The following is a 60,948-nucleotide window of genomic DNA, read 5'->3' as shown; positions in this document are numbered from 1 at the left end:
ACCATCTTCATCATCACCATCACCATCATCACCATCTTCATCATCACCATCTTCATCATCACCATCATCACCATCATCATCGTCACTATCTTCATCATCTTCATCATCACCATCTTCATCATCATCCTTTTCATTCATTGAATGAAGATCCAATCAGACCTCAGAATCCAGTTCTAGAACAAGTTCTGGATCGGTTTAGACTGGAACCAGAAGAACCTTCTGGACGAGGAGAACCAGGAACATTCTGGACCTAGAGGAACGGTATCAGATCCCTCAGGAACCAGAAACTGAAGCAGCTCTGGATCAGGATCTGGATCCGGTTCTGGTTCTGGATCAGGATCAGGATCAGGATCTGGATCTGGATCAGGTTAAGGGGTCTCCAGAAGAACTGGACAGACTGTTTGACTGTGGACACCTGATGGCTTCAGTGAAACATTGTCATCCTTCTGCTGTCTGACAGTGTCTGTTCTCCATTTCCCAGGATGCACTGGGGTTTCCCAGCAGGCCTGTGAAGATGAGCGTGACATCATGGTTCCTGGTGAGCAGCTCAGGCACCCGACATCGCCTCCCCAAGGAGATGATCTTCGTGGGCCGAGAGGACTGCGAGCTCATGCTGCAGGTGAGGTCATGTGATCGTCCCGCCTTTAGCCCCGCCCACACGTCCCCGGTCACGTGACCTAACGGCGTGAGTGTCATTTCAGTCCCGCAGCGTGGACAAACAGCACGCCGTCATCAACTACAACCCGACGACGGACGAGCACCTGGTGAAGGACCTGGGCAGCCTCAACGGGGTGAGACACGTGACATCACAGCCACCAGCCAATCAGAAGCAGGCATGTAGAGACGGAGGCGGGGACGGAGGCTGTTCTCTCCTCCGAGGGGGAAACCGTCGATTATTGATCGTCTGAAAGGAAATCAAACAAACAAAACACAATGTATTAGTTGTGATTGTTGTTTACATAATTCTGTTTGTTTGTTTGTTTGTTTTGATGTTTTTGTTTTTGTTTACAGACGTTTGTGAACGACCTGAGGATTCCCGATCAGACCTACATCACCCTCAAACTGTCCGACATCATCCGCTTCGGATACGATATCCTTCAGACGACATCATCAGTGTGTGTGTGTGTTTGTGTGTGAGTGTGTGGGTGTGTGTGTGTGTGTGTGTGTGTGTGTGTGTGTGTGTGTGTGTGTGTGGGTGTGTGTGTGTGTGTGTGTGTGTGTGTGTGTGTGTGTGGGTGTGTGTGTGTGTGTGTGTGTGTGTGTGTGTGTGTTACATTTCTTAACCGTCTCTCCACATTCTCACGTCTACGTTCTGGAGAAGAGTCAACACAAAGTCCCAGAGGAAGCTCTAAAGGTAAGTGTGTGTGTGTGTGTGTGTGTGTGTGTGTGTGTGTGTGTGTGTGTGTGTGTGTGTGTGTGTGTGTGTGTGTGTGTGTGTGTGTGTGTGTGTGTGTGTCGGACAGAGGTGTGTGTGACCAGCGCCTCCTGCTGTTGCAGCATGAGAAGTACAGCAGTCAGCTCCAGATGAGCCTGAAGGCGTCGGAGGGGAAGAGGGCGGAGCTAGAGGAGCGAACAAAGGCGGAGAAAAAGAGTCTTCCTCCAGGTAGGTCGGGACAACTTATGATGTCACCGTTTTCACAATCAGCTGAGTCAGGTTTCCCCTGCCGTGTGTTCCACAGAGGCCCCGGCGTGTCGGCCCACACCGCTGTACGGGCAGCCCTCCTGGTGGGGAGAGGAGGATTATGGGAGTAAAGTTCACGCCAGCGACGAACCTCACGCAGGTAAGAACCACCGCGTGCTTCTCCTCCCTGGTTCCAGACCCGACGTGGGCCCGGTTCCGGGTCCGGGTGCCGGTGCAGGCTCCACTTCCTGTTCTGAGTCGATCTGTTTTCCCGTCAGACGTCCATCGAGATCTTTCGTCTGCCGATCCAGAATTTTCCGGACCCGACCCCCAACAGAAGAGCGTTTTCCCGCCGTACCACCGCGAACCCAGCTACTTCGAGATCCCCACCAAGGACTTCCAGCATCCCAAAACCTCAGGGGCGGAGCTTCATGAAATCCCCACTAAGGATACAGACACGCCCCTTGCTCCGGCCTCCCCTCCCACGCCGACCCCGCCCGTGGTTCAGAGCCACGCCTCCTTCACCATCGAGTTTGACGACTGCATGCCGGGCAAGATCAAGATCAAAGACCACGTGACCAAGTTCTCCACCCGCCAGAGGAAGCAGCAGGCTCCGCCCCCCAAGTTTACGTCAGCCACGCCCGCTGAGGTGATGTCAGTGGAGAGCAAGGTGGCTGATTGGCTGGTCCACAGTGATGTCAGCATGATGCGAAGACGTCCAACGTGTGAAGATGTTTACAGCACCAAGAGCGACCTCGCCATCAACGTCAAGACTCTGAAAGGTGAAAACTGTAAAGGATAATAGAAACCCAGTTTGGTTATTGGTTATAGATCGATCTCCTTCCGTGTCAATTCTGGTTTTCTATCCCTGCTGACGTTAATATCATCCACAACCTAAAGGAATCCTACAACCCTGAACTCTTAGATTAGATGTACAGGTAGTCCTCAACCTACAAGCACAACTGGTCCCTTCAGGTTGTTTGTAAGTTGAATTGTTCGTATGTTGAGGACTACCCGTGTTAACGTTTGTTCCAATGTCACCATCATGAAGATGGAACCCAAAGTGAGAACAGGTAGTCCTCAACCTACGAGCACAACTGGTTCTGAGAGGTTGTTCATAAGTTGAATTGTAAGTATGTTGAGGACTACCCGTGTTAACGTTTGTTCCAATGTCACCATCATGAAGATGGAACCCAAAGTGAGAACAGGTAGTCCTCAACCTACGAGCACAACTGGTTCTGAGAGGTTGTTCATAAGTTGAATTGTAAGTATGTTGAGGACTACCCGTGTTAACATTTGTTCCCAGGTCACCATCATGAGGATGGAACCCAAAGCGACTCGGAGGACCCGGTGCTCCAAGGCAGGAGGAGCGACTCCCACAACTCCATGCAATCGGAGCAGTCGGAGGCGTCGCAGCAGACGGTCCAATCAGCTCAGTCGGTCCATTTCCAGCCGGTGGCTCTGCCCCACCAGCCTCTACAACATTCTCCACCCAGAGCGGCGCCGGCTCCACCCGTGGCACCTGAGCGGCCCCTGTCCCAGAGCCCTCCTCAGCCTCATTCCCCAAAGCAGGGCCCCCCAGAGCACCTCCCCCAGCAGGCCTTCATCATCGAGTTCTTCGACGACAACCCTCGCAAGAAACGCTCGCAGTCCTTCACGCACAACCCCGCCCATGGCGACTCGTACTCCGCCCTGAAGACTAAGCTGGAGCGACGTAAGGGCGGCGAGAGGCCGGCGTCGATACACGGGCACATCCCCCCCACCCAGCAGGTGACGGTTCCCCTGAAGGGTCAGGGGTACGGCGGCCCCCAGAGGTCCAGTTCTCTGAAGAGGGAGAAGACAGAGGGGGAGGCGGCCTCCTCTGGTTCCTCCTCCCGCTCCTCGTCTGGTATTATCATCAGACCCTTCGGCAGCATCGGGAAGAAGTCCAAGCTCGCCCAGGAGTTTGTTGCAGAATTCTTGAAGGATTCTGGACAGCGGGATTCTTCCCCAACAAACGAAAGGATAACTCCGCCTCCGATGTCCGCCCCACCGGTGATGGTGTCGCCTCCTCAGGCGAGAATCCCCTCCCCTCCAGAACCTCCAGCTCCTTGCTCGGCCTCCTACCCCACCTCTCCCTTACAGCCTTCAGGACTCTCCAAGTCTTCGGTTCCTTCTAGTACTCCAGCCCCCCCAGCCAGCGCCTCTGGGCCTCCAATGTCCCCCATGCTGCCCCCAGGGGTCCGAGCAGCAGACCCCAGAAGCTCACCGCGGATGATGTTGAGGAACGAGGAGGACGACAGCCTGAGCGATGCTGGGACCTACACCATCGAGACGGAGTCCCAGGACAAAGAGGTGGAGGAGGCTCGCAACATGATCGACCAGGTGATCGGGAGTGTTTCTAGCTCAGATTTTAGCGCGATGCGGCGGGAAAGTATGTGTAGAGTCCTCACCGGTGGAGGTTCACGTGAACGAGGGCTTGGAGCCAAAGAGGCGTCGGTTCCACGTTGGGTGTCCGTGATCTCAACACAACTATAATAGAATAAAGGGTTTGGTAGACTTCAACTTATTAGCACTGAACAAATAAAAGATGGAATAAATAATCATAAGAGTCTTTGACTCCGAGCTCATAACTTCCTCCTTACGTTAGCGACCCAACCAGTTGTCCATACCAACACAGTCCTAATGTTTGACACTTCTGAGAACTGGAACTACTTGAACATGAGACGGACTAACAGAACAAGTGTTGTGATTGGCTTAGGGAAGCATGAGACCTCTTGTCCTTCTGTGACCCCCCCTCTTCATGCATGCCCTGTGCTCCGACAGGTGTTTGGTGTCCTCGACTCTCCAGAGTACAGTGGTGTGAACACAGGAGTGTATAGGCCTGTAATAAATGATGGCAAGGATGAGAAAGCTAACCTACCTAGCGATGGTAGCACTGTGGACCTGTTGCATGGCTTTATCCCAGCTGCTATCAGCGGCCCCCCAACGGGCCCCAGACAGGTAAACACCCAGGGCAAGAAAAACACCAGTGTAGCATGTTGTCAACCCAGTGCATGAGGACTGGTGTCCATTGTCAGGTAGTCATCATTGCTCCGGTCCGCTAATGTTGCTTACGTTATTTTGTGGTCTAGGTTCCGTCAGCTCATCCGGCCGGTCCTGAAGGACCTAAATGGGTCTCACGGTGGGCCAGTCTAGCAGACAGCTACGCCGAACCCGGTTCCACCCCACCTCAGGGGGAATGTCCGGAAGGTACCCTTAAAATTCTGCATCTGGATCAGAATAATCCATTAGGTCTGGCTAATCTGAGGTCACTGAGATACTTTTATTTTGTCTTGTAGACTCGTACTTCATGAACCGGGCGATGGGACACTACAGCTATGAAAACGCTGAGTTGGAGTCCAGCCACAGCTGCAGGACCAGAAGGTTGCTTCCCCAGGTCCCTCCGGAAAAGCTGGATAGCGTTCATCCGAGCATCCTGATTCGTCATGAACCTTACCAAGGACAGGAACCTCTGGACAGAGTCTCCGGTCCTCCTCAGCCACGGGACCCCACCCAGTGTCTGTCGGTTCAGGATGACGTTGATCCAGATAGTCTCAGCGATGCCAGCCGCTCAGATGATGGACCTCTTCTGGAGTGGACGAGAAAAAATCAGGTCCAGACTGGATCCGTCTGTCCTGGAGCTGCTGCTCCTCAGTTCAGGGGTCCGGAGAAAATGCCTCCTTCTACCAAATCAACATGTTTCTACATTGGTTCTGAAGATGGTCCCACGAAACCTGACCAGACTCGTAGCACGGTACAGTCTGAGAAGACACGTGACCCCTTGATGAAAACTCCCCCCACAACAGTCCTGATTCGACACCTGAGTGGACACGAACCCAGAAGGACGGGCGTCAAACCAAACAGCTCTGCTCCAAACCTCCAAACGCAGGACAAAGATCCTGTCCCCACCAAAGACAGCTACATATCATCCATCGTCAGACAGGAGAGTTTCACCAAAGACCGTCCTAGCGACACCACCCAGCTGAAGAAGCTCCCCCACATCTCCAGCCATCCGTCCATCAGGGATCTGGAGCAGAGGAGGGAAAACATTCAAGACTCCCAGTCCTTCCTTCAGGAGGTGGAAGGTAGTCTATCCTTCCTGGAGGCCAAGTTCCCCTCGTCCGGTTCCGGTCGGAGTTCAAAAAAAGGAGGCTCCTCCACCCACATTGACGACTCCCTTTCTGGTGAGTCGGATGTGGACACGGCAAGCACCGTCAGCCAGGTGAGCAGCAAAAATGTTCCAGTCAGCTCGGCTTCTAAGAAGCGTCCCGCCATCAGCAGCCTCCAAAAAGAGAAGTCCTCCTCCAGCCCGTCGATCCAAGACAAGGGTCGGCAGCTCACCGCCCGCGAGAGACTCTCTGAGAAACGCCGAAACCAGACGACAACAGACGCATCAAGCAAAGCAGACGCCACGAAGCGCTTCCAGATGCGCCGCAGCGCCGGAAACCGTGGATCTCTAGATCTTTCAGAGGGTCAGCAGGGTTCTGGTCCACAATGGACTGAACAAACGTCTTCTGACCATGAACTTTCACGTCCGTCTAGCCGTAGCAAGAAAATCATCGCCCCTCTTCAGAAAGAAGACAATGGAAAGACGCCCAAGACGGCAACCCAACAGGTTCTGACACGTTCTAACAGTCTATCAGCGCCACGCCCAACAAGAGCCTCCATGCTTCGTAGGGCACGCCTGGGCGACGCTTCAGACAATGAAGGGACCGAGACTGATCGGGCTTCCCAGAATTCTGACAATGTCGCTGCGCCCAAAGTGTCTGCAGAAGGCAAGAAATTGTCCAGGTTGGACATCTTGGCGATGCCGAGGAAAAGAACGGGCTCCTTCACGGCTCCCAGTGACAACGAGACCACATCCACAGGCCGGTCCGGTTTCTCTAATCGGAACTCTGAATCTGGCGTCACCACAAGGAAGACATCTGTGGGTGATGCACGCCCAGGAGGAAGCAAAGGGGGTGGAGCTGTGGGGAAGCAACCACTTACGCGTACCCGGTCCAGTGGAGCCAAGTATCCCAGTACCGGTGAGTCTCAGACTTGACTTGATAAACTCTCGGGGACATTCATCAAGCTTAGTTCAGATTTTGCTGTTGTCAACAATGGGTTTTCTGTCCTTGCTAATGCTAGTCTGTTACCATGGAAACAGCAGCATATTATGGCATGTGAAGGTGTCGACACCTCACCCTCACCTCGAGCAGCTTTGGTAAAACGGATCTGCATTCAAATCTGTTCAGGTTCTCGACGCAGGCAGAAAGGTTCGGACTTCTCTTCCTCCTCCGAGGAAGATTACGAGATGAGCGCCGGGACCCCCAAACCAAAACGCTCCTCCCACTCCTCCACATCGACCCAGGCGCCACGCACCCACCGGACGGCTGCCACCCGATCCAAGTCGGTCTCCCAAGAGACGGAGGAAGACGAGGACCAGAATGATGTTGACCCTTACCAGAACTGGTCCACGCACAGTGCCGAGATCGCCAAGTAATCAAGCGATAAAACATCCTTATGTACCTTTGATTCAAAGCGTAACCGAACTCTGATCTCCTTGTTTGCTATTGGTTGGTTCTTCATTCCCAGAGCGTCCAAAGTTTGTCTTGTGTTTCCTCTTCAGGCTCAGCCAGGATCTGGCCAAAGATCTGGCCATCCTGGCGAAGGAGATCCACGACGTTGCCGGGGATGGAGACTCGCCCACTTCTGGTTTGGGAACCGTCACGTCACAAAGTTCTCTGCCCAACACGCCAGCGTCCAACATCTCAGCCAGAGAGGAGGTGGGAAACGTCCACCACCCCCCACATACACACAGCGTCAGTAAAATATGTTTATACACAATAGAACCTCGACATACAAGTTCTTTGAGATACAAGATATCACAAGTTTCGACTGTAAAACCAAATCACATCGTAAGTTCTAAACGTCATATCAAGGTTCTCTCCAACATGAAGGAATTCTTGGTGACGATGGAGAACCCGTTTTTTTAACAGGCAGGTCTTGACTCAAGGTGGGTGGGGCCTCTGCTCTTTGTATGTCGGGGTTTGACCTAGCGTTCTCAGAAGGAACGGTTCAGGAGCTTCATCATGCTTCAGGTTCTCATGACTCATTTCTCTGTCCCGCTGCACAGGCGCCATCTTACCCATACTCCCCAGGGGTTCGATCATCTCAGGTGTCAAACTCTGACTCATCACCCCTCCTGCTCTGTGATTGGTTCCCCTCCTCCACCGTCCTGCCCCTCCCATCACTGAGTCACTGCGTCTGACTTTTTATTTTTAATGGTGGTTTGTTGTTCTGGTCTGAAAGGTTATCAAAGACAAAACTACCGAGTTTTCGAACATCTACCCAAAAATGAAACTATCACAAAACACTTTTGGAGCTTCACAGTTAAGACGAGGATGGAGACGTGTTTAAAAGTTTAAATAATCAAACAGGAATTTTCTGTAGTTTATAGGATGAAACCTAAGCGGCTCCAAACTTGTTTGAAGACCAGCAATCTCTAGCCGCTATGCTAAAAGCATTAGCACACATCCTGTTCAGGACGAAAGCCCAATGAGGACCTGTATTACCAGCATTTATTATCTTGAGACTCTTGGAAGACAGTTTGTCTTCCGTTGATTTTGATTCCTGAATCCGTCTCCGTCTTTCTCAGTCGTTGAGGAGAACGCTGTGAAACTCCAGAAGCGTCTCATGGATCATTCTCTTTTATCCTCAGTAGTTTTGCTCGTTGCAAACCGTTTTCCTTCACATGAATGAACTGGTTTTACTGGTTTGGAGACAGTTCATGGAGCTTTGCACCGGTTGGCACTTGTCTGGTTAACACGCTGTATCCCAGCAGTACTAAAATTCACTGCCCCCCACCATTGCAGCTGCATGTTGACTTGGTGCATGTGTTCACGGCGCGGCGCCGGACAGCGCCGGCCCGCTGCTGACCAGTTTTCAGTGGATGGATCACTCTACTCTCTTTCCAGCTGGTCCACCGTATCCCTGAGGCCAGTTTAAACTACCAGAAGGTTCCTCCAGGTTCTGCCGCTGTCTCCGACCTGGACGCGAACATGAACGAGCCGGAGCCCGGTTCTAAGCAGCGCCGCCCATGGAACCGCGAAGAGGTCACTGTCCAATCCCACCGAGGCTACGTTCACACTGCAGCAGTGAACGGTTTCCAGCATGAGAACGATTTCTAACATGAGAACAGGTTCCGACATGAGAACAGTTTCTGACATGAGAAAGGGTTCTGGCACGAACAGAGTCTCTGATAGAGATCAGTTTCCCTCATGAGAAACACTTCCGACATGAGAATCGTTTCTGACACGAGAACCGTTCCAACATGAGACCAGGTTCTGACATGAGAAAAGTTGCCAATATGAGAACGATTTCTAAAATGAGAACAGCTTCTGACAGGAGAACAGTTTACAACATGAGAAGTGTCCGTCCTGAAAACGGTTTCAAACATGAGAACGGTTTCCAAAATGAGAAAGGGTTCTGACACCAGCAAAGTCTCAGGATCAAGATCAGGTTCCCTCATGAGAAACATTTGTGACATGAGGACCGTTTTTGAGACTGTTTCCAACATGAGAACAGTTTCTGACATGACAACGGTTTGGAACATGAGAACCATTTTCTGACGAGAAGTTTCCGACATGAGAACACTTTCCAACATAAGAACCATTTCCGACATGAGATCCGTTTCCGACATTAGAACCATTTCCGACATGAGAACGGTTTCCGAAATGAGTCTGCAGTGTGAACATACCCTGATCCATGGCGGCTGCAGCTGCTGCAGTTAGTTTTAGTGTGCTGGGACAACAGGAAGTAACCTTCTGTCCAGCCGGCGCTCCCGGTGGTTCATCCCAGTCCCTGTCTTTCAGGTGATCCTGGACAACCTGATGCTGAACCCGGTGTCTCAGCTGTCTCAGGCCATCCGGGAGAACACGGAGCAGCTGGCCGAGAAAATGAAGTAAGGAAGCCGCGATTCCTGTTTCCATGACAAACCTGACCCGTCAGGGTGGAGACCAGGATGTTTCTAGGATTGTCCATCCAGGTCTCGGGTGGTTCATCCAGACGCTGTGTTTGTCCGTTCCCAGGGTTCTGTTCCAGAACAAAGCGGACGTCTGGGAAGAAATTGAGGCGAAGATCAACGCTGAGAATGAAGTCCCCCTCCTGAAAACATCCAACAAGGTTTGTGTCAAACTCTACGATCACAAACCCCCTGATCCGAAGTCAGCGCCGCTGCAACGCTATGTGTTCTGTTCCGTTTAATCCCACAGGAAATTACCTCCATCCTGAAGGAGCTGAGGAGAGTCCAGAGGCAGCTTGAAGGTACTGGCTTTACTCCACTGCGAGAGCACAAAGAAATCTAGTAATAAAGATCTTAACATTCTCATTGGTTGACCCAGTGGGGCGGGAAATGATCGTTAGTGTCCTCTTTTTCTTGCCGTAGTCATAAACACTATTGTGGAACCCGGTGGGGGTCTCAAGACGGCAGCCGTTGGGGCGTCGTCCCTCGGTCAAACCAGGACGTCGTTAAAGGACAAGAAACCTGCCGCCAGACCTCGCGGTGGCGCTCCGACCTCCAACACCAACGAAAGCACCAAAAGGTCGGCTCGCGGCACCGGCGGGACCCACCACCTGGCCTGAGACAGCCGCCGTAGCACCCCCCGGGTGGTAACCCCGTCTCCACACCACCTGCAGCCCCTCTCCAAGGACAGCGCCACCCAGATGGACTCTGGCTGTAGCACCAGGAACACTCTAGATTAGCTTAGCCTAGCTTTGGACTGTCTTTCTGCCGGTGGTGTGGATGAACTCCGACCATCCAAAGACAAAACGTCTCATTTGTTTCTGTTGATTCCGTTGAGTGAAACGATATATTTATGTAGAGCTGCTTCGACGTCGCACAAGCCGAACAAACTTTAGTCCGAGCTACAAAACAAAGCAGCCGCTCACAGTGAAGTCGTACGTCGACAATGTACAAACATACGGTATATTGATAAGTTTTGTGCTTTGATCACCTGTTGTTGCGTTAAACAGACGATAGATGGTGTCTCCGTTCTTCTGTCCGTGTTTAGAACCAGGAAGTCGAATCGCGTCAGAACGTCCGGCGTTATCTTTTAGTGAATGTTCTGTTACCATCTCGCTGTGATTGTGCAATAATCGTGAAAAACGGCTTCTGGTTCGCTGCACCTGAATGTCAAGTCAACTAAAACAGATCGTTTGTCTCGTTTCGATTTGAGAAAATGAGGGCTAGGTGTTAGCATCCCCTCACTGTAGTATTACGACCAGAACTGTCTCCATGACAGCAGCATTGTAGTTCATTGTGTCTGGAAAATCTGGAAAAAAAGTTTTTAAAAAAAATTGAGTTAAGAATATTTTGTTCCCGAAGTCTACGACAAACCGTGTTCGTGGGATTAGCGTTAGCCTCCAGGTCTTACGTTAGCTTTCCTCTACAAACATTCTGAACCTGCTTAGAAAAGTACAACATGAATATTTACAGTTTTACACAAACACCCTTCAGCTCATGGTGGGGGTATCTGTATGTGTGTGTGTGTGTGTGTGTGTGTGTGTGTGTGTGTGTGTGTGTGTGTGTGTGTGTGTGTGTGTGTGTGTGTGTGTGATCCGGATTGCTAGCCATCTACGTTGTTGCTGGATTCAGAACGATGTTGTGTTTTTTCGCTGCGTGTCCAGGTAGCATCAAGATGTTGTTAGCCTAGCTTCGTGCTAATACTGGAAGCAAAGGGGTAACTGTTAGCTTCTCGCCATCGAAGCAGAAAAATAACCCACAAGTTAGATGCTGTTAGCTAAAAAGCTCATTGCCAAACGTGACCGTTCACTCGTGCCGAAAGTGTAACTCGTTTAAAAAGCTAAAAAACAGACGTTCTGTCGTAATTTATGGACACTAATCAGAATTTAAACTCAGTATTAATGAAACCAGAGGGTTTTAGCTAACGACTAGCCACATTGCTTACTACTTTTTTTCCTTTGTTTCTATTCGCTTTCATTTAACATCACATGACACAGGGTGGTTCTTCCTCTTGTGATACTATGAGGCTAACAGTTTCCCGCTGTTTCGAATGTTTGTGCTAAGCTAAATACATCTGGATGCAGTGAACACCCAGAGCTGAAACTGAAATGAGGATTTTCCCTTGAGTCGATGTAGGAGAGTTGGGATGGAGAAACAGGATGCTTTTATTTTGTGAAACAGGATGCTTTTATTTTGTGAAACAGGATGCTTTTATTTTGCGACGTGCATGTTTCCTGTAGCTTGTGGCAGGTGAGCGTTTGAGGCTATTTCACCAAATGTGCACTTTTTTTCATTTGACACCTTGTAAAAAACAGGCGGAGCCGAGGCGCTTCCTGCTCCTGCAGCCATCGGAATGTATTGATTGGCCGCTGCTGTGATCATGTGACCGCTGCTGATGCAGGTGTTTGGTCATTCTGGCTTTGTTTTTTTTTTTACAGTGCATGTGAGCTTTAGAGGCTGAATAGAGACGCAAACCAAACGGCGTTCATGTCGACTCCGTGTTTCCTCTTGACGTCACTTTTCTACGCGTTGATCTGCAGTCGGGTGTTTCTGATGGTGGAACCTTCTGATGGAGCTCATGTTCACCTCAACAGCTTTTGTTTATATTTACATCCTGTCATTTGTAATAAACCGACTTCACGCTCTGATGTTTCAGGACTTTTAATGGGACAAATTTAAGAGAAACAGAAATGAAAACTAGTTTCCAACGACTTCACTGTGATCAATAATTCACACAAACACACGTTATAAAAGCAGAGACGACTTAAAATTCATTAAATCATGTGTTCCTTCACATTTTTCCTGAATTGATATTATTATTTACGTATTATTATTATTATTATTATTATTATTATTATTATTATTATTATTATTATTAGTAGTAGTAGTATTATTATTATTATTATTATTATTATTATTATTATTATTATTATTATTAGTAGTAGTAGTAGTATTATTATTATTATTATTATTATTATTATTATTATTATATTGTGATTTATACACAAAAATGTGTGTATATAAATGTGTGTGTGTGTGTGTGTGTCCCAAATTCAATGTCCCATCATCCTCTGGGGCAGTTGACCTTCCTTGTATTTATTGTATCTCCTTGTCGTCCAATCAATGTCCTGCTTTGACTCCTCATCAGGGGGAGGGGCTACACATAAGTTGGCCCCGCCTTCCCCTTTCGTCACATAGACCTCCACACTGATTGGCTGAGAGTAACGATCAGTTGGTACCTTTAGCCCCGCCCCATCGGCTGGTCTCCTCCACGCCTGGAAAACAAGCACCTGCTGACGTCACCTGATCATTACTAATCAATACATCTGTTACCGCTGGACAGTGTGATGACCTTACCTGCCAGGTGGGCGGGGCTCTCTCTGACATCACTGCTGACATCATCAGGCGGCCAGCGGAGCTCTCCGCTCTCCACCTCCCCCCCGTCCGTCGGCTCCACCACAATGGATGGAAGACGCCTGGAAAGTTTTGAAAGATGCTCCACAGAGTCTGGAAAAACCTGGAGAAGGAAGGGACCAATCAGAGGGCGCGGCCACACCTTTTTTCCCACACCCCTTTATTTACATCTGGGTGTTTCACACTCGCCTGGAAAGCCAACGCCTCCTGCCCAGTAGCCCCGCCCACTGAGTCACAGGTGTTCATCACCTGTGTCATTTCAGCCAATCAGATCAGAATCGGTTCTTTCTTCTTCTGTGGTGTCACCTGACGTGGACCGAGGTGACGACAGGTGAGGAAAGGAAAAGTGAGACAGGTGAGAGTCGATCAGACAGGTAATCCTTCACCTCCTGGATTATTTAACCCCATTAATGAGCTGCTTTTTCCACTCAAGGAGCGGTCCTTGAACACATCACGGGTGACAGAAAGAACCCAATAAAGACCTGATCGATCGATCGATTGGGAACTTTTCTACTTCCTGTTTCCTGTTTTCTGCTTCAGACACAAACGTGAACAAACCTTCAATCACCACAAACTGACCAATGGGACGAAACGTGTGGTCAGCGTTCAGCAGATGTGTCACACACACACACACACACACACACACACACACACACACACACACACACACTCATTCTGATTGATCATCAATACAAGTTATTATTGTCACACTAAAGAGACGAAATCCTCTCATCCGTCGTTAATCTGGACAAACGAGTGAACAAATCATTGATACACCCACCTGATGGAGATGATGATGGTGATCAATAACAATCAATGCTAATCAATAATCATGTCCCCCTCCTACGATCAGACGCTCTCTGTTGTTCAGACAGACAACCGACTGGTTCAGTTCGTCCCAATTCAAATTCAGGTTTCTCTTCCACTGTGTGTGTGTGTGTGTGTGTGTGTGTGTGTGTGTGTGTGTGTGTGTGTGTGTGTGTGTGTGTGTGTGTGTGTGTGTGTGTGTGTGTGTGTGTGTGTGTGTGTTGTTTTGCATGTTGTCCTGGTTTGACTCATTCTTGTGTGACTCCTGGTTTCAGTCGTGTCACCGCTATAGACCATAAAAATCCCCCCCAGGTAGAAATATTGATTAATTATTGATTATTGATGTTTTTATTATTGCTTCTATGACGTTGTGTTGTTGTTTGTTTTAAGGTGTTGTAAACATCAACAAGTTGTTTCCGAGTCACTTGTGTAACAGGATTAAATCTATTTCATAGCCCGTCAGGTTACATCACACTGTAGTAATGTTTATTTGTAAACAATGTTTATTTGTAAACAAGCATATACTTAGATGTATGCTTGTTTACTCTTCAACACACAAACAGACAACAACAAACACCGTCCCTCTGATCATTCTGCTCTTGATTATCTGGCCTCTACAGCCTCTTCAGTGATTGGTCTTTGTGGGACAGGTGACATCAGAGGCTCCACCCCTTCCCACCTGAGGCGTGACACCTGACCTGATCGACCTCCTCCATCTATTATTGATCGCAGCTGCATTGATTATTAACAGCTGCTTATTGATCGAGTTACAGTACAGAGTAGGCGTCACACAGGTGGGAGGTCACAAGCCGAGGCCACGCTGCTGTTGTCCGCTGGGGGGCGCTGGAGTCCTTGGAGAGATCATCGATCACAAACAGCTGACAGGCTGATCGATTCTTTGTTTTGTTTTAACTCTGTGGTGCCAAAGTCTGAACAAACTAACATATGTTTGTTTGTTTGTTTGTTTGTTTGTTCGTGTAAACACGACTGTCATTGACTCCACATGTAAATAATGACTGACAGGGAAAACCAAGAAGACGGTTTCTGACGTTTCATTGGTCCCAGCGCAGGGTGGAGGTGGGCGGGGTTTAGAAGGTTGATTTGGGCGGGGTTTGATAAAGGATTTAAGTACAGTATAAATAAATTATATACACGGAAATTATATACACGGAAAACATTTTTAAATAAAATGATTGGACACGAGGCTGGTAGGCGGGGTCACCCATCGTGCGTCTGACCCCGCCCCTCCACCGGGCTGCTCCCTGACGGAGTCAAACGACCGAGAGATGGAAGGTAGGAGTTCACGTCTTCACTTTAATGCCTGTTTGCTTTAATTACCCGATGATTCTGATCATGTGATCACCTGATCGACTTATCGATCCGTTTCTGATATTGTTTATCTATCGGACGTTGAGTTACCAAACTAAATCTTCATGTTAATCACTGTATTTAGTTTTGAATCGATCCGTTTTCATCAGAATCGTCGCGGTGCGTTCACGGAACTCAGGTTTAATGAAGGCTATTGATCAATCAGATCCCACCGATTGAAAAATAAAAATTAAAACCAAAACAAATTCAGCCGGATCACAAGTCAGACTGATGACGTCACTAAACCAATGTTGTCTCATTTTCTCAATTCGTTTATTTGGAAAACAACAAACTTTTTTTTTTAACTGAGTTCAGGTTTTGTGGTTTTATTTCTATTTAACTTGTAAATAAAGTTTTTTTAAATCTGCAGGAGAAGACAAGGAGAACCCGGTGAAGGAGAGGAGGAGACTCCCCAAACTGAAGAACCCGGTCAAGTTCTGGAAGAAACGTCGAGAGCAGAACCGTAAAGACCCGTCAGGTGTGAAGTCAACCCCCCCGCCGCGCCGCGCCCCGCCCACAACTTCTCTTTGTTGATCCAAACTTTGGGTTTCTCCTGCAGACGATGAGCTGGACGGGGTGGAGGCGCTGCAGGAGGGGGAGGGAGAGCAGGAGGAGGAGGAGGAGGGTCTGGAGGAGGTCAGCAGGAGGCTGATCTCCAGGGAGGAGCAGCTGTTCAGTCGGGGCCCCCCCAGCGAGGAAGAGGAGGACCAGCTGTTCAGAGACTTCGAGGCCTTCAGGCTGCGGCTGTGGGTGTCCGTCCACAACACCTTCACCCCCCCCTCCTCCTCCTCCTCGGGGCGGCTGGAGGTCCTGAGGAGCGCTGTGGCCTCCATCCAGCAGCAGGAGGTCCAGGACCAACGCTGGGGGGGGCGTCCAGAGGACCAGGTCCCGCCGTGGCGCCCTCAGAGGTGTCTGAGTACCCACAATGCACTGCTGCACAAGATGGTGGAGTCCAGACTGACGCAGGCCGCCGAGGAAGACTCCTCTGAGACCGAAGGGCTGTCGTCACCGACGAAGAGGAAGGTGAGAGAACGGATGCTAGCTCACCTGTACAGGTGTGGTACGGTGATGCTAGCTGACCTGTACAGGTGTGTGGGACGGTGATGCTAGCTCACCTGTACAGGTGTGTGGTACGGTGATGCTAGCTGACCTGTACAGGTGTGTGGTATGGTGATGCTAGCTCACCTGTACAGGTGTGTGGGACGGTGATGCTAGCTCACCTGTACAGGTGTGTGGTACGGTGATGCTAGCTCACCTGTACAGGTGTGTGGGACGGTGATGCTAGCTCACCTGTACAGGTGGGTGGGACGGTGATGCTAGCTCACCTGTACAGGTGTGTGGTACGGTGATGCTAGCTCACCTGTACAGGTGTGTGGGACGGTGATGCTAGCTGACCTGTACAGGTGTGTGGGACGGTGATGCTAGCTGACCTGTACAGGTGTGTGGGACAGTGATGCTAGCTCACCTGTGCAGGTGTGTGGTATGGTGATGCTAGCTGACCTGTACAGGTGTGTCGTCTGGGGAAGCGGGTGAAGGAGGACCTGCTGACGGTGGTGGGGCAGGTGAGGGACTGCTACCCCCCCCAGGTGGACCTGGTGAACCTGTACGCTGGACTCTACCACCGGGGCTTCTCCGACCGGCTGACTGAGCTGTCGGATCACCTGGAACACGACGACTGCAGCTACCTGCTGCTCTGGGCCAATCACTACTACCCGCAGTGAGTCACAGCGACACTCGGTGTGGGGTATAACCTGGTGTCAGTGACGTGGGGGTGTCGGGTTCTGGGTGGGAGCGCTACATATCAGGTGTTTGTGTTTACGCCCAGTGAAATATTAAACCACAAGGACCTGGAGGGGACCATTAAAACGGCCTGTTTGGGTTCCCTGCTGCTGCCGGGGCTCCTGGAGCACCTGGAGGACCGCTACCTGAGCCACAAGGAGGTATGTTAGCAGGAAGTTAGCGGGAAGGTTAGCTAGAGGTTTAGCTCTTCCTGTTTCTCTGTAGGTCCTAATGTAAGTCTCAGTCTGTGTACGCCCCTGTAGACTTCCTGTAGACTTCCTGTAGACTTCCTGTAGACTTCCTGTGGACTTCCTGTAGACTTCCTGTAGACTTCCTGTAGACTTCCTGTAGACTTCCTGTTAGAATAACTTCTGTTGTTTGAGAGCAAACGACGTCAACATGACGTGACTTCCTGTGTCGATGGAGTGAACCGACACGTGGGCGTGTCTTCCAGGAGCAGGTGAGGCTGTGGCTGAACGCCGCTCTGAGGAAAGAGGAAGAGAGCTGGGAGAACGACAGGAAGCCCGAAGTCATCGACCAATACTGCTTCAGCCCGCTGGCGATAGACGTCATACAGGTGAGTACAGTCAGACAGGTGAGATACGGTCAGACAGGTGAGAGACAGTCAGTACAGGTGAGAGACAGTCAGTACAGGTGAGAGACAGTCAGTACAGGTGAGAGACAGACAGGTGAGAGACAGTCAGACAGGTGAGAGACAGTCAGACAGGTGAGAGACAGACAGACAGGTGTGATACAGTCAGACAGGTGAGGTGTTCAGGGCAGTGTCTATGTTGCGGTGTCTGTGTTTCCAGGTGATAGACAGTGCCATGACTGAGTTCAACTGTGTGATCAGAGACAAAAGCAAAGGTCAAAGGATCACAACTCACCTGGAGAGCTTCCTGAGCAGGTAGACCACACCCACTCATGCATATTAATGAGACCCCCTGAGGTTTTTGTGCGTCCAATCCTCCATTCGTTAACAAGGTTGTGTTTTTCAGCTATAAGAACAGCTTGGATGAGTTTGTGAAGGGTAACCACGGCAACGAGGGGTCAGTGGTTAAAGCCCAGCTGGTCTGTGAGCAGCAGCTCAGGTAGACGACAGGTGTATGTTCATTATTAATATTTCTGTAGTTTTAATGATAAAAACCATCAGGGTAAGGGACTCCTGATTGGACATTGGGTTTCCTGCGCTGCTGCTGATTGGTCCTCTGTGACTGCCCTCAGGGATTACATCACAGCTCAAACAGGAAGTGTGTCGGAGCAGCAGAAGGGTCGCTGTCTGGACACGCTCTCTGCCCTGTGGGATTGTGGGTACAGGTGTTTGACCCGCCCCATCCAGACGCAACTGAAGGTGTGACTCACTGGGACAAACGGGGACAAACGGGGACAAACGGGGACAAACGGGGACAAACGGGGACAAACGGGGACAAACGGGGACAACGGGGACAAACGGGGACAAACTGGGACAACGGGGACAACGGGGACAAACGGGGACAAACTGGGACAAACGGGGACAAACGGGGACTCGTTGCCTTCAGTGGGACGCTCCTCCGGTGGCGGTCCTCGCCTCCCTCCCGCCTACAGCATCAGTAACCCCCTCTGATTGGTCGCTGTGCTTGCAGGCGTGTCTCCGCCCACTGTGGACGTCCGCCTGGTTGGACGAGTCTCTTCCCGTCGTCGAGTCTCTGCTGGACTTCCTGAACCAGCACCTGTGTGACCTGAGCGACCTGAAGCCCACCTGTCGACAGGTGCGACCCCCCCCACCTTCTCGTCGGTTTACCACCCGTCGGTCTGACGGACGACCTCCTGTCCGTTTCCTCCAGGCGCTGCTCCGCGGCGTCCACCAGGACGTGGTCCTCCACTACGTGAGGAGGACGATGAAGACCAGGATGAAGGGCGGGGGGCAGCAGGTGCGGGGGGCCCAGCGGATGACGGACGACGCCCAGAAGATCGACCACTTCTTCCAGGAGGAGGTGAGACAGGTGTTTCTCAGGTTCTGATGCAGGTCGGGCCCCCGGCTGACGCCTGTCTTTGCCCCCCCCCCCACCACAGGGCTGCCCCTGGCTGGGGGAGGGGCTGCGCCGCCTGGCTGAGATCCTCCGCCTGCAGGACCCCGAGAGCCTCCAGCTGGAGATGGTCTGCGTGGCGAGGGCGTTCCCCGACCTCAGGTAGGGGGCGGGGTGATCCCACGGGATGGATGGAGTCATCCGATGGGGGGGGGGGGCATGAATAGGCTTCCTGTTTGTTCTCAAATGCAAACACTCCAGCCGTGACCTGAATCAAACACCTGGTTGCCATGGGAGATGGTGGGCGTGGCCAGGTGGGCTTCAGGTGTCAGAATGAAGTCAGTGGAAAAATATTGAGAGGAGTCACATGACAGGAAGAAGCACCAGCGAACCCGTCTACTTCCTGTTCCACAGTCAGTGTGTGTCCGCCTGAGAACCAATCAGGCGTGGCGTTGCGTTCTGCCCCGCCCATGAAGGTCTCACCTGTGTTTGATTGTGTCTCCATAGCGACGGTCACGTGTCGGCGCTGCTCGCTCTGAAAACCGGCTTATCAGCAGCTGACGTTCGCTCCATCAGGCGGAGCGTGGAAGAGAACCGCCTCCTCGGTGTGTCCACCAATCACAGGCCGGCATTCTTCTCCAAGGTGAAAGTCAATTGGATCGATAAGAAGATCAGTCGGATGTAGGACGTTTATTTAACTTTATTCGAAGACGAGTTGATGGAAAATAAAATGAAGACACCAAGATGTTAATAATAATAAATACATAATTATTCTGTGGGTTACTGTCTTGTTGATATGAAAATTTCTATTTTTCCCATTAACCACATGATTTAAATTGAGTTGCATTTCAACTGTAGTACATATAAAATGACACCATGGAATTTTTTCAATCACAAAACGTTTATTTTCATATAATTATACACTATTTACCTTGTCAAACATGAAAGTTCTCACAATATTAAATTGTCGTGATGAATATACAGAAGGTCATTTACACGATCTGTTCTTCAATGACAAATACTGATCATGATCAATAATACAATCTGGAATAATCTCATTACAATTTGAAATAGTCGACCTTACCTTAATAACACCAGATTCTAATGCTGAAGGATAATTATCAGCCTTTAAAAATTAATCAACGATGTGACCGGTTTGTTTGTTGCCTCCTGCTGCCCCCTGCTGGTCATACGGCCTCACTGCTTCCGCCGTGTTTAGTTTTAATTTAATACTTCTAACAATTCCGTCTCAGGCGTCACTTGTTCATTTTAAACTATTTTTTAATTTCATTTACCTTAAATATTATTCATTTGTGTTTTAGTTTTTTCTATAAGTTTTAATGTGCTGCATTCAACTGAAAACTGATTTCAAGTTTAATTTTACCCATATTAATATTCAGAATAAACTTCATTGTTGGTTCGATTTTTTAAATTATTTTTATGACCGAACGGATTAACTTTGGTGACGTTGTCGTGTTTTAATCACGGAATCCTTTTCATCCTTCATTTCCGTATCCATCCTTTCTGTCTAGTCACCCTAGCAACAGAAAACGCCGCCGCTCCGCCTCGCTAACCAATCAGAGCTCACGTCGTGTCTTACGTCACATCCTGTCAGCCTGCTGGGTTTGGTTGGTCGTCCATCTTGGCTGTGGCTAGCGGAGCGGCTGGAGAGTGTCTCTCCGTGGGATGACGAGAAGCTGAACGAACCTCACCGCCGCTGGATTAACGGAACCGGTACCGTCGATTCGAATCGACCCCTTACCGGAGACGGGACGGGCGGAACCGGAGCCGCTCCGGTCGCACAGACGCCTAGCCGGGGCTAGCCGGCTAACTTAGCCGTAAAGAGGAACTGTTGCTCCGGTTGAGTTCGGATCTATGTCAGCAGGAAACTACCGGAAAAGAAGCGGACCCGAACCGAACCGGGACAGATAGCGCTCCGACACCGAATCCAGGCCCGGGCCCGGTGATGCCTGGGGGTATCCTGCCCAGATAGACCCGAACCTGAAGTTCACTCAGCCCGCCGACGGTCCGCTAACTTCGGGCAGGTGTCTCCGGGCGGACGGGCGGCTTCATGACCGAACTTCCCTCACTGTGACCCGGGTAACATGTCCGCCAGGACCCCCCTGCCCACCGTCAACGAGCGGGACGCGGAGAACGTGAGTCCGGCCTCCGGTGGACGTTTTATTGTTGTCTGAAGAGTTGGTTTGAGTTCGGTAAACGTCACGTGAGTGAAAATGACGTCACTTCCGGTTGTCCCAGCTGTCCTCCTGAGAGATGTTTGAATGGACGTCAGGTTCCGGTTCTCCAGCAGGTTTTGGGGTGTCCTTGAGAATTAAATCAGGTTATTAAGTTGTTTTCCAGGTTCAAGGAACCTTGAAATTCCTTAAGATGGTTATTGAGGGTCAGGAGAAGAGTTTCAGGCATTTCCAAGGACTTTCCAGGGTGGGGGTGCTGCTCAAGGCCCTTGAGAAAAATGTTAAGATCCCTTCCAAAAGATTACAGGTGTCCTGGAATTCTTTTCATGTGGTCTGTATGTGATTGATCAGTGATTGATCACCCTCTCCTGATCCCGCTTCGTCATTGGAGGACACAGAACAGTGCGTCTTTCTGTCGACCAATCAGAGAGCAGCGTGTTATGTTAAATTAGAGGATCAGCAGTTTCTGTCTGACCCAGTTCTGATCCGGTTTCTGGTTATTTTAGGCTGCAGACATGGAACTGTGTGTGTGTTTGTGTGTGTGTTTGTGTGTGTGCGTGTGTGTGTGTGTGTGTGTGTGTGTGTGCTGGAATATCACACGTGGGAGTCTCTGGATATGAGAATAAAATTCTCAAACACGTCCCTCTGTGGTGTGTTTTTTTTCTCCCAGCATACCTCAGCGGATGATGGGCGGAGTCAGGTGTCGTCACGCCCTGTTCGCTCGTCTCGCTGTAAAAACTCATCGTCGGCCGCTGATGAGACGCCGCACATCGGAAACTACCGCCTGATGAAGACCATCGGGAAGGGGAACTTCGCCAAAGTGAAGCTGGCCCGACACGTCCTGACGGGACGCGAGGTGAGGGAGACGGGTCCTGAGAGACAGACGGGTCCTGAGAGACAGACGGGTCCTGAGAGACAGACGGGTCCTGAGAGACAGACGGGTCCTGAGAGACAGACGGGTCCTGAGAGACAGACGGGTCCTGAGAGACAGACGGGTCCTGAGAGACAGACGGGTCCTGAGAGACAGTCTCAGCGATCCTCCTGCAGCGGCGTCTAACTGTCGGCCATCTTTGTTTTCCTCAAAGGTGGCGATCAAAATCATCGACAAGACGCAGCTGAACCCGACCAGCCTTCAGAAGGTGAGACGGGTTCCAGAGGCAGGACGACAGGGTCGGATCAAACCCTCAGTCTCACCTGTCTGTATGTCTGTCTGTCTGTCTGCACGTCTCACCTGTCTGTCTGTTTCAGCTCTTCAGGGAAGTCCGAATAATGAAGATCCTGAATCACCCGAACATCGGTGAGTCACCTGTCTGTCTGCCTGTCTCACCTGTCTGTCCTTCTCACCTGTCTGTTTCTCTGTATCATCTGCCTGTCTCTTTCACCTGTCTATCTCACCTGTCTGTCTTTCCATCTCTCAGCTGTCTGTCCCTCACCTGTCTGTCTCTCCACAGTCAAGCTGTTTGAGGTGATCGAGACGGAGAAGACTCTCTACCTGGTGATGGAGTACGCCAGCGGAGGTGAGTCACCTGGACCGGGGGGGCGGGGCCACCGGAGGGGGTTGTCACCCAGCGTCGTCTTCACCTTGTGTGTGTGTGTGTGTGTGTGTGTGTGTGTGTGTGTGCAGGTGAAGTGTTCGACTACCTCGTAGCCCACGGCAGGATGAAGGAGAAGGAGGCACGAGCTAAATTCAGACAGGTAACACAGGCGTGATGAGAGGGCGGAGCCTGCTTCCCCTCCCTGATGTCTCACGCTGTCTTCTGATCTGCCTGTCTGTCTGTCCACCCGTCTGTCCACCCGTCTGTCCACCCGTCTGTCCACCCGTCTGTCCACCCTGGTCACAGATCGTGTCTGCGGTGCAGTACTGCCACCAGAAACGCATCGTCCACCGAGACCTGAAGGTAACGCCTTCGTCTTGAGTCACAGATTTCCCAGCTGACCTTAAACGCACTGCGAAGGTGCCGTCATGTGACCTGGTCATGTGACTGTGTCCCGCAGGCTGAGAACCTCCTCCTGGATGCTGACATGAACATCAAAATAGCAGATTTTGGTTTCAGCAACGAGTTCACAGTCGGCGGGAAACTGGACACGTTCTGCGGCTCGCCACCGTACGCCGCCCCCGAACTGTTCCAGGTGCGTCCCGACCATATACGGGCAGAGTGGGAGGAGCTACAGGCAGGTGTTAACCTTTTGTCTTCCAGGGGAAGAAGTACGACGGTCCTGAGGTGGACGTGTGGAGTCTGGGCGTGATCCTCTACACGCTGGTCAGCGGCTCGCTGCCGTTCGACGGGCAGAACCTCAAGGTGAGCCGTCCGGCTCCGCCCCCAGCACATCACAGCACGCGGTTAGCCTAGCTTAGCCGTGTTTTAAACGTGGCGTGCGTCTGCAGGAGCTCCGGGAGCGGGTTCTGCGGGGGAAGTACCGGATCCCCTTCTACATGTCCACCGACTGCGAGAACCTCCTGAAGCGCTTCCTGGTTCTCAACCCGGGGAAGCGAGGAACCCTGGAGGTGAGGACACGCCCACTGAGGTGTACCTGAAGGGTCGATCGATCAGCTGATCGGCTTCACTATTGATCCTCAGCAAATCATGAGGGACCGCTGGATCAACGCCGGCTCTGAGGACGAAGATCTGAAGCCCTTCATGGAGCCGGAGCTGGACATCCGAGACCAGAAGAGGATAGGTAACCTACTGTAACCTACCTGTGACCTACCAGAACCTACTGTAACCTACCTGTGACCTACCAGAACCTACTGTAACCTACCTGTGACCTACTGTAACCTACCTGTGACCTACCAGAACCTACTGTAACCTTCCTGTGACCTACCAAAAACTACCATAACCTACTCTAACCTACATGTAACCTACATGTAACCTACTGTAACCTACTGTAAGTTGAATGTCCATATGTTGAGGACTAGTCGTACTCATGCGTGAGGTCAGAGCTGTGAGCAGCCAATCAGAGGACAGGATGTTGGTCATGTGACCTGTGTGTTCCAGACATGATGGTGGAGTTGGGTTACTCCAGAGAGGAGATCAGCAACTCGCTCGCCAAGATGAAGTACGATGACATCACGGCAACCTACCTGCTGCTGGGACGCAAGGCCGCAGAGGTCAGAGGTGGTTACCGTGGTAACAACAGGTTTGACCCCCAAGCAGCAGTCACACTGATGCCCGTTGTCTTTGATGGCTCAGGTGGAGGCGAGCGACTCCGGCGGCGTCTCTCTGCTCAAACCACGACCGACCAGCAGCAGCCAATCACCTGCTCACGTCACCCAACGCTCCGCCTCCTCCTCCTCCTCCTCCAGACAGAGGAGGTACAGCGAACAAGGTAAGGGGTCGCGACCCCACGACCAACCGGGAACCTCCTCCCTACTCTTAATTACTCATCCTCTCCTGCAGTATGCCCCGCCCCCTCAGCGCCCCACCCCAGGCGGAGTCAGACGACGGCGGCAGCGGCGGCCGATGGAGAGGCAAAGCAGGACGTGGGAGGTCAGAACAGGAAGTCCAGCCCCGCGGACGGAGGCAGTCCTCTGCTGGGGAACGCCCACAACCCCAACATGGCCGACATCCCCGAGCGGAGGAAGACGTCGGCCCCGCCCACCGTGAGTTCACCTGTGCAAACAGGAAGTGAGAAGCAAATGGCGTTTTCCTCGTCATGACGTCATGTGTTTGCGGCGGCAGAGTGGCTCGTCCAGCATGACGCGCAGGAACACGTACGTCTGCAGCGAGAGGAACGCCGCCGACCACCGGCAGGGGGCGCTGCAGAACGGCAAGGAGAACAGGTACGGCCCCACCCCCGCCCGCAAGGCGACGCCCCCGCCTCACGCCCTAACGCCGCGTCCTCTCCGTGTCCCCATCAGTTCAGCCGCCACCACCCCTCAGAGGTCAGTGGGCGGAGCCTCCACCCACAGCGTCAGCAGCGGCGCCACCCCGCCCGACCGCCTGCGGTTCCCACGGGGGACGGCGAGCCGCAGCACCTTCCACGGGGGGCAGCTGAGGGAGAGACGCACCGCCACCTACAATGGGCCCCCCGCCTCGCCCAGCCTGTCACATGATGCCACGCCTCTCGCCCAATCACGAGCCAGGGGCTCCACCAACCTGTTCAGCAAGCTGACCTCCAAGCTCACGCGCAGGTACGCCCCCCCGCCGCGCTCGCAAGACCGACTTCCTGCTTCACCTGAACTCACCGTCCTTCCCTTGTTTCCTTGTTCCCTTGTTTCCTTGTTCCCTTGTTTCCTTCCTTGTTCCCTTGTTTCCTTCCTTGTGTCCTTGTTTCCTTCCTTGTTCCCTTGTTTCCTTCCTTGTTCCCTTGTTTCCTTCCTTGTTCCCTTGTTTCCTTCCTTGTGTCCTTGTTTCCTTCCTTGTTCCCTTGTTTCCTTCCTTGTGTCCTTGTTTCCTTCCTTGTTCCCTTGTTTCCTTCCTTGTTCCCTTGTTTCCTTCCTTGTTCCCTTGTTTCCTTCCTTGTGTCCTTGCGTCAGAGGGGCGTCTGAAGCCGAGAGGAACGGCCGACCCGAGGAGTCCAGGTGAGAAGAAGGCTTCTGATTGGCTCAGGCTGTTTGGGGGAGGAGCTCCATGCCAGCCAATCAGAAGCCAGTATTAGTCTGGATTAATTCTCAGGTGTAGTTTGGGGGCGTGGCCAGAAACTCTAGTGTAACTTTTACCTAGGCCACGCCTCCCAGTCTCTGATTGTCTCAGGTGATTGGTTCGGTCTGACCGGACATGCCCCGCCTCTCTGCAGCCGTGGCGACGCGTGCGACCCGAGGGAGGAGCCCGGCGGCCCCGCAACCCCCCTGAAGGAGTCCAAGCCGCGCTCCCTGAGGTTCACCTGGAGCATGAAGACCACGTCGTCGCTGGAGCCGCACGACATGATGAAGGAGATCCGCAAGGTGCTGGACGCCAACAGCTGCGACTACGAGCAGCGCGAGCACTTCCTGCTCCTCTGTGTCCACGGCGACGGCCACGCCGACAGCCTCGTCCAATGGGAGATGGAGGTGTGCAAGCTGCCCCGCCTCTCGCTCAACGGCGTCCGCTTCAAGCGCATCTCAGGAACGTCCATCGCCTTCAAGAACATCGCCTCCAAGATCGCCAACGAGCTGAAGCTGTAGACGGGTGGAGGTGAGACGGGAGGAGAGGGAGACGGGTGGAGGTGAGACGGGAGGAGAGGGAGACAGGAGGAGAAGGAGAGACAGACGGAGAGAAAGAGAGACAGGAGGAGAGACAGGAAGAAAGAGAGACAGGTTATGATTGGTTGAGACGTAGAGCAGACACAGGTGAACAGAGAGACAGGTAACCCAGCAGTTTCCCTGTCTCTCTGTTCCTGGTGTCGTCTGTCTGTCTCACCCACCTGTCCCCTGCTTCAGTGTGAGCATTATTCTGACTGCTGCAGAGCATCATGGGAGTTGGAGTTCAGTGTTACGAGGACTAGACAGGAGCTGTTCTGCTGTGATGAACTTTTTTTTTTTTTTTTTCAAAGACTGAGCTGCAGGTGTTTGGCCACGCCCACCCGACAAATAAGATGGCTGTCCCTTTAAGGGGGCGGGCAGTAGAGCCAGTGGGCGGGGTCATCTACAGGCAGTGTCATGGATGTACATAGATTGTTTGCGACTCACCTGGGTCTCGTTGATTTGTTTCCATCGGCTGATCAGCAGGCGATTGACGACTGATCAGCTGATCGCCGTTTGATAACTTCCTGTGTTCACCTGTGTCTCATTAAAACACGCTGAACTCAGCTCCTGGTCTCCATCGATTTCTTTGAATTGCGATAAAACGATGCTGCTGGACATGTTGTCATGGCAACGGCGTAGCGCCAACTCGTCCGCCGGAGAATCGGTTGTTTTGATGACGTCACGGAGAGCCGGGTGAAACAAACGTCAAACCGGTTTGACCTGTTTTGTTGTTGTTTAGATAAAATGGATTTAAAAATGATTTTAATAATTTATGAATAATTTTATGTAAACATTTAAATATTTTAAGCCCCGCCTCCCGACTCGTGTCACACCTCCACTGGTTTTCAAAAGGGATTGATGGTTTCTTCTGATGTAAACAAACTCATCCAGTGTGTGTGTGTGTGTGTGTGTGTGTGTGTGTGTGTGTAATGAGGACAGCTGCGCAGCAGGCGTTAGTCGGGGCCCACACAGACTTTATTATTGGGCATTTCAGGTGTTAGATGGGTCCCACAGGTGGAGAGAGAATCCTTCACACGTCGGGCGACTGAAGTCTAACAGATCGGATCTAATCGTCCTGCGGCTCCAGGACGGCTTCTGATTGGTTACAGTGAGGGGGGAGGGGGACGTGGGGGTGGGGTCAGTGAGGATGGGGTGGGGTGTTTGAGGCTACAGTGACAGTTCACTTCTGCTCGGGCATCAGGTCGTCGACGCCCTCGCCGCCCTCCAGACGCTTCTCCATGTCCACCAGCAGGTTGACGCCGTCCACCACCATCTGCACCAGCTCCACCTCCGAGAAGCCCAGGCGGTCCGCGTTGGAGATGTCGAAGACTCCGCCCACCGCCGCCGTGTCCACGCCACCTGAGGGACGGGTCGTTAAGACTTTCTCCATCTAAATAATCGTAACCGTAGCAACGCCCCGATGGGCCGGATTCGCTCACCTGTTCCTCGCTTCTGCAGCCGCAGTCTCTTCAGGATTTCTCCGAACTTCTCGTGTTTGCTGAGGTGGGGCAGTTTGACGTGGACGCCGGCCCTCAGTCCTGTCCCCAGGTTGGACGGACAGGTGAGGACGTAGCCCAGGTGCTCGTTCCACATGAACTCGTGGCTCCGCTCCTTGAACAAGTTCTCGATCTGGCAGAGAGGAGGAGGTGACCAATGGAGACTTCTACTTCCTGTTCTGGGGACAGGAAGTGGGTGTCTGGGTCTTACCTTGGTGAGGCCGGTGCAGAAGCGGGTGAACACCTCCCTCATGTTGCCCCCTTTCTGCATGCTGATGACACGCAGGTGGTCTTCCTCGTTCACCCAAACCAGGAAGGTCTTGTTGTCGTTGTGCCTGCAGGCGAGAGTGGAGGGTTAAAAGCGCCCACGGCTCTTGTCTGTCAGTCATTCTGAAGGTCCAATGCGCGCCGCCATCCTGACCAGATGCCGCGGCCGTCGGGCCAATCGCGGGCCATCCCGGACGCCAGCAGCAGCGGGGAGACGGGCTTGTCAAACAGAAAGTGGTCATCGATCAGCTGCTGCTGCTCCTCCTCTGTCATGTTCTTCAGGGCGTAGTACTTCCCCTTCAGGTCCCCGTCCAGAATGTCCAGAGCTGCAGCGCCAAAAACAGGTCGTAGAGGTCAGGAGAGGTCGCGCCTGACAGGCGGAACTCAGGGGAAACGATTCCCACCAATGTTAAATCAATCAATTTGAACGGTTTGGCTCCTACGTAATCACTTTAATGTGTCCAGTTTGGTTTGTGAGGAATCTGAAGTTAACATGCTAAGCTAAAACTAATGAAAATAAAAATGTATTCATTAAAGGGGTATTTAGTCATTTAAATAAATATTTATTCATCTGAATATTCATTTAAATCTGTATTTAGTTTAAATGGATATTTAGTCACAGAATGGGTATTTATTTAAATAAATATTCATTTAAATGGGTATTTCATGTAATGTCAGATTTGCGATTAGCTGGACGTGTCCCTCTGTCCACCTGCAGGGGGCAGCAGACGGTCCGGTCCGCCGGGTTCTACCGGTCCACTTGAGTCCGGTTCAGTCCGGTTCAGTCCGGCCTCATTTGCATATGAAAGACGACAAGCTCTTCAGCCTCATTAAGAGTCTCGGCAGAACGAGTGGAGCTCACGGTTACGTAAGAGTTTGATCTGCTGCTGCGTTCACTGACACGCTCGCTGAGGCATGATGGGAAAAAATCTAAATAAAGACCAGCCCTTTTCAGCTGCAGTCAGATCTACATAAAGGAGGCAGGCCTCCTCTTCATCAGCGAAGAACAAACAAGTACGAGCGTTTGTGGACGCAGCATCGCTTAAATGTGTTTCTCAAATTTACGATTAAAAATAGAATTAATAGAATAGAATTAAATTAATATCTCAATCTGATGAATTGACATGTAAACAACACGTCTGCTAATCGTTATCTGATGGTTCTGAGCGTTTCAGGGATTAGCGCACAGATCAGCTCGCTGCCACCAGGGGGCGAGGTGACTCTACAACTGACAGGAAGTGATGTCATACATTCGATGGAGAGGTTCTCGATGGCGCGGCGCTCCCCGCGGCTGCAGTGGGGGGGCAGGCAGAAGCCCCGGATGCTGCGTCCCGTCCGAACCCGTGAGCTCAGAACGTAGTTGGGATCCAGATCGTCTCCGCCCTGGAACAGGAAGTAGAGAACGTTTGGAACACAACCGCTGGAGGGCATCCAGCTGAAAACACTGTGCAAAATCAAAGCAAAGGAGTTTGGGTTCCAGAACCCCCCCCAACGCTGCCCCATGTGGAGGGATGTCGTCCAGCCCAGACACCTACGCCAACCCAGACATCAAAGCCGATACAAAGACATCAAAGTCAACCCAGAAATCAGAAGACCATACAGGGAGGGGGTCCAGCATTGACCCCCCATGGGTTTGCGAGACGGAGACCCCCAAAGGGAACGGTTCCATCCCAGACAGAGTTGACCGAGACGAAAAGAGACGACGGTGTAGATCAGTCAAGGTCAGATCAGACACCCCAAAGGTCAAACCAGACTGGGAGGAGTCACAGACCCCTTCAAGGTTAGACCCCGCCTCCAAACCCCCAGGAGGGACCAGGCAATCTGATTTCATGAGCTGCTTGTTGTTTCCCCTTGATCGGCTACAAACGTGGTGCGTTCAAGGACCAGGTCGGTCTCTTCAGTTATTGATTATCGGCTTTTGAAAGCCCCTGACGCCTTGTGTTTGTTTTATTGTTTGTTGTTGTTGTTTACCTGCAGGTTTTCGGCGTTCAGGTCCGTCTTGTGTTTGTCCGTGGGTTTGTACCCCCCGTGGCGGTCCTCGATCACGGGGTCCAGCAGGTCTTTGAACACCTCGTACGTCTCCTCGTCCCCGGCGACGCATCCGACCGTCATGATGAACGGATGCCCTGCGGGTAAGACAGAAACAATCGATCACGTTGATCGATCGAGTGACAAACCAAAGGTGCGCTTCTTTTCGTCACCGGGGGCTCTTTGCCTCTGACACGTCTGCGTCGTGTGAGGGAACGTTTGACTCCTGAGTGAATTAAACTGATTGGATGAAGAGGATGAGGCTCAGACAGGAGTCAAAGGTCGCCGCCCCCTAGGGGGCAGATTAGGGGGGAAAAACCTGACCCCAACCAAGGGGTCAATCCCATTAAGGAATTAATTATGGAGCACAAGGTCTGAGTGAAGGTGACCGGCGGCGCCGGGGGGGCGTTACCTGGGTTGTCCACGCCCGTCTGGATGACGTCGTCCAGGGTGAAGCCGCTGGGCGTCTCCTTGTCGCGCAGGTGGGCGTACATTTCGGGCGTGAGCACCTTGGCCATGTGGTTGTTGTGCTGGCTGAGGTCGGGGTACTCCTGCTCCGACGAGTAGTTCATCTTCAGCTTGTTGTGGGTGTTTCCGAAAGGCATGGCGACGTCCGGGTGGCGACCTGGCGACGGAACCGCCAGACGATCAGTAATCATTATCAGATCAATCATCAATATCGGAGCGATAATCAATATCAGGGTAATAATCCGTATCGGTGTATCAGTCTGATAAGCGTTGGTGATCGGATGAGGTAACAGAACGTTAATCTGGGCCTCGATATGAATTTTTATTCATAAATATTCATAAGTAAATATATATTTAGATAAATATTTACAAATTAAATGTAAAACATTTAAAATTCGATTTTTATTCGTGTTTTAATCTTTAAAATCGATCCTCATCTCGGGATCAATCCGAAAACGGACCGATCAGGCTGGAGAAGCCCGGCTGATCCCGCTCGGATCCGTTCGGCCCGGTTCGGTTCCGTTCGGCTCCACTCGGAGAACTCCGACGGATCACGTGACGCGCGGGCCGCGGCGGTGACGCAGCGGCAGGCCGCCGTTAACCCTTCGCGTGCGCGGCTGACGCCCCGGTCACCTTCAGCGCCTCGAACCGGAACCGGGGGGGGGGGGCGTCTGCTGGTTCTGGCGCGCGCGTTCTGACGCCCCCCCAGGTGTGACACCGGATATTTACCGGATTGGTTCCCGGTCCGGTTGTAAGTCTGCAGGACTGACGCCGCTGAGGCGGCGGAGCGGAGCTCAGTCCGGTATTATCCCGTTAGAATGTAGATGGGGACACACTGAGCATGCGCAGTAGGACAGACGCTCCGACACAATAAAAATACGTCGGACGGTTTCGATCGAAGTGCGCAGCAGAACGATCGATGACTGATAATCGAATGAAAACATCTCCAATCAGACGTGATTTGACGCAACAGACCCGCGTCCGTCGAGGCGCAGATTAGGGATGTTTTCATCACGCCTGAGTGGATTTAAGGTGGATTTGCGCTATTTAAGGACCCCCCCCCGGTGGTTTAACGGACACACCGTTTCCGTTAGAGTGTGTGTGTGTGTGTGTGTGTGTGTGTGTGTGTGTGTGTGTGTGTGTGTGTGTGTGCGCGCGGGATCCGGTGCCTCCGCTGCTGACTGCGCAACACCTGCGGACGGGACGGACCGCAAGGTCGTTGGGATGACAGGTGGAGACACAGACAGGCGCTCTGCAGATCTACGCGGGTAAACAACCGGTAAACAACCGGTAAACAACCGGTAAACAACCGGTAAACAGCCGGTAAACAGCCGCGCGCGCGCCTGCATCCTCCTCCTTTGTTCTTTGCAGATCGCGCACCGTCGCGTGCGCGTCCGTGCCTGATCGATGAGCTGATGAGGTGATGTATCGATGATGTGATCGGCGGTGCGGTGACCGGTCGCGGTGGGGGGGTTGGGGGGGGTCCTACCTGTCGGTTCGGGATGCGGAGAGGCGGCGGTAACGGTCCGGTTCCGGTGCTGCTGCTGCGGATTAGAGCGGCTCGCGGCCTTTTATAACCACCCCCCGCCCCTCATTGGCTCCCGGCCGCGGTCCATTCATTCCATTGGACCGAGCCCCCGGATGGTCACGTGGTCTCTCTCTCTCTCTCTCTCTCCCCCCCGTCAGGTGCCGCAGTGCCGCTGAGCAAAGCTTCCGGCGCTGCGTTGCCTTCAGGATCTCCGTAAATAACAGGTACGAGTCTGGATGTGAAGTCAGGCGGCTGTGGTGCGTTCACGTGTCCGGGATGACGGACATGAATTTTGGGAGGGGGGGGGGGTCTGAAGTGACGAAGCAGTTTCTTCTCCTGCAGCTTTAAAATATTCATCACCTGCAGGGGGGGTGTTTAGTTTTATAAAATTAAACTAAATTGAATTAAATTAAATTAAGTTAAATGAAACGAAATTAAATGACATTCATTTTATTTTATTTTATTAAATTAAATTAAATTAAATTAAATTTGATTAAACTATTTTATTTTAATAAAAAAATCATTAAATTAAATTAAGTTAATTTAAATTAAATTAAAAGACACAAGCCGTCATTGGTCCGTTGTGAACCCGCTGGTCACATGTCTCCTGATCATATCAGGGTTCCACCCCCAGGCTTCCCATGATGCTTTGCTGCTGAGGTGTCATGGGATGTTGAGGAGAAGAAGACAGACGAGGAGGTTTGAAGTGGAGGTTAGTGACGAGAAAAATGTCTTCCAGGAAACACAAAAAAAATGTTTGTTTGTTGTTTATTGTTTGTAATTTATTGTTTATTGTTTGTAGTTTATTGTTTGTAGTTTATTGCTTTTAGGTCATATACATAAACAAATAAATGTGACATTTGATGGATTTCACCTCTGACCGTGTCGTCTGTTGTCACTGGTGCTGATGCTGATCCGTTGCCACGGTCGTATCCATGGTAACGGCTGCCTCCTGTCAGCAGCGTGAACTTGGAGTTGATGATGGGTTGTGACGCCGTCATGTGATCAGCCGAGGCGACGGGCTGAACCGGGACCAGATCGGTTAGAGCCGACCCAGGGGTTGTTGTTGTTGTTGTTGTTGTTGTTGTTGTTTACAGATGTCTCTGGACACGCCCACAGTGACGGGACGCGGCGATGCAGGTGATGAGATCTGAATACTAACCAGATCCACCGCCCATCCCCCACCTGTCCCACCAGCCCCGCCCCCCTCCATCCTCACGCCCCTCCCCCACCCTCCATCAGCATGTTGCCCGACTCAGCACCCCCCTCCCCCTCCCCCTCCCCTTCTTCCTGTCATTTATTCATGACAAGGACAGGACGGACAGGAGGGGGGGGAGGAAACGGGGCTCCTCGCCGTCGCCATGGTAACCCAGTGTCCTCCGGTGTGAGGCGGGCGTGTCCCAGCTGTCAGAGCCCACTCACGTGAAAACACACATTCACGCCTCAGCTGACGGCGGCGATGACGAGACCTCACCCTACTCCCCCCGGCAGCCAATCAGGGCCCTCCTCAGCCTCCGGCCCCCTGCCATTGGCTGAGAATGTCAACAGAGCGCCGGGGTTCACGTGCAGCAGCAGCAGGTCAGTGAACGCCTCCCGAGGAGAACCTGAAGGCAACGCTCTGTTGTTGTTGTTGTTGTTGTTGTTGTTGTTGTTCTGTTTACAAACAAAAAGAAAACAACTCAGATCTTTCTTCTGGCCTCCTTCAGGCGCTGAGGGTCCAGCAGACGTCGATCTGAATGTTAAATAAAGTTTTGTGTGTTTGAACAAAGGCTTAAGACGCTGCGTTCGAGGTCCCCAGTTCATCTAGACGTTTGCCCCCCCCCCCTTTCAGGGACTAGTTACCGGGTAACCAGCAGCCGGCGGCCATGACCGCCGTATTCATCTGTGTGTGTGTGTGTGTGTGTGTGTGTGTGTGTGTGTGTGTGTGTGTGTGTGTGTGTGTGTGTGATCTATTATATAACAGCTAACACACTCCCAGCTGTTCCTCAGCACAGGTTTATGGTTTGAAGCCTCTTTCAGTGGGAGGGGCCTGTTGTGGTGGGAGGTGAGGGGGAGGAGCCAGGGGCGTGGTTATTGATTGTTTGGTAGTTTGATTTGATTTAATATCAGAACAACAAACAAACAGACGTTACGTTTACATCTGAATGTGTTTATGCTAATGTTGAATGTTTTATTCAAATATATTCTAATCTATTCAAACGTATTCAAATGTGACACATTTTTATGCTAATGCTTCTCCGGCTGTCGTCGAAACGAACGACTGAACCCGACGGGCTGGAGCTAAATCTCTTCACTTCCTGTTTGATGACGTCACAGGCTCGGGATGGTTGAGCCAATCACGCACCTTCTGTTACGTAACAGCTTGTTCCAGGTGCATGCTGGGAAATGAAGAGCAACCCTGGATGAACATAAATCTGAGATTAATAATCCCCATCTCCATGTGAGACCACACCCCCCCGTGCTGTGATGTCACCAGTAGAGGGGAGATTGGCTGTGACTGTTGAGGCAGCAGGAAAGACTGCATTACATAAGTGTGTGTGTGTGTGTGTGTGTGTGTGTGTGTGTGTGTGTGTGTGTGTGTGTGTGGGAGTGTGTGTGTGTGTGTGTGTGTGTGTGTGTGTGTGTGTGTGTGTGTGTGTGTGTGTGTGTGTGTGTGTGTGTGTGTGTGTGTGTGTGTGTGTGGAGTGTGTGTGTGTGTGTGTGTGTTTGTGTGTGTGTGTGTGTGTGTGTGTGTGTCTGTTGGGGAGGGGCCAGATAAGAGAGGTATAAAGAAGGAAAGGGGATAACGAGAGGAGGATGAGGAGGAAGGAGAAATAAACAGAAAACGGGGAGTGAAATGGAGGAAAGAAAGATTAACAGAAAAAGGAAAGAAATAAAAATAGAAGGAAAAGAGAGGAAGGATAGAAGATGGAGAAACGAAGGAATGAAGGATGGAGGAATGAAGAGAGGACTGAGAAGAGGAGGGAGGAATGATCAGGAGGCGCCTTGTTTGAGGAGCTCTGACTCCCTCTGGTGGACAGAAGGAGAAACAGCAGGAGTTATGCGTCATGCGTCATACGACGCAGTCACGTGACTGCATGTGCGGAAGGAGCAGTTTGTTCTGGAGAGAAAAAACATCTCAAGATCTTTGTGTTTGTTTGTTTGTTTGTTTGTTTGTTTGTTTCCCCTAAAAAGAAGAGAAAGAACAGAACAGAATCAAAACGTTCAATTATTTTCATCAATTATTAATTTTTTTCCAGCCAATCGTTTGTAACCAGCTCCTGGATAACTAAACAACTATAAAATGTTTATTCATAGACATCACACGTGTCACATGATCTGTGATCTTTATTAAAAGAAAGCAAAGAAACAGTCCTCAACAAACAAGGAGAGGAAACGAGTCTGAGGTGAAGCTACGCTAACAGTTTGTGAAGCTAAATGCTAACATGTGGGGCTAACAGGCTAATGAAGAAAAAGAAACCGGTTCAAACCGCCTGATTCTGGATCCTGCAAATCAATTTTTCTCAAATCCAATGAAATTAGATAGAAAACACTTCTCATTATTATTTTGTAAATTTTAAATCTTGTATTTAATATTTAAAAATAATGAAAACATCTTGAAAACGTTTCTGAGACATTTTAGGACATTACATCTTTATCTTACAGGGGGGGACAAGTGTTCTTAGTGTTTTATTTATTGTATGTTGTTGATCCAATGCTTTGATTTACAAACACTTCCCTATAGAACCAATCACATCCATCCATAAATACAGCTAATGCTATTAGCTAATATTAGAATGCTAACACGCTAAAAAGAGATGATGAAGTTACTTTTCAGCCGTCCCACTAACAGGACGGATCCCAGGATGCACTGGTCCCACCCAACAAGCTTCGCCTTATTATCCTTCATTGTGGTTGGTTGTCGAACATTGAGAGGCGGGGCTTCATTTAATTAATTTTTCCTTTATGTGCAGCCCATATTTAAAAATCAAATTAATTTGTTGTACTTTTTTGAGTTTTGTTTGTTTTAATGCACTTTTTGTAAATAACATTAAATGTAAAAGAGTTTGAGACACTTTAATGGTGACAATCTGACCGACTTCCTGCCTCCAGTGATGAGGAGGAAGAGGAGGAGCCAATCACAGTCCAGACAACGTCTTCTGAGGCTTCCAGGTTGTTCTTCATCGCTGAAATCGTTCACCGACTGTTTTTTTAATCTTATCACCTTTTCTGAATCTTTAAGTCTGTTCCATCACAATCCTGACTTAAGCCCCTCCCCCAGAGGATGCCCTGCCCCCCAGCAGAGCCTCTTGGAGCTTGAAGTCACTCATGGCCCAACTTGAAGACACATCAAGCGTCTCTCTGTGATTGGACGGAATTGGCCTGAGTTGGACCCGGTCCGTCTGCGGTCCACAAGTCTTTGGAACGGACGCTAGCGGGTCACCGGCACCTGATTGGACGGGACTTCCCGTTCTGTCGTCGCTGGTGGAACATTGATGTTGGGGTTGTCGTCCACCTGGTAGCACTTCCCCAGGTTCTTGATGATGTTGAAGTTGGATCGCGCCGTTTCTGCCAGGCTGTTCTCTAGAATCCAACCGTCGGATTCAGAGTCAGGATCGCCGAGCCGGAGGACGTTCTCCATGGTGGTCTGGAGATACCGAACCCCAGTCAGGACCAGCAGCTGGTGGGAGAAACATCATGGTGATCACTGGGATCCCTGTTTAGGACTGCCTTCCCATTTTGAAAGGGGCTATCAAATATGTGGTTTGATATTTGATCGCCCCTCGAGGTACATAACTATAAAGTGCCAGTAGGGGAAATAATGGGCTATGGCTACCTGGTCATTATGCTAACTTAAGTCAGTATCTTTATTCAAATCCTTGTAGGAGCAAAAGAAACTGATCCCAGAAAGAGGCAGCAGGAAGTACCTCAAACATCCAGATGAGGAGCACGGTGAGGCCGATGGACTGCAGGAGGCCGGTGTAGTGGTCCGTCAGGGCTTGCCGACACCCCTTCCTCCACAGATTGAGCTGCTGGCTCTGCTGGTCGTAGTTGAAATGGGCCGAGCTTCTGCTGAGCTGCTGCTGGATGCAGGGCCGAGGCGACAAGGTGCTGCAGCAGCTGAAAGGAACGCCGTCCATCAGGTACTTACCATCAACGTTACTCCTAAGACGGCTGCAGGGGGGAGGAACAGGAACACAGTGTTTAGAATCTTGGCGGCGGACAACCAAACCAAGACCCAATATTCTTTGGTTCTTGGGTTGGTTGTCCCAAACCACACTGGTTCTTTGGTTTATAAAATATTGGCTCTTGGGACAACCCAAGAGCCAATATTTCTTTGGTTGTCCCAATATGTCTTGGGACAACTAAAAAGAATCCTGTACACCAGCTATATTTAGTGTCTTGGACCTGGGTTGAACCTTTTTTGATTAAGCCTTGTTAATCCTGTCATATTTGACTCCTCCGATAAATCATTACTATACTAGCCTTTGAAGAATTGGTCGTTGTATGTGATCTAACAATGATCAGCTTCCTATCTCACCAGGATCGCCTGGGAACTCTTGGAATCTACAAGAAAGTGGAAGAATCTTCTAGAGTCCAATAGTCTTACCAGGATACTCTGAAATCTGACAGATTCCCCAAGACTCCCACCAGACCCAGCTCCACTTACTCCGTCACGTCGCTGCTGGTCATGTCCAGGTACCGCTTGCTGATCCACTGCACCTGGAACCAGTCCCGGTGCCCAGTGTTCCCACAGCACTGGAACTGCATCTGCAGCAGGTCCAGAGTCCTCTTCAGGTAGCAGCGACCCGGCGTGTCCGTGTCCTTGTAGAACCGCATGCTGTTCCTCAGGCCCAGAGACAATGATGCCTCCAGCTGGCTTCGGATACCGTAGCACATGATCGCCCCCGCCAGGACACAGGAAGTGAAGAAGAATGTGCAAACGATGTACGGCATCATTACCAGCTTCCAGCGCAAGAACTTGTTGGTGTCGGTGCAGTCCAGGCAGATCTTTCCACCCAGAAAGTTGATACAGCAGGCGGCCAATCCTGTGGTGATCAGCATGTACGGGACGTACAGGATACCCTGGTCCGACATCACTTCCTGCCATTTTTGAATCTCTATCTTGAGGAATAAGCCCAACCCAAAGAGGATAGCCCCCGTCAGCACAGAGATCCAGTTCAGCAACCAGAGGACCTCAGCTAGCTTCTCCCGCTCCACCTTGGTGAAGGTTACCCTACCGACCGCCATGTCAGTTCCTTGTTCTCATGTGGGCCAACATTTGCCTTCAGTGCCAGAATCTGGGATGGTCCAATCAGGTTTCACCTACTCCCTATTACTGCACCATGTTAGCCTGATTTAAGAGTTCTTGGCTTGGATTCAGCTCCAAATCCGTCCGTCTGGAATCAACGGTCGTATCAACAGGTCATCCAGCAAAGTGTAGACCTTGTATCCGGTCCTCGGAGGTCCAACAGGTTCATGGTTGAGGGTTCAGGCTCCTGTTGTACTCACAGGACAGCAGGAGAAAATAGGAGACATCCATCCAATGGCATCTCTCGACCGGGAATCGTAAGGAGCTTAGAGAGGTATTTCAGGTTCCCTTGATTGCGAGCCATGATTCCAAGACGCAACCTGGGTGTGACCGCTGCTGGGAAGCAGAAGGGTCAAAGTGTAACAATACCGACCAGATGAAAGTCACAGCGTCTGCACCTAGAACCATAAGCAGAACCCAGACAGGCAAACCAATCGGGAACGCCGACAGGGAAACGTGTGGATCAAACCAACAACACAACTAAGACTGGACTCAATCTGGTTTCTAGATTTATGAGCACATGTACGTTTGCAGCTTCAGTTCAACGCCAGGGTTTACGGTTAGCAACCAGCTAAAGACGAGGAAAGTTGGACTTTTACCTCGTTGGGTTAAAGTTGTCAGGCGACCAGCTGCTGCCCTCCGACCTCCCGCCATCCTGGAGCGGGTCGGTTCTGCCGCCGTTTCAGGAAGAGTGAAGCAAGTCTAGTGACAAAGAGTTTTGAGGCGTCTGTTAACCGTTACGTTTAATCTCCTTACGGCTAATCAGCCTTGTAATAATCTCTAACCCCCCCCCCATTCACCAGCTGGACCATCAGGTGGGAGGTACCAACACATTTCACTCCTATCCGACTTGATCGGGTCGCGGTCCGTGGGGATACTAAGGGACGAGTTGAGGGGAGGTGGTGGCGGGAGATTGCCCCTCTCAGGTAGACCAGGAACGGTCAGGGTCAAGGGGTCGAGAGGAAGAGGTTTAGGAAGTTGTGGGAAACAAGCACTCGACTGGGTGGATACGTTTCCAACCAGCACCTTAATCCTGGAGGACCCCTGCTGATGTCCAGCGAGTTCAACATGGAGACACAAACAAATAAATCAGTAAGGAGATTAAAGACAAACACAATCTGGAATATAACCCAGTGGCTCCACCTGGTGGGTAGCCGGGCTAGTTCAGTCAGTAGAACATGAGATTCTTACTCTGAGGGTCGTGGATTCGAGACCCACGTTGGGCAGAGTGCTTTTGGGGATGGTCCATCACAGAGACCAGACTTTAGAACCAGGAACCAGAGGGTTGTTGGTTCTAATCCAGTGTGGAGCGTTAGTTCACCCCCCTGACACCCCCAAGGCACAAAACCCCAAAACACTACCTCTACTTGGCTGCCCATCTGTGTGTGTGTGTGTGTGTGTGTGTGTGTGTGTGTGTGTGTGTGTGTGTGTGTGTGTGTGTGTGTATTCTGGCCTATATGTATGTCATACAGTATATTGAAACTGAGCAGCTGATTGGCTGCAGCTGTGGAACCAGAGCAGTGGAACGGCAACGAGAATTCACCGCAGGAACCAACGTGACAGGAATCAGGAAGCGTGGAGCGTCTGAAGATAGAAAACCTCTCCTCCTCCTCCTCTTTCTTTTCCTCCATCTTTCTTTCTTCTCTTTTTTTCATGATGACATTTTTTCAGTGTCCCAGCTCTTACATAAATAAATTTTAATTTTTTATTTCATTATTTCTTTATAGTCAGGTGGATATTTGTGTTTATGTTGGATTTGTTTATTTGTTTATGTTTTTATTTATGTTTATATTTGCGTCACGTTTTGTTCTTTTTTTTAATTTCCTGTTTTGAAATTGTTTCAGAAAAACGACTCTTTCATTTAATGTCTCGTTATGACGTCACACCGATGACAGTACACACACATCCCCCCCTCCTGGGGGACGGTACCAGCCTCTCCTGGCGCCTGTCAATCATCGTCTGACGTCACATATCCCGAGCTTTTCCGCTTTTCCGGTGCAGGAAGGCGGGGCCTCTGTGTTCCTGAGGGAGCGACAGACAGATGCGTCACGTCAGCACAGCGCAGCACGTGACAACTTCCGGAATGAGTATTTTGTCTTTCAAAATAAAAGAAGGACGGCTCAATTTTTATTGATTCAAAGAACTGGAATTTATTCCTATTTTTGAACGTTTTATGTAAAATACTCTTTTTATTCTGTCCAGTCTTGAATTGAAAAGTTTGGGAATGCGTTATTTTAATAAATATTTCTGTCTAAAAAAAATTTTTTTAATAATGTGGGATGTTAACAGACCAACTCTGACACACTTTAAAACTTAAACTGGACGGCACAAGAATCGCAAACGTATCCAGTTAGTCCTAAATAAATTGAACTGAATGCTTAATTTATTACGTTGCTCCAAAAAAAAAAGTTAAAGATATATTTTGTCTTCCCGTTTGAAAGAAAATTCAAATTTCAGTATTTTTAAATTAATAGCTTAAAGAAATTGTAAGAATTAAATGCTTCTTAAATGTGGTCCATGTTGTTGTTCCTTTGAATCAACTTTACAATGTAGAAAAACTATTCATTAGATTCAGGTGACACTGATCTGGTCAGTCTGGTTTCTCTTTTTTTATGTTAAGGCATTTCATAACTTAAATTTAATGTCCTTGTAAAGCAGTTTTTTTAAATACTTTGCTTATACAAATGAACTTATGTGAAACATCATGTCATCATTACGTTCTGTACTTTTAAATGAGATCATTACAGAGTAATCACAAAGGTAAACATGTTTGTCACGTTGTCATGACAAAAAAAAAAAGGTCACAACTAAAAATCTAGTGTTTTCTAGGCAAAGTAGTTGTTGCTTCCCTGTTTAATTGTTTTGGATGGTAAACAATTTTAAAAAGGCTCTAACGGGTTAGTTTCAAGCAGAGAAAAGTAAGAATTACATTATAAACCAAAATTCTCTGTATTTATTTATTTCATGGTTGTGCTGGTGTGAAATGTGTCACGTATGATGATAATACGAAGTTTCTTCTATATAATTTGTCAAATTTTTCTGTTTTCTACCACTAAAAGTAAATATTTTGTCATTTTAATTTCATATCTTTCCCTTTTCCCAGATCTGATATTGTTGTATTGATCTCATAAACTCATAAATGAATCGATCATCTCTTTAGCCCAGATTTTAGACGTGTTGCGGTTGACTCTTATTGTGAAAGTCCCTTGGACCGGAAGCAGCCTTAAACCTCTGCAGCTTGTCGGGACGGAGCCGATCGGGATTCAGCCATATTCCCACCGCCTTCAGCCACACCGGCAGCCAGCCGAAAACTCCCGAAAAGCCGTCGCTAATCCCCCGGCGGGCCGCCACTCGGCTTTAACGGGTGTTGTTGTGGAAGCGGAGCCCGTCCCGGAGCCCCGGGACCTGTCACCGGAGCTGAGCCACCGTCTGGAAGCCATGGAGCCGCGGCGGCCGACCTGAGAGAGCGAGTCGACGGCTTGACCGACGTCCCGACTCCCGGGAGGAGCGTCCAGACCGACCGGGGCCGAAGCCGATGCGGAGGCCGGAGGGACGCGGGCCCGCAGGCTGAGCTGCTCGGAGCGCGACGGGGCGACGGGAACCGGCGGAGGAGCAGCGACATCCAGAGTTTTCAAAATGTCGGGAATGTTTTCCCGGAGCTAACGAGCTAGCTAGCGGGTGTTAGCTCGGAGGGACTCGGCCGGAAACGAGGTCTGGGCGGCGGGCGGTGCTGCGCGAGGCGGGGCGGCGGGTGACGGTTCCCGGTTCCCCGGCAGGATGTCGGCGCAGGCCCGCCTGGGGCGGCTGGAGGAGCTGCTGCTGGAGCCTCCGGCGGCGGGCGGGATGAGCGTGGAGGCGCTGCTGGACCTCCTGCTCGGCCTCTACGCGGAGTGCAACGCGTCCCCCCTGAAGAGGGAGAAGCACGTCACCGACTTCCTGGACTGGGGTAAGACCCAGACCCTGCGCCGGGACCCGGACCCGGATCCACACCCGGATCCGGACCCGGGTCCAGTCTCCAATCCTCATCCTGTCTGGATTGGGGTCACCCAGAACGGTTGACCCCAATCTTGGTGGACTGGGGGGAGTGACGTCAGACCAGGTACCAGGGGCTCCTGGAGGGGGTCCAGGGGTCAAAGGTCACCAGGTTCTGACTGGACTTCCTGTCGTGCCTGAGGAGTGACGCTGGGTTTCTGTCGGCCCCCGAGGGCCCCCCCATGTGTGATGGAACCACATGATGGCGGGTGGCGCCTGGGCGTGAGCGTGGGGGGATTGTGACCCCGTTTGACCCCCCGGTTGAGGAACAGATTGTTCTGGCCCTGAACCCGTCACTGCCCCCCCTCCCCTGGATGGAACGATCCGATTTGATCCCGTAATGATCACATGACGCTGATGGGTGGAGAAAAGTCACATGATCAGATTAAAACCGACCCGCATGCTTTGATGGGCCTGTCGTTGCCATGACGATCAACATCCAAATCAGTCTGAGGGGCTGGGGGTGGCGTCAAACCAAACCACCGTGTCGCGTCGCCCGCCGTCGCCCCGCGCCTGTGTTCACTGCAAACAAAGATGGCGGCGATGGGGGCGTGTCCGACACAAGTGTAAACAGGAAGTGGACATTAGAGGAGATCAAAAGTCGTCGATCCCCCTCCTCACCCAACGTGACGCCGCTTAGCGTCTGATGACGTAATGGCGAGTTTACGCTTGCTAGTAGCAGTTAGCCGCCAGGAGATAAACGCACATGCTGAGATGGTCAGGGGGCTCCGCCCCCCTGAGGGCAGCGCCGATCACATGATCGCTGGGAAGCGGATCGAACCTGTTTGGAAACCATGTGACCTGAATTTCACATATTTTTAATCCCGTCCAATCAGAAGCCGGCTCCTCTTCACGCCATTTTTAACTCGTCGGACTCGTTTCACTGGATTGTTCCATCGCTGATCACACGCTGGTTCATCACCAAACACTGAGCAGCGATTGGACGACCAGGCAGAAGGGAACTGTGACTCCGCCCCCAAATGTCGAGGCATTTATTTTATGATTTCGAGTGATTTCTCGTCGTTGCCGTGGTGACGGCGGTTCCTCTAGTGTCCGATATGTGCTTGTTAAAGATCAGCTAAATGGAACCACTTCCTGTATGCTTCAGGAGATGTGGGTGTGGCTCTGGTAAAGGGGCGGAGCCAGGAACTTTGTTGTGTTGTAACATCAGACTTTTTTTTTTTTAAGTATCTGAAACTTTTTCTTGAAATAGTGAAAATAAAAACTCAGGTTGTTAAATTACGGCATTTTTTAACGGCTTTTTGGCGTGCTGAAGAAAAGGAGGCATGGCATCTGAAAACCTGGTGCATGCTGGGAAAGTAGGCGGCGTTTTAACGTTTAAATCGACGCCGCAGAAGATTAAATTTGAATTAAACGCAGCAAAATCTGATGTGTGAAACAGTCTGACGTTGTTTACTTGTTGTTGTTGTCGGAGGCGTGGCCTAAGCCGAGCTGTGACATCACTCCCAGCTGGTTTTCTTCTGGGCGGAGTTAGCTGCTGGCTGCTGCTAGCTGCTGTTGCTAGCTGTAAGCAGCGGCGTGAGGCACGTGAATGTGATTGATTGACTGTCAACTTAACCCCACCTCCCACACAAAAGTCAGCCGTGATTGGCTGCGATGCCGGAGGGGCGGGGCATCCTCTGTTAGTCAGGGTTTGATTGACTAACGGTGAACGAAGGTTATTGATCGGTTCGTTTATGCATCTAATGAATCCGATCAAAGTGTTGCAGATGTGAATATCAATGTTAATCAATACCTGATCAATAATGATGATGAGGAGGAGGAGACACTTTAATCATTCATGACTCTTCACACCCAATCTGTCAGCGCTAGAAAAGCTTTCATGTTTTATCCTCCATTATTTATGCAACGTGTGTGTGTTACTCTGTGTGTGTGTGTGTGTGTGTGTGTGTGTGTTACTCTGTGTGTGTGTGTGTGTTACTCTGTGTGTGTGTGTGTGTGTGTGTGTTACTCTGTGTGTGTGTGTGTGTGTGTGTTACTCTGTGTGTGTGTGTGTGTGTGTGTGTGTGTGTTACTCTGTGTGTGTGTGTGTGTGTGTGTGACCCAGATAAAAACCAGCAGATAAATTAGAGATAAATGAAGCGCTCCTCCGGGTCGCTCCGTTCTGTCCTGGTAGGAGCGTTAACATGATGCCAGATCTATCAATCGGTATCGGTATTGATCGGTATCGATCGGGTTCAGTCCCGTTGACTGGGGCTGAGATCAGATGACCTCTGACCTCTGGGTATTGATCGTGTGTCCTCCTGTGTCCTCAGCCAAAGGCTTCACCACCAGGGTGAAGGACATGCGGCTCCACCGCGACGACTTTGAGATGCTGAAGGTGATTGGACGAGGAGCGTTTGGAGAGGTAAGCCCCGCCCCCTCCTCCTCTTCCTCCGATCAAATGAATCCGGAATCTTCTTCTTCGTTGGTTGATCGTCTGTCAACGGGATGGGTCAGGAGGGAGCACTTAGGCCACGCCCCCTGGCGCGGATCGGTTGAAGCGGTTCGTCACGCTCCTCCCTGCCCCCCTCCTCCAGTCAGGAAGTGTTTCCAGTTAAATGCGGCTCTGCATTTCCTGTTTACGGCGCAGCTTCCTGCCTGTTTCCTGTTCCCCGCCCGCAGGAGACCAGCTTTTTTTTTTCTGTCAACTTTATTTAAACGGACAGAGCGACAGACAGGAAGTCAGATCCAGCATTCCTGTAAGCGTGACGTGGTTGTTAATGTGACAGGAATTCTTTTCTCCTCGTTGCCCGCGGCGATGGGCGTGGTGACGACACCCCTCACATTGTACTTCAGCACTAAATGGCCACGCCTCCTCCTGGCCCCGCCTTAACCTTCCAGCGACGCCGGTCAACGCCGCTGCTAACGCTTTCAAATTAAAAGCCTTTACACGCTTCAGTCGTAGTGGAGCGACGCCGTGCCGCCATTTGTTCGTTCATTTTAAATATTATGAACGTTCATTTATAAATTAAGTTAAACTTAATATAAATAAACTAAATGTTAATTTTAAGTAGCAAAAGTTTATTTTAAAAAATTTAAAAAGTAATTTAAATAAAAGCTTTTTGAGTAACAAATATTTTAAATAACGTAAACAATCATTTAAATAAATTTTTTGTAAATAAAGCAAACCTCTGGCTGAAAGAGTTATCTCCAATCTGGCTCTGCTGGTACCGCCCACTTATGACATCACATGATCTGATTGGACGAACAGTCTTCCTATGATCCAATCACCTCACAGGTATTTTTTTCCTGCCCTTTTCTGGACTGTAAATACTCATGAAACTGTCAGCCATGAATTAGTCTCCGCCTCCCGTCAATCTTTAACGAGGCTCCGCCTCCCATCAGTTGTGAACTAGGCTCCGCCTCCTGCGGTTCAGGACTGAAGTCCATGTTTGATCTGTTTGTTTTTGAGCTTAATGTTTTATTAAATGTAAATCCATCAACAAAAACGCGTTTAGCTCGTCCTGTCGTCACGGCAACGGTGAGTCAGCGCAAACATCTGCCGTGACTCATCAAAATTCCTCCGCCACTCGACATGCTTTGTCGTGGGGGCGGGGCCTGTTCTGATGTAATGAAAGGTTAATATGTTCACGAGCCAATGGGAAGGAGCTAAATATTTAGCCCCGCCCAGCAGGGAATGTTTCAGCGCTGTTTGTTTGTTTGTTTGTCAACATCAGTTCAATAAGATCCGAATCCGTTCAGTCGCGTTGCCGCGACGATGTGGGCGTCGGCCCGACCAAATCGCCCAACCACACCCTTATCTCAAAGGGTGTGGTCATGTGACCTGCGGTCGACATGTCTGGAAACCTTGACAGAAGTGTGTGTGTGACCCATGTTTACACACACACACACACACACACACACACACACTGATGGAACAGTACGTACCAGAGGACACGTGCAGGAACATGCCCTCTGCTGTGTGTGTGTGTGTGTGTGTGTGTGTACATTGTCCTCATACCAGAGGAAAGGTGTGTCGGAGCCACGCCTGCCTGCAGCCTCAGGATATGACACACACACACACACACACACACACACACACACACACACACACACACACACGTCGACCAATCAGAGCCCTCCGTTCGAGTGAAGCTCAGACAGGGTGCAGGTACCTGCAGTGCTCACACCTGTTGTTTACTGTCAGACGTCACATGACCAGCTCCCCCCCCCAGGTTGCCGTGGTGAAGATGAAGCACACAGAGAGAGTTTACGCCATGAAGATCCTCAACAAGTGGGAGATGCTGAAGAGAGCCGAGGTGAGTGGGGGGGGTGTCCCGGTTCTGCACCGCATCACGTGACCCGTGATCACGTGACCTGTGATCACGTGACCTGTGATCACGTGACCCGTGATCATGTGACCTTTGATCATGTGACCCGTGCAGACGGCGTGCTTCAGGGAGGAGCGTGACGTCCTGGTGCGGGGGGACAGCCAGTGGATCACCACGCTGCACTACGCCTTCCAGGACGACAACTACCTGGTGAGTAGCCACGCCCCCCTGAGCCTGACCCGGTCTGGCCCCTGACCCCTGACCCCCGACCCCCCTTGTGTTCCAGTACCTGGTGATGGACTACTACGTGGGCGGGGACCTGCTGACGCTGCTCAGTAAGTTCGAGGACCGCCTCCCTGAGGACATGTCCAAGTTCTACGTGGCTGAGATGGTGCTGGCCATCCACTCCATCCACCAGCAGCACTACATCCACAGGTACCCCCACCCGACCCCCCCGTCAGGAGGAAACAGCAGTGCCCTCTGGGAAACGTAGTTATGTCCTGTTCAGCCTTCCTTCCTGTGCAGGAACAGAAACCCAGCTCTCCCCCCACCCTTAACCCCCCCAGTGGATCAGAGCACATCCTGGTTTAGAGACGCTTCAATCACACTCTTGTATTTATGGTCTGGCTGTTGCCATGACCACCTGTGTGTCAGAATGAGGTTTAAAAGAGAAATGTTTCTGCAGATGTGATGGATTCAGCTTCAGATGCTTTATATAGACCCCCCCCCTCTGAACCGCTTCCATCCCATAATACCTGTGTGTCTGTTTGTCACAGAGACATCAAACCTGACAACGTTCTGCTGGACGTGAACGGTCACATCCGTCTGGCCGACTTCGGATCCTGTCTGCGCATGATGGACGATGGCACGGTAACGCAGACGCTACCTTTATCGCTAGCCGCTAGGTTGTTAGCCGCTAGGTTGTTAGCCACTAGATCAGGGGTGTCAAACTCATTTCCACTGAGGGCCACATCAGCATCACGGCTGTCCTCAAAGGTCCAGATGTAACTAATGTAACTAAATGTAACTCAGTGTAATGTAACTAAATGTAACTACTCCTTAATGTAACTAATAAATGTAACTAAATGTAAGTCAGTGTAATGTAACTAAATGTAACTACTCCTTAATGTAACTAATAATGTAACTAAATGTAACTCAGTGTAATGTAACTAAATGTAACTACTCCTTAATGTTACTAATAATGTAACTAAATGTAACTCAGTGTAATGTAACTAAATGTAACTACTCCTTAATGTAACTAATAATGTAACTAAATGTAACTCAGTGTAATGTAACTAAATGTAACTACTCCTTAATGTAACTAATAAATGTAACTAAATGTAACTCAGTGTAATGTAACTAAATGTAACTACTCCTTAATGTAACTAATAAATGTAACTAAATGTAACTCAGTGTAATGTAACTAAATGTAACTACTCCTTAATGTAACTAATAAATGTAACTAAATGTAACTCAGTGTAATGTAACTAAATGTAACTACTCCTTAATGTAACTAATAAATGTAACTAAATGTAACTCAGTGTAATGTAACTAAATGTAACTACTCCTTAATGTAACTAATAAATGTAACTAAATGTAACTCAGTGTAATGTAACTAAATGTAACTACTCCTTAATGTAACTAATAAATGTAACTAAATGTAACTCAGTGTAATGTAACTAAATGTAACTACTCCTTAATGTAACTAATAAATGTAACTAAATGTAACTCAGTGTAATGTAACTAAATGTAACTACTCCTTAATGTAACTAATAAATGTAACTAAATGTAACTCAGTGTAATGTAACTAAATGTAACTACTCCTTAATGTAACTAATAAATGTAACTAAATGTAACTCAGTGTAATGTAACTAAATGTAACTACTCCTTAATGTAACTAATAAATGTAACTAAATGTAACTCAGTGTAATGTAACTAAATGTAACTACTCCTTAATGTAACTAATAAATGTAACTAAATGTAACTCAGTGTAATGTAACTAAATGTAACTACTCCTTAATGTAACTAATAAATGTAACTAAATGTAACTCAGTGTAATGTAACTAAATGTAACTACTCCTTAATGTAACTAATAAATGTAACTAAATGTAACTCAGTGTAATGTAACTAAATGTAACTACTCCTTAATGTTAAATAACTGAATTTCTGACTGATTCTAGTTCCAAACATTACAGTTAGACAGAAAAAACATGTTTGTTTGTTTCTCTGTTCTAACATAAATCCTTTTCATTTGTCAGGTTATTAAACCCACAGAACTCCATCAATCAAGGATCAAACCATCAATCAATAAAGAAAAATAACATCAGACACAAGTTAGGACGTTAACTTTGTTCACTACGTTTAGTCAGAGTTAGAATAGGATGAACTACTGCATTGTGGGAAATGTAGTACACTTTTGACCTATTTATTTTGGACACTCTGACCGTTTATTCTCTCGCGGGCCACATTAAATGATGTGGAGGGCCACTTTTGGCCCCCGGGCCTTGAGTCTGACACATGTGCTAGCCGTGTTGCTCCTGGCGCTGACTGTCTCCCGCTGCGTGTCCAGGTGCAGTCGTCGGTGGCGGTGGGGACCCCCGACTACATCTCCCCTGAGATCCTGCAGGCCATGGAGGACGGGATGGGGCGCTACGGCCCCGAGTGCGACTGGTGGTCCCTGGGGGTCTGCATGTACGAGATGCTCTACGGGGAGACGCCGTTCTACGCCGAGTCGCTGGTGGAGACCTACGGCAAGATCATGAACCACGAGGTCAGTCCGCCCCGCCTCCCGGCACCGATTCACATCCTTTGTAGGTCGATCAGAGCCCCGCCCATCGGCGCGATGATGGAATGTTGTGAGCCGCTCTGGCGTTTCCAGGTCGACTCGCGTCCTACTTCCTGTCGTCTAAATTGGACGCGTCTCTGCGGAACCGTCGGCCGCGGTCCCGTCCTCCTTTCTCTGGCCTCCTTAGCTCCAGCTTCCTGTTTCCTGTCGGTCACCAGGAGCGCTTCCAGTTCCCCTCCCACGCCACCAACGTGTCGGAGGACGCCAGGGACCTGATCCAGCGCCTGCTCTGCTCGCGGGAGCGCCGCCTCGGCCTCAACGGCATCGCCGACTTCAAGGCGCACCCGTTCTTCGCCGGTATCGACTGGGACAACATCCGCGCCACCGAGGCCCCCTACATCCCCGACGTGTCCTCGCCCACCGACACCTCCAACTTTGACGTGGACGACGACGTCCTCAAGAACCCGGTGAGAAACGGAGCATCCAGGCGTTCCGAGCGGGGGGCGTGGTCGAGGGCGGAGTCTCACCGGTTGGTTTCTCCCCACAGGAAATGGGCCCCCCGTCGCTGCACACCGGTTTCACCGGGCAGCACCTCCCGTTCGTGGGCTTCACCTACACCACCGGCAGCTGCTTCGCCGACGGCGCCTCCATCAGCCGGAAGGGGCGCGGCGCCCGACAGGAAGTGGACGGGGAGGGAGGCGGGCAGGAAGTGGAGGCGTTCGAGAGGCGGATCCGCCGGCTAGAGCAGGAGAAGCAGGAGCTGAACCGCAAGCTGCAGGGTGAGGCCTGAAGGGGTTAATTAGGAACCAGGGGGGTGGTGGGTCCTGATAGATACTGACCCTTGACCTCTGACCCCTAGAGTCCACCCAGGCTCTGCAGGCGCCGGCACGGGGAGGAACCCTGACCCGAGACAAGGAGATCAAGAAGCTGAACGAGGAGATCGAACGGCTGAAGAAGAAGCTAGCAGGTTAGCCTAGCATTAGCATAGCCACAGCAGAGGCAGGATCGGTTATATATCTAGCATCCCGGTTGTTGATTGGACGTCTCCGATGTGGCAGACTCTGATAGGCTGGAGCACCAGCTGGAGGAGGCGGTCACGCTGAGGCAGGACTACGAAAGCTCCGCCTCCAAGCTGAAGACGCTGGAGAAGCAGGTGAAGACCCTCAGGCAGGAGAAGGACGATGTCCACAAGGTGCGACCCCGCCCGCGGAATCGGCGACGCGTGTCGTCACGGTGACGGGAGCTGAACTCATCCTCCTCCTCCTCTTCCTCCTGCGAGCAGCAGCTGAGCGACTCCCTGGAGCGCCTGAGGAGCCAGACCAAGGAGCTGAAGGAGGCGCACTCCCAGAGGAAGCTGGCGCTGCAGGAGCTGTCGGAGCTGTCGGAGCGGATGGCCGACCTGCGCTCCTCCAAGCAGCGCCTGTCGCGTCAGCTCCGCGACAAGGAGGAGGAGGTGGACGCCGTCCTGCAGAGGATGGACGCCACGCGGCAGGAGATCCGCAAGACTGAGAAGAATCGCAAGGAGGTGAGGAGCTGTTCCTCTGTCGGGCCACCAGGGGGCGACCGGGACCGAACTTCAAACAGGAAGTCACTGATTATTTACTGAAAATTCTTAATTACAATTTTTTTTGCCTTACTGTAAATAGATTTGTGACATGACTTTGGCAGATTTTCAGAATAAAAGCATCGAGGGTGTGTTTGTTTCTCAGCTGGAGGCTCAGCTGGATGACGCGAAGGCGGAGGCGTCGAAGGAGAGGAAGCTGAGGGAGCACAGCGAGGTTTACTCCAAACAGCTGGAGACGGAGCTGGAGAGCCTAAAGGTCAGAGGTCACACACACACACACACACACACGACATTAACGGTACCGGTGTCCTCACTGCATTACGGTTTCAGTCCCAACAAGGTCGGGGAGCAGCAGCTGGAGGGGCGGAGTCTCAGCAGGAGCTGTCCCGTCTGAAGGCGGAGCTCGATAAGAAGGTCCTGTTCTATGAGGAGGAGCTGCTGAGGAGAGACTCCGCCCACTCCTCCGAGATCAAAAACCTCCGGAAAGACCTGCATGAGTCCGAGGGGGCGCAGCTCGCCGCCAACAAGGAGCTGCTTCAGCTCCGGGACAAGTTGGACAAGGACAAGAGGGACAGGTGAGTGCTGAAGCGGGACAGGCGAGTCCTGAAACAGGTCTAACGGGGCGCAGGTGAGTCCTGACCCGGGTTCTGGCGCTGCCCCTGCAGGCAGACGGAGATGGACGAAGCGGTGGCGACTCTAAAGGAGAAACACGAACGAGAGAAGAACCTGCTGACAGAGGAAAACCGCAAACTGACGGCTGAAACAGACAAGGTGACTGATCTGGTCTGGATTACATGGAATGCTGGGGGGGTGCGGGAGGGTCCGGTTGCAGAGGGCTGGATCAGGTCTTTAAGGGGTTTTCTCTGGTGTTTCGCCCAGCTGTGCTCCTTCGTGGATAAACTGACGACTCAGAACCGTCAGCTGGAGGACGACCTCCAGGACCTTTCCTCCAAGAAGGAGAGTGTGGCCCACTGGGAGGCCCAGATCGCCGAGATTATCCAGTGGTGAGTCCGACCGCCGGTCAGCACACGCAGGTCTGGATTTGGCTTCTCCTCAAGAACCACAATGCATCTGTGTTGACAGGGTGAGCGATGAGAAGGACGCTCGAGGCTACCTTCAGGCTCTGGCCACCAAGATGACGGATGAACTGGAAACGCTTCGCAGCTCCAGTTTGGGAACCAGAACTCTGGTAAGAAACACATAAAGCAAGAATCCAGTTCAGGACTGATGTACTCTTGGGCTTTTATTGTGAAATGGCAACAGGAAGTGTTGAAGGTACAGTTTAAACTGATGGACCTGAACATGACTTGTTGAGACTTGTAGGTGTCCACCGTCGGTCCAACTGTACCTTTGGACGCCGTGACGTTGTTGTTCGTATTAATGCCTTTAGTTGGGGTCATGTGACATCGCCCATTGTTTAAAATGGACATGTCTTTTACTTCCTGTTTTCTGTTGAGTCAAACAGCAACTCCAACGGACGCCAATCGTGACCAACAAGGTTGTGTGATCGTGTCTGTCTTCTGTCCTTTTGTACGTCTTTGTGTTGATATTTCCTCTGATCTGCCATCTCAGCCTGAGTCAGGAGTAGCCACGCCTCCTAAGAAGCTCTGGCCATCTATTGGTGGAGACAGGAGGGTGAGTGTGTCAGTCGCTGACTCCAGTAAGGACTCTTTGAGGTCCAAGAAGCTTGCATGGCTGTTGGCTTGTCCGTCATCCATGATAGCAAAAAGATTTCCAGGGTTCCTTCTGGGAATTCCAGGGTCCTTGAGACTCTCAAGGGTCATCTCAAGGGTTATGATGCTTCAGGTGCATGCTGGAATTTCAGAAATCCTTGAACTGATTTGTCCGGGGGGCTACGAACTGCTTTCAGGGAAGTTCATGTGGTCTTGAAACTAAACAAGTATATAGTTATCAATAACCTCGAAAGAATTCCACAGGTCCTGGTGGATTGGGGAAAATCAGGGGTTGTAAGTGATTGGCAGGGTTCTTCAGGTAGTTCCTGAAGTCTCTCAATTCAAGGAATCAAAGGAGTACCTCTAGAAGTTCGGGAAGACTTTATCTAGAAGACTTTATCTCTAATCAAGGCAATCTTGGAGGCCTCAGAGGTTTCATGGATCCTTGAAGTAGTTTAGAAGTTCTGAAAGTCTTTTTTTGTCGTACTTGCTGTCGCAGAAGAATTTTGAGTTGGATCTGAAGGTTTCATGAAGGTAATCCGGGTACCTGGGAAGTCCAAGGGGTCTGCAGGGCGTTGCTATGGTCAGTGTGTTCGTCGTCTTGTGGCGGTTCATGAAACAATCTCATGGATTCTTTGGGTTTGTCCAGAGAACTTCAGGAATAGGGTAACAGCTCCCAGTTCTCCTTGTTGGAGATGAGTTCTTCAAGCGCCATCAGGTGATCCAGATCAGACAGCGGTGACCTACAGTCCTTGGAAGGTTCTTGTTCATACTAAAGGAACATTAACTTTGTGTGGTTTGGATACTTATTTCAGAAGTCCTGCTTCTTCCGGGGAGTCTTTGGATCCTTGAGAGTACCTCAGGGTTCGTGGCCTCATCGTAGGGTCGTGATTAGGTAGAACTTGGACCATGCTTGTTGGTGTCATGTGATGATGTCATACCGACCTCCAGGAACATCAGCAATATCACCCATCAGAAGGTCACACATGTGCTGCTCTGATTGGCTGGCTGCTCCATCTGTTGTTGTCCATCATGGGAAACATCACGTCTTCAATCTGGAGATGTTGACTCTGACTGTCCATCTGGTTCCTGTCCCCCTTGTCCTCCCCAGGACCCCCTGTGGAAGGTGCGTCGCAGCCAGAAGCTAGACATGTCGGCCCGGCTGGAGCTCCAGTCGGCTCTGGACGCTGAGCTCCGAGCCAAACAGCTGGTCCAGGAGGAGCTCCGCAAAATCAAAGCCGCTAACATCAGCCTGGAGAGGTCAGAGGTCATGCAGAGACGACCCTCACCTGTGTCTCGCCTCACCTGTGTCTCGCCTCACCTGTGCACCCGTCTGTCTGCAGTAAGCTGAAGGAGTCAGAGGAGAGGAGTAAGGACATGGGGCAGCAGATGGACAGCCTGAAGAAGGAGATGGAGGAGAGTCGCTCGCGCTCTGACAAAGGTGAGCCCATCAGTTTGATCTACGGTTTGATCTACGCTCCGTCAACCTTTTACAGGAAGTGACATCATATTCTCTATCTCTCCTTGCAGGAATGAAGCTTCCAGACTTCCAGGACTCCATTTTTGAATACTTCAACACGTCTCCTCTGGCGCCCGACCTCACCTTCAGGGTGAGTCACCATCCGTCTCACCTATCTGGTGGCTCCGCCTCCTTCCTGCTGTCAGACGGTCATTTAAATTTAAAAACGCCCCTTTTAACGAAATGCAAGTTTGTGCGATCCAGTCCAACCTGTCATGTTACAATATTTAACCCAATCCCAGACAGTCTTGATTGTGATTGGTCCGTGTTCAGCCAATGGAAAGGTCACAGGATGATGATGTCACCACAGGTGTAGCTCTGAATGTCTGAAGTTGTTGTTTGTGTTCTCTCTGCAACATTGAGGCGTCAGTTTGCTCCGCCTCCTCGCTGTTCGCTCTCTGGGAAGAAGTAAGTTCATCCGCCAGATTACCCACAATCCCCTGCATACCACCCTTACCCTCACAGTCCCGTGGGGCAGTTCGCTGTCAGAACTAACCTCAGCTGTAGCTGCTAGCTGTGTGCTAACAGTGGGCCATTGACTAGATAACCTCAGCAGTGGACAGTTAGCTTTGATCTGATTGGCTCACGGGATCACCATCATCCAATCAGGAGACACTTCAGGCGCCCATCAGTGATTGTTTGCCTGCCACATTATCTTTTACGTTGATGGTGTCGTGTGATTTATTTGAATCATAACAAGGTGGAGCTCAAAGCTCCACCCACATGATTAGACTCCGCCCATAGACAAAGCCATTAAATATAGACCGGACCAGCACGAAGGGGGGAAGCATGTTTCAAATTAAGAGCACGGCTGAAGAAGTAAACGACGCAGGGGTTGATGGGTATCTGATGCTAACGTGTTGGATCATGTTAGCATCCACAGAGTGTTAGCCGTCTGTAGAACCGTGCCGGTCCGGTCTGTAGCCCCTCCCTGTTTCAGTCACTGACTCTTCGATGCCGACGCTCTCAGGATGTAGCCTTAGAGCTCCGCCCACTGCTGCCGTAGCATTAACCGTAGCATTAGCACCGATCGCCATGGCGATGAGAGAGAGGAGGAAGTCTCAGTCGCTGCGACAACCATAAAGAGGACATTTACATCATCATTTGTCCACCAGTGTTTGAATCAACACGCCACATGTCTGTCACGTCTATCTCGTCACCCATTGGTCGATTCAAAGGCGGCGTTAGAACGGCCGCCGTGATTCACTCCTTGATTCTGTTGCTTCATTGGTTCCCAAATAGGTGCAGATGTTGGCATTAGCGTGCTAGCTATCATATCAGCTACGTTTTCCCTTTACTTTCACTGAAAAGTCAAATTATAAAAAATGTTTGATTAATTAAAAGAAGAACAGAACATTTCGGGTTGGCCTTAAATCAGTGGGAGGGGCTTAACGGACGGGGGCGGGTAGTTCACTGACCGTCAGAGCAGCCGGACGCCGTTACGTCGCCAGGATTCCAGCGTCTCATCAAATGTTTCTTCTCCTCTACCTGCAGACCGCTGACATAGACTCCGCCCCTCAGAAATCAGAGACCACGCCCCCCTCTCCCTCCACAGCTTCCGAACATGAGGTCAGAACGCCGTTCAATCATGTGTGTACTGTCGCTTTAAGTGTTCTGAGTCACTAACCCATCTGTGCTAACAGGAAGCTAAGCCAGCATCAGTTCCAGCAAGCCCCGCCCCCTCCTACCAGAGCTCAGCGCTGTCCATACCAAAGGTACGGGGGTGGGGGCACACGCTAACACGGATACAGCTCGCCATCAGGTTTATCAATGAGATAAGAGTTGATGATAAATATTGTGTGTGTGTGTGTGTGTGTGTGTGTGTGTGTGTGTGTGTGTGTGTGTGTGTGTGTGTGTGTGCGCTCCACAGCCCAAAGCTCACCAGCTGAGCATCAAGACGTTCTCCAGCCCCACCCAGTGCACACACTGCACCTCCCTGATGGTGGGTCTCACCAGACAGGGCTACGCCTGTGAAGGTATGCACAGTTCTCAAACACACACACACACACACACACACAATGCTCTCCGTCGATCGGATCGATCGGGGGAACCCTAATCAATACAAAATTCCCATCTCTCTCCTCAGTGTGCTCCTTCATCTGCCACGTTTCCTGTAAAGACCACGCCCCCCTGGTCTGTCCAATCCCGGCAGAGCAAGCTAAGCGGCCGCAGGGCGTCGACGTCCAGCGAGGCATCGGCACCGCCTACAAGGGTTACGTCAGGGTGAGCGGCGGGGGGACCGTGGCGGCGCCGGTGGTCCGGTTCCCCGGTCCAGACTCTCACCTCGTTTTTCCCGTCAGATCCCGAAACCCAGCGGCGTGAAGAAGGGCTGGCAGCGGGCGTACGCCGTGGTGTCCGACTGCAAGCTGTTCCTCTACGACGTCCCCGAGGGGAAGTCCACCCAGCCAGGGGTGGTGGCCAGTTTGGTGCTGGACCTCAGGTGGGTAGACTGGGCGGGGTTCCGCCAGGACGCGATAGAACCGCCCGGAACTGAAAAGTCTATTTCCTTCCAGAGACGAGGAGTTCTCCGTCAGCTCGGTCCTGGCGTCCGATGTGATCCACGCCACCAGGAAGGACATCCCCTGTATCTTCAGGGTAGGAGAACCTCGCCGACGCCGTGCCCGGCTAACTTCCTGTCCGCCCTCGGTTACCCCTGACCCGTCTTTTCTTCTTTGTTCCGACTAGATGACATCGTCTCAGCTGATCTCGCAGCTCTCGTCTTTGTCTTTGCTGGTTCTTGCTGAGAGCGAGACGGAGAAGAGGAAGTGGGTCCGGATCCTGGAGGGTCTCCAGAGCATCCTGACCAAGAACCTGCTGAAGAACCGGCAAGTCCACGTCCTGCACGAGGCCTACGACGCCTCGCTGCCCATCATCAAGACCACTCTGTCCGCCGCCGTGCTCGGTCAGTGAAATACCCTTGCCCAAATGAAGTCCAGAAGTCCACCAACCCCGGGGGGCAATCTTGTTCATTGACGTTTCCCAACAAAATCTTTCTTCTTTCCCCGCAGATCGAGAGAGGATCGCCCTGGGGACGGAGGACGGGCTGTTTGTGGTGGAGGTGACCCGAGATGGTGAGACAGAGGAGCAGACAGACAGGTCATATCCCATTGAGCCCGACCGGACCGGTAACGAACCTCTGTCTCCGTCTCTAGTGATCGTCCGGGCAACGGACAGCAAGAAGGTCCATCAGATCGATTTGATCCCCAAAGAGAAGATCATCGCCTTGCTGTGCGGTCGGAACCGGTATGTCCACCTCCACCCTTGGGGGGCGCTGGACGGTGCCGAGTCGGCTTTTGACGACAAGTTGCCGGAGACCAAAGGATGTCAGGCGCTGACCACCGGGGTGCTCCGACCCGGAGGACCCGCTTGCCTGCTGGCCGCCGTCAAACGTCAGGTGAGGGTCTACAGATGGACCCCGTCTTCAGCTGTGCTTCTGTTAGGTTCTAATGTGGGCCCCCACCCCTTCAGGTTCTGTGCTATGAGATCACCCGGATGAAGCCCTACCACAGGAAGCTGTGGGAGGTGCAGGCGCCAGGTCAGGCGCAGTGGTTGGGGATGTTGAGGGAGCGCCTGTGCGTGGGTTACCCGTCCGGGTTCGCACTGCTGGCGCTGCAGGGCGAGTCGTCGCCCATCAGCCTGGTGAGCCCGGGTGACCCGTCGCTGGCCTTCCTGGCCCAGCAGCCGCTGGACGCCCTCCACGCCCTGGAGGTGGGGTCTGCCGAGTTCCTGCTGTGCTTCAGCCACCTGGGGGTCTACGTGGACGGACAGGGGCGCCGCTCCAGGACACAGGAGCTGATGTGGCCCGCTACGCCTCTTGCCTGCAGTATGTCCACCCCCCCTTCCTCTCAGTTGCCATGGCAACTCCTTATCAGTCGGTATTGATGGACGCTCCTGTCTGCAGGCTCCAACTCCTCCCACCTGACGGTCTACAGCGACTATGGCGTCGACGTCTTCGACATCCACACCGCCGAGTGGGTTCAGACCATCTCCCTCCGCAAGGTAGGCTGTCAGGAAGTAGATCTCGCAACCGGCCAATCACAGAGCAGAGCTGGACTCACCTGGTCTCTGTCCTCAGATCAGACCCCTGAACATAGAGGGAACCCTGAACCTGTTGAGTTCAGAACCGCCGCGCCTGATTTACTTCAGCAACGCGTCGTCAGGTAGGACCGCCCCAGGACCTGATACCTGTCTGTCTCCACCTGTCTGTCTCTACCCCTCTATCTCCACCGGTCAACCTCCACCTGTCTGTCTCTACTCGTCTGTCTCCACCGGTCTACCTCCACCTGTCTGTCTCTACCCCTCTGTCTCCACTGGTCTACCTCCACCTGTCTGTCTCTACCCCTCTGTCTCCACCGGTCTACCTCCACCTGTCTGTCTCTACTCGTCTGTCTCCACCGGTCTACCTCCACCTGTCTGTCTCTACCCCTCTGTCTCCACCGGTCTACCTCCACCTGTCTGTCTCTACCCCTCTGTCTCCACCGGTCTACCTCCACCTGTCTGTCTCTACTCGTCTGTCTCCACCGGTCTACCTCCACCTGTCTGTCTCTACCCCTCTGTCTCCACCGGTCTACCTCCACCTGTCTGTCTCTACTCGTCTGTCTCCACCGGTCTACCTCCACCTGTCTGTCTCTCCAGAGGGCGACCTCACCATCCCGGACACGTCGGACCACAGCAGGAAGTTGATGGTTCGAACTCGCAGCAAGAGGAAGTTCCTGTTTAAGGTTCCCGACGAGGAGAGACTCCAGCAGAGAAGGTGACTCAGCAGAACTGAACACGACTCATCAAAACGATGGGAGTGTGTGTGTGACTGACGGGCGTGTCTCCTCGTCTCCAGGGAGATGCTCCGGGACCCTGAACTCAGGTCCAGGATGATCTCCAACCCGACCAACTTCAACCACGTGGCCCACATGGGGCCGGGGGACGGCATGCAGGTCCTGATGGACCTCCCCCTGGTAGGTACCTGGCTCCGCCCCCTTCCTGCCCCTCCCCCTGGTAGGTCCCTGACTCCTCCTCCTTCCTTCCCCTTCCCTTGGTAGGTCCCTACTGCCCCGCCCTCTGGTAACTCCTCCCTCTGGCATGTGCCCCCTCCCTCCAGCAGCTCTGTTCATCTCACTGACTCCTCCTCTCTTCTCCCCCCTGTCTCACCTCCCTTCATCCTGCCCCCCCACCCCCTCCCCTTTCTAATATTCAGGTTGGTGATTTCCCCCCCCTCTCCCCCTCCCCGTCTCCCTCCCCCTCCTCCTCCTCCCGTCACACCCTCATCTCCCCCCCCTCCAACTTTGAGCACGTGTATCACATGACCTCGGCGTCGGCCGGCGCGTTCTTGCAGAACGAGGCCTCCTCTTCCTCCTCCTCCCAGCAGAGCCTCCTGCAGCCTTCCTCCTCCTCCTCCTCTCCCTCCATCTCCTCTCTGGGAAGGGTAGGCCAGCTTCTCTCTATCGCCCCCCCTCACCCCCCACACCCCCTCCCTCACTCCTTTCCTGCATGTTGTGACGGCGTGACGCTGGAAATAACCACAAACCTGACGGCGCCTGAACGCATCAGCAGCCACGCCTCCTTCCCTCGTTAAACCCGCCTCCGTGACTACATCTCCCATGAGCCCCGGTGACAGCAGTCCTGTCCAAAGCCTCCTGGGAGATGTAGTTCTAGATCTATAGAGTTGTGTGTGGAGCTCCACCAGGGGGCGCCGACGACATGCTAACGTGTGTGTGTGCGTGTGTGTGTGCGTGTGTGTGTGTGTGTGTGTGTGTGCAGAGCGTGATGTCGTCCTCTCAGGAAGAGTCCATCAGAGATAAGCCCCGCCCCTTATCGACCATCTCCCGACCACAGAGGAGCAAGGCGCACATCACACGCACAGCCTCAGGTACACACACACACACACACACACACACACACACACACGCGCGCCATGACATCATCGCCTGTATTTCACACACACTGACTGATCTTAGACTGATCTGTGTTCTTATTGGTTCAGATTTTGGGGGAGGAGCTTCCTCTCGAAACTTCTCTGATCCCGACCAGGACCTGGACCGAGAGGTAACACACACACACACACACACACACACCTGTCTCTGGATTGACCCGGTGACATTAACCCCGCCCCCTGTCCCCCCCCAGCCCGACTCTGACTCCACCAAACACTCGACCCCCTCCAACAGCTCTAACCCCAGCAGCCCCCCCAGCCCCAACTCCCCCCACCGCAGCCAGCTGACGCTCGACGGCCTGGACATGGAGCCCTGAGACTCCGCCCCCCATACGCCTGAGGGAAGAGGATCGACCAATCAGGCTGGGGACTGAGAGTTTAAATTTTACTTGATGATTTTATTGTGGCGGGGTGTGTCTGAGCTTCCTGCTGCTTTTCTATTTGTTGGATTTTACCTGCTGGGAAGCCCCGCCCCCTGGTTTTTAACCTAGCCCTGCTGACGGCTGCTGTGTTTGACCTTTGACCTTTAGTCTGATTGGCTCTGAGGGACCAATCCTTTCCTTCTCTATTAAATAACTTCCTGTTAAAGCTTTGGTGGGCTGTTAGCTGTTAGCTAACGGTTAGCTGTGGAGCTAACGGCGGCTAACAGACAGGAGGTCTCACTCTGATGGAAAAAAAACAAACACTGAATTAATTTTAAAGTTTTGTTAAAGTTG

General features: G+C 51.3%; 6 protein-coding genes across 16 annotated transcripts in view; 4 read left to right on the top strand and 2 right to left on the bottom strand.

Annotated features, from left to right (window-relative positions):
* Window positions 1–245: 245 nt before the first annotated feature.
* Window positions 246–12,381, top strand: cep170bb (centrosomal protein 170Bb). Its single transcript, XM_068343041.1, has 19 exons — window positions 246–619; window positions 702–791; window positions 1,012–1,090; window positions 1,296–1,354; window positions 1,498–1,603; window positions 1,680–1,781; window positions 1,900–2,403; window positions 2,928–3,985; window positions 4,427–4,603; window positions 4,735–4,852; window positions 4,942–6,669; window positions 6,880–7,123; window positions 7,254–7,410; window positions 7,761–7,802; window positions 8,602–8,739; window positions 9,499–9,587; window positions 9,715–9,808; window positions 9,898–9,949; window positions 10,071–12,381. The coding sequence occupies exons 1-19, from the start codon at window positions 515–517 to the stop codon at window positions 10,265–10,267; spliced, it is 5,139 nt and encodes a 1,712-aa protein (XP_068199142.1). The 5' UTR covers window positions 246–514; the 3' UTR covers window positions 10,268–12,381.
* A 2,740-nt stretch (window positions 12,382–15,121) lies between these two features.
* Window positions 15,122–19,794, top strand: tnfaip2a (tumor necrosis factor, alpha-induced protein 2a). Its single transcript, XM_068342728.1, has 13 exons — window positions 15,122–15,161; window positions 15,607–15,714; window positions 15,796–16,259; window positions 16,745–16,953; window positions 17,062–17,176; window positions 17,470–17,592; window positions 17,828–17,922; window positions 18,014–18,106; window positions 18,240–18,366; window positions 18,638–18,763; window positions 18,839–18,988; window positions 19,068–19,183; window positions 19,529–19,794. The coding sequence occupies exons 1-13, from the start codon at window positions 15,155–15,157 to the stop codon at window positions 19,704–19,706; spliced, it is 1,911 nt and encodes a 636-aa protein (XP_068198829.1). The 5' UTR covers window positions 15,122–15,154; the 3' UTR covers window positions 19,707–19,794.
* Window positions 19,795–20,572: 778 nt separating this feature from the next.
* On the top strand, window positions 20,573–26,959 carry LOC137613907 (MAP/microtubule affinity-regulating kinase 3-like). 3 transcript variants are annotated; one of them, XM_068343379.1, is made up of 18 exons: window positions 20,582–21,177; window positions 21,887–22,072; window positions 22,302–22,355; window positions 22,465–22,513; window positions 22,668–22,733; window positions 22,841–22,911; window positions 23,058–23,114; window positions 23,212–23,346; window positions 23,415–23,516; window positions 23,603–23,722; window positions 23,796–23,895; window positions 24,213–24,325; window positions 24,408–24,543; window positions 24,615–24,817; window positions 24,897–24,997; window positions 25,076–25,348; window positions 25,694–25,738; window positions 25,954–26,958. In XM_068343379.1, the coding sequence occupies exons 1-18, from the start codon at window positions 21,127–21,129 to the stop codon at window positions 26,318–26,320; spliced, it is 2,229 nt and encodes a 742-aa protein (XP_068199480.1). In that variant the 5' UTR covers window positions 20,582–21,126; the 3' UTR covers window positions 26,321–26,958. The 3 variants fall into 3 exon arrangements, with proteins under 3 accessions (XP_068199479.1, XP_068199481.1, XP_068199480.1); XM_068343378.1 differs by having other exon boundaries at window positions 20,573–21,177; window positions 24,897–25,348; window positions 25,954–26,959; XM_068343380.1 differs by lacking the exon at window positions 25,694–25,738 and having other exon boundaries at window positions 20,576–21,177; window positions 25,954–26,959.
* Window positions 26,960–27,352: 393 nt separating this feature from the next.
* On the bottom strand, window positions 27,353–32,278 carry LOC137613908 (creatine kinase B-type). Of its 2 annotated transcripts, none has more exons than XM_068343382.1 (8): window positions 31,369–31,503; window positions 30,584–30,796; window positions 30,115–30,269; window positions 29,394–29,526; window positions 28,298–28,469; window positions 28,088–28,211; window positions 27,820–28,009; window positions 27,353–27,739 (listed from the first exon to the last, which is right to left on the bottom strand). In XM_068343382.1, the coding sequence occupies exons 2-8, from the start codon at window positions 30,774–30,776 to the stop codon at window positions 27,561–27,563; spliced, it is 1,146 nt and encodes a 381-aa protein (XP_068199483.1). In that variant the 5' UTR covers window positions 30,777–30,796; window positions 31,369–31,503; the 3' UTR covers window positions 27,353–27,560. The 2 variants fall into 2 exon arrangements, with proteins under 2 accessions (XP_068199483.1, XP_068199482.1); XM_068343381.1 differs by lacking the exon at window positions 31,369–31,503 and adding an exon at window positions 32,129–32,278 and having other exon boundaries at window positions 27,354–27,739.
* A 2,709-nt stretch (window positions 32,279–34,987) lies between these two features.
* On the bottom strand, window positions 34,988–39,303 carry LOC137613910 (photoreceptor outer segment membrane glycoprotein 2-like). 4 transcript variants are annotated; one of them, XM_068343385.1, is made up of 4 exons: window positions 39,059–39,303; window positions 37,818–38,857; window positions 37,075–37,321; window positions 34,988–36,827 (listed from the first exon to the last, which is right to left on the bottom strand). In XM_068343385.1, the coding sequence occupies exons 2-4, from the start codon at window positions 38,396–38,398 to the stop codon at window positions 36,579–36,581; spliced, it is 1,077 nt and encodes a 358-aa protein (XP_068199486.1). In that variant the 5' UTR covers window positions 38,399–38,857; window positions 39,059–39,303; the 3' UTR covers window positions 34,988–36,578. The 4 variants fall into 4 exon arrangements, with proteins under 4 accessions (XP_068199486.1, XP_068199487.1, XP_068199485.1 ...); XM_068343386.1 differs by having other exon boundaries at window positions 37,818–38,795; XM_068343384.1 differs by having other exon boundaries at window positions 37,818–38,792.
* A 2,126-nt stretch (window positions 39,304–41,429) lies between these two features.
* The window catches only part of cdc42bpb (CDC42 binding protein kinase beta (DMPK-like)), a 19,765-nt gene continuing 246 nt past the window's right edge, over window positions 41,430–60,948 (top strand). Inside the window, exons 1-38 of one of the 5 annotated variants that reach the window (XM_068342425.1) lie at window positions 41,434–42,405; window positions 44,768–44,859; window positions 46,670–46,753; window positions 46,880–46,975; window positions 47,052–47,200; window positions 47,542–47,635; window positions 49,335–49,535; window positions 49,769–50,017; window positions 50,098–50,329; window positions 50,410–50,517; window positions 50,609–50,742; window positions 50,833–51,075; window positions 51,260–51,370; window positions 51,445–51,689; window positions 51,780–51,885; window positions 51,994–52,118; window positions 52,198–52,303; window positions 52,687–52,749; window positions 53,899–54,047; window positions 54,131–54,228; window positions 54,318–54,397; window positions 55,801–55,875; window positions 55,950–56,021; window positions 56,177–56,282; window positions 56,393–56,529; window positions 56,607–56,746; window positions 56,820–56,901; window positions 56,992–57,208; window positions 57,315–57,377; window positions 57,459–57,700; window positions 57,775–58,129; window positions 58,208–58,305; window positions 58,382–58,466; window positions 58,942–59,059; window positions 59,141–59,258; window positions 60,061–60,169; window positions 60,284–60,345; window positions 60,427–60,948. The exon at window positions 60,427–60,948 is cut by the window's right edge and continues 246 nt beyond it. In XM_068342425.1, the coding sequence (XP_068198526.1) occupies window positions 42,237–42,405; window positions 44,768–44,859; window positions 46,670–46,753; window positions 46,880–46,975; window positions 47,052–47,200; window positions 47,542–47,635; window positions 49,335–49,535; window positions 49,769–50,017; window positions 50,098–50,329; window positions 50,410–50,517; window positions 50,609–50,742; window positions 50,833–51,075; window positions 51,260–51,370; window positions 51,445–51,689; window positions 51,780–51,885; window positions 51,994–52,118; window positions 52,198–52,303; window positions 52,687–52,749; window positions 53,899–54,047; window positions 54,131–54,228; window positions 54,318–54,397; window positions 55,801–55,875; window positions 55,950–56,021; window positions 56,177–56,282; window positions 56,393–56,529; window positions 56,607–56,746; window positions 56,820–56,901; window positions 56,992–57,208; window positions 57,315–57,377; window positions 57,459–57,700; window positions 57,775–58,129; window positions 58,208–58,305; window positions 58,382–58,466; window positions 58,942–59,059; window positions 59,141–59,258; window positions 60,061–60,169; window positions 60,284–60,345; window positions 60,427–60,549 (5,136 nt within the window). In that variant the 5' untranslated portion in view covers window positions 41,434–42,236 and the 3' untranslated portion in view covers window positions 60,550–60,948. Of the gene's footprint in view, window positions 42,406–44,767; window positions 44,860–46,641; window positions 46,754–46,879; window positions 46,976–47,051; window positions 47,201–47,541; window positions 47,636–49,334; window positions 49,536–49,768; window positions 50,018–50,097; window positions 50,330–50,409; window positions 50,518–50,608; window positions 50,743–50,832; window positions 51,076–51,259; window positions 51,371–51,444; window positions 51,690–51,779; window positions 51,886–51,993; window positions 52,119–52,197; window positions 52,304–52,686; window positions 52,750–53,898; window positions 54,048–54,130; window positions 54,229–54,317; window positions 54,398–55,800; window positions 55,876–55,949; window positions 56,022–56,176; window positions 56,283–56,392; window positions 56,530–56,606; window positions 56,747–56,819; window positions 56,902–56,991; window positions 57,209–57,314; window positions 57,378–57,458; window positions 57,701–57,774; window positions 58,130–58,207; window positions 58,306–58,381; window positions 59,060–59,140; window positions 59,259–60,060; window positions 60,170–60,283; window positions 60,346–60,426 lie in introns of those variants that run through there. The other 4 variants (XM_068342427.1, XM_068342423.1, XM_068342426.1 and 1 more) reach the window with 4 other exon arrangements.

Source organism: Antennarius striatus, chromosome 19 (assembly GCF_040054535.1).
Source record: "Antennarius striatus isolate MH-2024 chromosome 19, ASM4005453v1, whole genome shotgun sequence".
Lineage (NCBI taxonomy): Eukaryota > Metazoa > Chordata > Actinopteri > Lophiiformes > Antennariidae > Antennarius > Antennarius striatus.
This window is presented reverse-complemented; position numbering and strand designations above follow the sequence as displayed.

What these genes read in the sequence shown, in the direction of transcription:
- cep170bb (XM_068343041.1), top strand. Translation starts at nt 515, where the DNA reads ATGAGCGTGACATCATGGTTCCTGGTGAGCAGCTCAGGCACCCGACAT. An exon ending in CCCCAACGGGCCCCAGACAG is followed by an intron (nt 4,604 to 4,734) that starts GTAAACACCCAG and finishes TTTGTGGTCTAG; the next exon opens with GTTCCGTCAGCTCATCCGGC. An exon ending in CACAGTGCCGAGATCGCCAA is followed by an intron (nt 7,124 to 7,253) that starts GTAATCAAGCGA and finishes TTTCCTCTTCAG; the next exon opens with GCTCAGCCAGGATCTGGCCA.
- tnfaip2a (XM_068342728.1), top strand. An exon ending in GCTACCTGAGCCACAAGGAG is followed by an intron (nt 17,177 to 17,469) that starts GTATGTTAGCAG and finishes CGTGTCTTCCAG; the next exon opens with GAGCAGGTGAGGCTGTGGCT. An exon ending in GTCTGTGAGCAGCAGCTCAG is followed by an intron (nt 18,107 to 18,239) that starts GTAGACGACAGG and finishes GACTGCCCTCAG; the next exon opens with GGATTACATCACAGCTCAAA.
- LOC137613907 (XM_068343378.1), top strand. Translation starts at nt 21,127, where the DNA reads ATGTCCGCCAGGACCCCCCTGCCCACCGTCAACGAGCGGGACGCGGAG. An exon ending in CCTGAATCACCCGAACATCG is followed by an intron (nt 22,514 to 22,667) that starts GTGAGTCACCTG and finishes GTCTCTCCACAG; the next exon opens with TCAAGCTGTTTGAGGTGATC. An exon ending in GATGGAGTACGCCAGCGGAG is followed by an intron (nt 22,734 to 22,840) that starts GTGAGTCACCTG and finishes GTGTGTGTGCAG; the next exon opens with GTGAAGTGTTCGACTACCTC.
- LOC137613908 (XM_068343381.1), bottom strand. Translation starts at nt 30,776, where the DNA reads ATGCCTTTCGGAAACACCCACAACAAGCTGAAGATGAACTACTCGTCG. An exon ending in CCCGACGGCCGCGGCATCTG is followed by an intron (nt 28,212 to 28,297) that starts GTCAGGATGGCG and finishes TCTCGCCTGCAG; the next exon opens with GCACAACGACAACAAGACCT. An exon ending in GCTGCAGAAGCGAGGAACAG is followed by an intron (nt 27,740 to 27,819) that starts GTGAGCGAATCC and finishes CCCGTCCCTCAG; the next exon opens with GTGGCGTGGACACGGCGGCG.
- LOC137613910 (XM_068343383.1), bottom strand. Translation starts at nt 38,398, where the DNA reads ATGGCGGTCGGTAGGGTAACCTTCACCAAGGTGGAGCGGGAGAAGCTA. An exon ending in ACCAGCAGCGACGTGACGGA is followed by an intron (nt 37,322 to 37,817) that starts GTAAGTGGAGCT and finishes TCCCCCCTGCAG; the next exon opens with CCGTCTTAGGAGTAACGTTG. An exon ending in TCCTCATCTGGATGTTTGAG is followed by an intron (nt 36,828 to 37,074) that starts GTACTTCCTGCT and finishes TTCTCCCACCAG; the next exon opens with CTGCTGGTCCTGACTGGGGT.